This window comes from Sylvia atricapilla, chromosome Z (genome assembly GCF_009819655.1).
Source record: "Sylvia atricapilla isolate bSylAtr1 chromosome Z, bSylAtr1.pri, whole genome shotgun sequence".
Classification (NCBI taxonomy): Eukaryota; Metazoa; Chordata; class Aves; order Passeriformes; family Sylviidae; genus Sylvia; species Sylvia atricapilla.
In genome coordinates, this window is record NC_089174.1 from 12,588,268 (window position 1) to 12,660,356 (window position 72,089).

Genomic DNA, 72,089 nt, shown 5'->3' on the forward strand with positions numbered 1-72,089 from the left:
TCCAAAATTGTGCCCTAGCAATTGTCAAGCTCTATTGCATGCCCCATTCATGAAAATTATAATTTTTTTTGGAATGACATAGCTTAAAGAATTTGAATTTAAAAGTTCCTTACTTAGAGCTCCCATTAAATTATATTAATTTAAAATATCTATGGAATGATATTTTCACAAAAACAAAAAACCCAAACAAAAACCAAAAAACCCAAAACACTAAAACAAAACAAAACCAAAACCAAACCAATAGGTTTGGGGGAGGGAGTACCTATGAAAATTACTCTTTACAGTAAGTAAAAAGAGGTTTATCACAGTTTTGGTAGCTTGTATGAGTTCATACCAAGAAAACAACAACAACAACAACAACAAAAATCACGCGTCTTAAACAAACTCCCAAAATAACTGCCACGCTTTAGGTGTGCCCACTCAGTTGTAGGCCCTGAAGCAGTAGACACCGTACAGCTTGTGCTTCTTGTCAGGGAAGCCGACGAAGCGCACGGCGGCCTCGCTGGGGCTGCAGCGCTTCCGCGGCCGGGAGATGGGGTAGCGCACGCTGCCGTCCGCCAGCCAGCCCGCGTCGCAGCGGTCGTAGCCCAGCAGCTTCCAGGCCGCGAAGATCTGCCCCACCTTGGCGATCTGGGAGCCGTCCTTCAGGCATGCCTGCACCGCCTCATCATAGGTCAACTTTGTGGGGTGGATTAGGTAGTAGAATCGACCTGAAAAGGCAGGAGGAAGGTGGAGTCATTAGTGGAGTGATGGTTGGATGTCAACAATCCTGGAGGTCTTTTCCACCCTTAAATCCTGGGATCACAGGATCACAGAATCACTGGGTTGGAAGAGACCTCCAAGATCTTCAAGTCCAACCCATGCCTTAACAGCACCTCAGCTAAACCCATGGCACATCCAATCTTTTTTTAAACACATCCAGGGATGTTGACTCCTGCACCTCACTGGGCAAATGATGCCAGTACTTTACCACCCTTTTTGTAAAAAACTTCTCTTAATATCCAAACTATATTTATCTTGATGCAGCTTAAGACTGCATCCTTTTGTTCTGTCAGTTGCTGCCTGGAAAAAGAGACTGACCCCCATATGACTACAGCTACCTTTCAGATGATTCTATGACATCAAGGGTGTTGCCTAAAGATTTTTACTTTTTATGTACTTTCCATACATCCACGGCTTTATATACCAGTTATATAGCTCCTGGTATTTTTCCTACCCTTTCTTACAGATTTTAGAGTAATATGAGCTTCTATCAACATTCCTGAAATTCTGCTTGGTCTTATTTTCAAGTAGAGAACCGGTAAGAAGACGTAATGGGAATTGGGGCATAGAAGCCCTTGCACCAACCCAAGAGGCAATTGAATCTCCTATTGGATCTACCTCTTAGATGTCCTAACCAATTAACCTTATAAAACTTTTAAAAATTCAATACTAGTGTGCTCATAGCCTATGATTATGGATATCTAATCATGAAAGCTTCTAAAGGAACTGCCTTTTTATGTTGCCATTTTAATGCTGTGGCAAGGAGGGTTTTTTCTGTTTTGATTTCAGGCAACAATAATATAACACTGACTTTCGAGGAAAAATGGTGATGTTCAGTTGATAGATCATGTCAAATAGTGGTTAATTTAGGTCTATGCCTCTTGGAGATTGTGTTTTTAAAAATAGTGTGGTTTTTTTTTTTTTTTTTTTTTTTTTTTTTTGTTTTTTTTTTGGTTGGTGACTTGATAGGTATCAGAATGAAAAAGAAGTTACCCAAAAAACAACCCAGGTACAGAAAATCAACTATTGGGGGAAAAATTCCCAAGCAAACCACAGGAGCCAACAACAACAACAACAACAAAACAAACAAAAAACCCCAACCAAACAAAAAACAACCAACCAACCAAAAAAAACAACAAAAAACTCCCCAAAAAGCAAAACTGTATTACCATATTTATTTCTACTAATATCAAAGTGTGGTATCTCAATTTGAATTTATACTCAGTGATAGCATTTAAGAGAGGGCAGCTGCAGGTAATACATGATCTTTTGCTCTCTGACAAGCTGGTGACCTTGGTTCCAATTAAAGACCAACAAGAGAGTTTGAGCCTGTGGTGGAGCAAAATTATGTCTGTTTAAGTCTTCAGCAGCAGTTCTGCAACTCTGTTTCTCTTTAGCCATCAAAGGATATATCCTCATCACAACATGAAACTGAACTGATCGTGCTGCTAAGAAAAATGTTCCCTGTCTCAAAGTAATGAAAATATATGCCAGAAAATAAAGCCCCAAAAGCGAAGTCTCCCCTACTAATCCATACACAGCAATAATATTAATATTGATTCCATTTATGAAGGCCATAAACATTCATTGTGAGCATTTCATTTATTATACTTGGGGTTATTTATCATCACTGATTTGACAGCCAAGTGGACTGCAGAAGAATTGTGTTTCTTTGAAGGCATTGAATAATTTCCAAATAAATTCACAACTTTTCAATCTGTCTGTTCCTGAAGAAGAGAGTTAGCTGAAAAGAGGAAGGCCTTTATTCTTGCGGGGGCATTCTCATTCCAGAGCACATTCTTTACTGTTATATTAAGAATATACTCCAGGACAATATCTGTTTTCTGTCTCACAAAAATCAGGTAGATACACAGAACTCTGCTTAGTATGAGATTACTTTCTCCATGAAGAAGAAGTGGTGAGCAAATGAAGAGTTATGTCAGCTTCAGATTCCTGCAAAAATCAAACAGGATTTTTTTTTTTTCTAAATGAAGGAAAATCAGATCAGATTACAATATAAAGGTAATTGAATTAGCCCTGTCTAAAGGTTGGAAATTGTATATCAAGACAAGAAGAGTTTAGAAAAAGGCATTTACATTGCAGCTGTGGCAGAGGAGAAACTTTTCAAAAATTTCACTATGGTCAGGGGCAGTACCTACAGAATTTCCAGAGAAATGTATTGAGAACAGCTAATCATCCCTTTGTAAAACTATTTCTTTAACTCCATTTCAGCAAGCTGAGAGAACTTACAATGTTCTGCTAAAGAGAATGCTTACTCAATGGAATCCTGTTACTGATGCACTATTAAGAGGTTTCCCCAAAGCGAACAGGATTTCTGATCTAGGGGAACAGGAGTTTGGACTGATAGTATGTAAACTTCACCTGGTTTATGAGTTCCTCGTCAAACCATATGTCAATGGAATGTGATTTCCTAGGGATTTGCAGTAAGGTCAGGCTTTTGACATATGACATACATAATAAAACCTCCTATACTCTGCTCCTTCCTCAAACAAGATAAATTTAGTATGTAAACCCCACAGGGGTGCAGTGTGTATCCAGAATATCTAATTACATAAAATTCCATTAATAAACTTCATACAGATTTGCAGTTTTTTCCCCTGATAATAGCTGGGAAGTGTTCCTAACTGTTCAATCTCAGAATTTATTAATTGATGTGGAAGGAGAGGGAGGAATTAACTGTCTCTCTTTAATGTCTGGTGATTGGGTCACTTCTACAGAGGATTCTGCCACATGTGACACCACACTCAAACCATGGGGCAGAGGGTTTGTGCAAACCTGCTCAAACCCCATCTATAATAGCTATTTTAAGATTTTGTGTGTAACAGAACAGCTTTAAGAGGAAAAGTCTAGCCACTGACCTAAATACCCCACACCCTTGTGACTGTGGAATTTTGAAGGATGAATCATATTTGAAGATTTCTTCAAGCTCAGTGCTAAATTGAGAGATTTATTAGTGAGTTTCTCTTATAGGAAAAAAAAAAAAAAAAAAAAAAAAAAGTGAGAGACGTTTAAGACCTGGTAAATATTTTGACATCCAGTGATTTTTTTAACACACCAATGCGAGTCATGACTCTAGTGAGTCAGAAGCAACCATTCCTAATAAAGAGTGTGTAATTTTATTTTGGGTTTAATTTCTCTTTTTGGAAGAGTTGCTACATGTTCCCTGTGATAAAATACTCTGAAATGGTCAAATGAACAGTCAGCATTATTCAGACAGGACTTTCCACAGCTTTCTCCCATTTAAATGGCAGAGGTGGTTGGCTTGCACTGCTGTAATAAACACGTGGCTCACAGCTGTGCTTTTAACATGCTCTCCAAAATTTATTCTTTGTGTTCTTAACTTTGTTAAAACAAGATTTTTACTTGATTCTCCTAGAGCTGATGAAAGATCAATTGTGCACTACGGTTCTGTGGACAAAGAATATAACAAAGTGCGTGTTAATGAGGAGAAAGTGTGATGCAAGCTGTACTTGTACCTTGTTTTATTTTCTTTGAAAATGCTTAATTATAGAGGAACTGATAAATATATTTACATTTAGCTATTTTTAGCATTTTTCGGTGGAAGAGATTCTCATGGGTTTTCCTTAAAAAAAAAAAAATACTGTTGTCCTTCACAAGACCTTTGAAAATAAATAAAGAATAACCATGCAGCTCTTCCATTATACATTCCTTGGTTCGTGGCTATTAGGGTCAGTGGTGAAGATTGTAACAAAAGTATTCATCTGCTTTTATGTCCTCAAATTGATCATATGGAGAGATTGCATGAGAGAGGAACATTCCCATTCCTTGGGACAAGACAAGGAGAGAAATTGGGGTGATCTGCAATTGGGAAAAGCTATGGATCATGTCAGGCTGTCACCACCACACAGGGCAGGAACCCTCAGCTTTTCTATGGATGACATGGACTAAAATAATTTCCTCTGGGCAGGAAAAATGAAGGAGAAATTTGCTGTGAGAGAGCAAAGCTGAGCCCTCAGACACCAGGAAATTCCAGTATGGAATTTCCAAATTTGAGTTACACACTTCCCACTTGTGTGCATTCATTATAAATAGCCTTTATCAGCACAAAGAATGTAAAAACAGATTGGGAACAGATTGCCGTCCAGTGCAGGCAGAAAATATTTTGTTATTTCACAATATTTTGATGAATTTCACAGATAGCATCAGGGTAGTGTTACTCTTTGCTTTGTTTTATGAAACACATTACTGTGCATTCTTATAAACTGGTAGCTTGCTGATAATATTAGATATAAAGAGTATGAAATGGTTTCATGTTCTTGGATACAAAATGCACAAATCTCGTATGAACCAACAGAAAGACTTGAGTATAAATAATCTTGAATATTAAAATTTGAGAATAAAGCAGGCAGAACAAAATGTGTTAGTATTATATTTGCCTTAGTCTATGAATAGACATCATAGAAGGTAATTTCTTAAGGTAACAAGATGATTTGATGTTGCAGTTTTGCTCAAACTATTTCCCTGTGGAGGTAACAGAAAAGAATGTGAAATTTCTTACTAGTGGTATAATCCTTTCATTTTTAACCATTATTTTTTGTGTATCCAGGTCATTACAGTTGGGATCAAATAGTTCCACAGGGAAAACACTGAACCTGGTTTTGAATTCACTGCGTTGATGATTACTGTTTCATTTTTTTACACTAATGGCTAAATACCATGGCTTTTACCTTTCTTCTTCAGGTGAAAAACAAGCTTTGCATGTATTTCAGACCAAGATTTTGGTTTTACAGCTAAATTATTTGAAAATGAACCTTTAAAAAATGATTTTGGGGATCATAATGTATTTGGGGATTTTTTTCCCTATATAGAAACTATTTAGAAGTGTCTAAACCTCACTGAACCCCTTTTTTTCATAGAAGCTCCCACAACTGACTTTTTTTTTAAACTCTTCCCTGCTCCTGTGGCCCTTGACATTTTCCCATCTCCATTACATAAAGTTGAAGGCTCCTCTGTTTCCTACTATCAGGAGACTGCAGCACTGCAGCAGCCACTGGGAATGCACTGTGAATGCACTGTGAATGCACTGTGTCCTAACCACTTTTTTTTTTTTTTTTTTTTCCCTTGCCTGCAGCCACTATCTTTGGCAAGTGGCAATCCTAGCCTGGTGCCAAAACAGATCTTTATAACTTTTTTCCTCTGCAGTGAGAGAGTGTCCAAAATGCTATGCTGAAAACAGGGAGCTGGCAGAGTGGCTGGTTTAACTGTGGATATGAAGGTGAACTTGGGAGAAGGAATAGTGAGGAACACAGCAGGGACATGTAAGGAAAAGGTGATCTGGTGAATTAAGGGAATGGAAGCTGAGAGAAGCAGAAATCTGGATTTTCGTCTGATGTTGCAAGAGACATTTGACAATGAGTCATGGGGAGTATCTATCTATCTATCTGTATCTATATCTATATCTATCTATATCTATATCTATACCTATACCTATATCTATATATATCTATATTCTATATCTATGTCTATACCTACATAATCTATATTTATATTATCTATATGTCTATATATCTGTATCTATAAATATATATAGATACGTTTCTCTCTTTCTCTCTCTCTCTCTCTCTCACTCTCTTCTCCCATTGTTGTGTAATGTTCTATCTCCAGATCAGTTTCAAGACTCCTCAAGGCTGAGATTCATGTCAGTGTCTTGTCTTTGATTATCCTCACCTTATCTTTGTACTTCTCCCTCTTTCTTTCTCCTTGTATCAATGCACAGAAAATATTTATCTTAGTCAGTACTTATTATTTTTTCTTTTTTACAGAAATTATGCTTCTTGTTCCTTAAGAGGTGCTGTTCAGCTTCTGGTGTGTAAAAGGGTGAGCAGTACTCATAAGGTTTTACTCTGCAAGTATTAGGAAAAGTGTAGCTATCACTTTTTTTTTTTTTTTTGTTTGATTATCTAATACCTTGGTGATTAGTATCTTTACTATTAGTATTGATAGTACAGGGCTGAATCTGTGTAGAAGAGTTCATACAGGATTACACCTTGGATAGATGAAGCAAGAAAATTGAGCCGCATTTAATGGTATGAAACAGTATGATAAAAAATCAGCCAAACTTTTGTTTCAGATCACTTTGAACCTAATGTAATATTGTTGGCTTGAGGATTTGTTCGGGTTTTTCTGTCGAGGTTTTTTTTTTTTGTGGTGGTTTTATTCTTGTGTGTATTTTTTTTGTTTTGTTGTTGTTGTTGTATTCTTTTGGTTTTTTGGGGGGCGTTGGGGGTTTTTTTGGTTGGTTTGGTAATTTTTTTTTTTTGTTTGGATGGGTCTTTTTCTGTGGAGGATGGTGTACACTTAGCACTGGAGCACATCTTCTGAAACCAAGGCTCATGTTTATTTTTTGCTGTGCTGTAGGATGAAACTGCTTCACTGTGGATAAGCAATCTGTGCATAAATATAAAAAGACCGTGCTCCATGGTCTGAGTGGGCTGCAAGCCAAACGTCTAAAGTTGTGTAGGAATTATCCACAAGTAGGATGCTGAAAAGGATTGTCCATTCACAGCAATGCTTTCTAAATCTTTTCCCGACATTAAGTAAACCCTGAAATGATAGCAAGCTGAGATTCGGTCATTTAATTTCATTTCAAACCTAAAAAATATCAACTAATAGCAAAAAAAGCTTGCAGACACTGAAGTAAGGTTTACAGCAGTCCAACTTTAGAGCAAAAGTGATTGGAAGCCAGTAAGTGTACTAAGATTAGAAATCTGAATTATTAAGAAATAAAGCTAGAAATAGTTTTGCTGATAAGGAGCTATTAGTCACATTAGACCTGGTACATGAGCAGGAGCTGCTTCACACTGCAGAATAGGTGAAGTGATGATCAGAATTTTGTTTTCGTGACATATTTAAACAATATGAACATAATTATTATTGACTTAAACAGGAAACCTCAATTAATGAACTGCATGTTCCTTCATTGCTTTAACTGAATTAAACTGGTTACACACCAGCATTAAGAGGGTATTTATAAATTTAAATATGGTGAAAGGGGAGATATTAGAAAATCCTGCCAGTACAAGCCCTGACTTGAAAAACTACCTATACGACCATGTGGCAAAGATGACTTCACTCTGCACGTGTACCCTTGCAAATTTCACAATGATTTCAGTACTTTGATTATTTCATTCCCAGGACTCTCCAGGTTTAACATGAGCTTTGACAAATCAAACAATCCTTTCTGCCCTCAGAGACCCTTTCCTATGCACAGCCATCCCCGAGGGAAGGGTGAGGAAAACACTCTCACCGTTGAAGTTGGATGTGAAGCAGAAGACATCGTAATGGCTCTTGTCCTTGTCCCAGAACCCGTAATTCCTAACGCCGGGCACGGTGTTCCTGCCCCCACAGGGCTCCCTGGGCTTGGTGATGGGGTACTGCACAGAGCCATCACTGAGCCAGCCAGCATTGCACCAGTCCAGCCCCGACCTCCAGGCGTCGTAGAGCTGGTCAAAGGAGGCCATCACTGAGTCCTGCTCCACACACGCCCGCTGCGCCTCGTGGAAGTTCAGGTTGTACCGCCCCAGCCGTGGAGAGTAGGGGAACACCACACCTGGAGCAGGAAAACAGGAGAGTTATCAGGCACTGAAAGAGAAGAGAGAAGGGGAACAGCTTTGATGGCCATCAGGAGAAGGAATAAAGGAGAAGTAGAGGTTGGCTCCATGATGTGTGGCAGACTGTTGGTTTACCTCTGGGGAAAAATGCACTGTCAGCAGCACAGCAGCACTGGTTTTGGGAAGAGCTTAGGGCTGCTGCCTTACCTTTTCAGCTGCACCAAGGGAAGTTTAGGTTACATGTTAGAAAGAAGTTGGTCACTGAAAGTGTGACTGAGCGCTGGAGCACCACCTGCACAGGGAGGTGGTGGAGTAACCATCCCTGGAGGGGTTCAGAAAAAGGCTGGATGTGGCACTCGGTGCTGTGGCCTGGTTGATGTGGAAGGTGTTGGGTGACAGCTTGGACTTGACGATCTCAAAGGCCTTTTCCAACCTTGTTAATTCTGTGTTGCCTTACCTACATGGCTCATCTCCCTGTGGCCTCATCCCTTTCCCAATGGGAATCCTGCTAGGTCTGCATGCTGCTCCCAGCTTAACCTTGCTGTCACCACAGTGGTCTCCCTCCCCTCCTCTCACAGTGCTTAAAGAGAAGCAGATCTAGCTGGAATTTTGCAACTGTACATTTTTCATACAAAATTTCCATTTATTCATTGTAAGATCAATTTCTCATTTTGAAAAGAGTCAATTAAACCCTAGCATAGCTCTACTTTTTGAATTTGTTTGTTTGTGTTTACTTTTGTTTGCTTATTTAAATTTTGTTTGTTTGACTGATATTTGTTTTGGTGTTTTTTGTTTGTTAGTTGGTTGGTTTGGTGGGGAATTTTTTTGTGTAGAATGGGAGTAGGGGTGCTCCTGGCAGTTGTTTAGAAGGAAGAAATTTTTGAATGGGTTGTTGAATTTCTAGAAATTATTTCTTTTTATGCATAGACATTAAGATGAAATGTTTTGATCGACATAAAAGAGCATTGCGTTCTTTGCATGAGCCCTTGCCAAGATTTCCTGAGAGGGTCAAGACAGTTGGTTTTTGTTTGCCATTTTTTTTTTAAATTTCACATTATTCTAGGAATGGGAATGTCTGCCTTAACAACAGCGTTTCAAGGCTAATCTGGTAGGAGGCACAGATTTAGCATCCTGAGGTTTTAAAGCAGGAACAACTATGAGGTAATTAAATCATTGGAGTTGTGTGGGAGACTTTTCTGCTGCTTTCCACCTGGTTTTGGGGCATTTGCCACCACTCAGGGAGGGAGAGCTCCTCAGAGAGGACAGGTTTCCCCCAGCACAGATGACACAGCCCTGGTAGGAAACCATGTGTGACACCACCTTCCCTCTCTGGCCCTGTAGCTCTGATGGCTCATTCTGAGAGAGAGTTGCTGTGCAAGGAGCATGGCCCTGCCAAATGCTCCTTTCCCCCAGGGAACAAGGACACAGCCTGTTCCCAAGCCCTGTCTGATGCTCATTGCTGCCCAGCTGCGGCAGACGGGTACAGCAGAGAGACCTCACGGCAGAGGACATCCAAAAGGGGGTGGGAAATATGGGGACTATTCCAGAATGGCTTCAAAAGTGACATCTAATCACAGTCACTGTCTTTACACGACAGATCTTTTTTTTCTTCTGCTTGTTTTATTAAAAATATCAGAAATTAAACATTGTTCCTTGGAGCATGAATGACATTTCAGAAAGCACTGAAGAACCACCACCCCATGTGGGCTTGATAAAAGAGAAAAGAGACTTGAAACAAAAGTTTGAATCAGACCACCCTAATCTTTGGCAGGGCTTAGAAACTTAACCCAGAACTAAATTTTACAGCTGGCTTTAGCCCAGTCTCATAATAAACTGAAATAAAATAGTGTTAGAGAAATCCAGCTCAGAATGTTTATCTTCAGACATCTCTGTAGAACTAAGTGCTTGAAGACAAGATAGCACATGGGTCAAAAGCTTTACGCTGGTGTAAATATCCACCTTTTTTTTCTTTTTTTTTTCCTACTCTTGGATGCTCTTGCCTACAACAATTTCATTGTCCTCAGGGCAGTACAGCATAGGATAGAGAAATTATCCAGTGGTCAAGCAAGGTAGTGACCATGTTATGAAGCCACTCTTCTTTCAGAACATTCTAACCCATTTCAGTGTCTATTCCACCAGTTTCCTAAAGTTCCCTTCCTTCCTTTTCTTTCTCTCACCCTTCTGTCATCCAAGTGTTATTTTTGTTAAACAAAATCTTTGCTGTTACTAAATCTCTTGGTCCAAGAAAATAAAGCATGCAAATGTAAACTTGGCAGGGTAGTAATAAACAGTATTTTGCTCTCTTTCACCAATTAGCTAGAGAGATTGCTTCAGCTCTTTCCTTTTGTAAATCCTGTGTTAAAGAGCTTTTCTTTATGTGATGTTCTGAACTGCAGCACATGAATGTAATGTAACACAGTGTGTGTTAAATTTAACTTCATAAACAAGACACTGAAGATGTTTCCTATTTTTCTGGATCTCCATTTTTCCTTCATCATATCTTTTTTAGAAATACATCCATTCTTTGTCAGTGCCAATGGATAGAAGTATCACCGGGTATAATAACAGCTTAGCAAATGTAATAGAATGCAAGACTTTTATTTTATTAGAAATCTAATACTTATTATTTTTTCAGAAATACATTTCCCCAGACAACAGATTCCTTTTCCAGTACATGTGTTTGATTTGCATATACATTAAAAAAACACCCTATAATCAGGCAAGATTGAGATAATAAACTCACATGCTTCTAAAAACTGATTCATAGCTAATTGAAAACTATTTAAACAGATTTGATTCCTTAAGTTTTCCAAAATCACTTTTCAAAAGGGGCCAACTTTGTATGTAAATGTGTTGTGAATCTGAGTTTGATAGTTTGGGACATAATGTTTTTATAACATAAATATGCACTAAACTGTAATATTAGCTTTGGGCTATATTTGAGCAGGCTGCATAGAAGCTGATTTTTTGTTGGAGTTCATCTGCAGTACAAGCCTGCAACTAATTAGCATTAATTTCACCCTGCAGCTGGGGGTGGTTAGGGGTGATTTTGTTGAGGAAAATGGACTGGATATGTAGTTTGTGCAGGTTTGCATTACTTTGCAATTATTTTTTTCTTCATTTTCCTATCAAACTTTATTGAAATTCATATGAGAGCTCAATATTAATCTCTCCTTTCCTTTACACTTTATCAGTGCTGAGCTTTAATCACAGGGCGTCTTCCTCAGTCTTGGACCTCACAAACCCATCAAAGTATAATCTATCCCATCTGTTCCTGAATGGACAAAAGCTGTCCTGAGGCTCCTTGCTGTTCCCAAAGCACAGACTGGGCCTCAAATTCTGACTCCAGCCCCGTGCTCTGCCACTAGACAAAACACCCACTCCCAGACGTTAACAAATTCAGCTTAAAAAACAGAGGGAGACAGAAACTTCTAGCCTGAGAAAGTTAAAATCTGGTTATTTTGTGGGAAGCTAAGCTAAGCTCTGAGGAGCCTTAGATTGACCATTCCATTCCCTACCCTAAGGAAGTCCCGTGTGAAGCCTGAGTGGGGATATTAATTTCCATTATCAGGCATCATGGTGTGGCTGCTCTCCCAAACCCACAGTCCTCTGGAATAGGTTCTGCCCTCAGGAAAGGACTTCCTAGCCCCAAGAGACAGGAAGAACCTGAGACACATCAGCTCGGCAGAGGATGGATCCATTAGTGAGAGACGAAGGGATGTATGCACCTGTGACCAAGAAATTGCAGTTTAGAAAATGAATCCTGAAATGGAAATTTGGATTCCTACCAAATCAGAACATGACAACTGGATGTGCTATATATCCTCCTCTCAGGAACACCAGTATTTCTATGGATTTCACATTCAAGTGAGCAAATGTACAAATCTTCTCCTCTTGCTCTGTTTTTTCAGGAATGTATTTGTCTTATGTGTACTTCAGAGTCTTATATGTAGGTAACCCCTAAAATTCGGTGCAAGCAGTCACTTCACACACACTGCCAGTGCAAGGAACTGCAGCATTTTTTCAAGACAAAAAGATGAAGATATAACCTCAGAAAGCTCAACTCCTGTAATGATTTATGTGTGTTAATTAAGCCAGCACCAGACACAATTAGCAGTTTCAAGAATATTGACATGTGGAAACAGAATAACACAAATTTCTGCTGATCCATATTTGAGGGGAAAAAAAAAAAAAAAAAAAAAAAAAAGTCTTTTCACAGCCGGAATAAGAAAATAGGCTCTCTTGAGGTTTAGCCAAAACTAAAAAGTAAATGTTCTTGCACCCAGTGTAAACATGGGGCAACAGTAGATTTTGCTATTTATTGTAGTGTAGGTTTTTGCTGGCAGGTTCACACATTCCATGCCAAAATTTTCCATGCTGGATTCCTAAAATTCCATAAAAACTGGTGACCCCCTCATTTTACAGACTCTCCATCTCCATTTTCCTGCCTGTCAGAACAGCCAGATGTCTGATCATCCAGCCACTGGCTGTCAGCAGATATCAATCTCCCTAAAAATGGAACTGAACCTCGAAATAATGTTCCTCCAGCTTCCCATAACTGTCAGTGGAGTTGCTTACTTCTAACCAATAAAAACATACATACAAACTACACTGATCTGGTCCAGGGCAGATCATTCCCTTTTATTTCTACAGCCTTTATCCAAAATTTGGGACTGTTACCTTTCTCTGCTCTTCTTAGCCTAATTACTCTTAATTTTTTAAAAACTTTCCTTTTGGATCATCAACTTCAGACAGTTCTTTTAATTTCTTCTTTCACCTGCATCTTCAAGGACCATGTGCGAACACAGTTCTGTCTACAATGCCCTGTCAGAATTACAGAAGGAATTACAGAATTACCGATGGAGTTACACTGGGGCTATGACTTACTCTTGACAACCCCGTCTTTGTTTTTTGTTTTAAGGACCCATAAAAACTGTGTCCTATAAAATCAGTTTTTCATCAGAGAGTAGAGCAGATTATCACACAGAGGATAGCAGAAATAGAGGGGTTTTGGTGTGTGTATGAATGTAACAGCAACAGAGGAAACAAATACAATGTTATTAGGCTAAATCTGATTTCTCTTGCTCTTGAGAGCATGGAGTTGATTTCCTGTTGGTTTCAACTCTGGATTCTCCATTGCTTACATCCAGATGAAGGACAAATTAACAGATTAAAAAATGATTGTTTCCACAATTTGGAAAAAATTGTTTACGTGAAGCTTATGGATCTATTTAAGCTATTTTGAACTAAAGAGTCTGATTTTGAAAGGGATGCCTGTTGGTCTTTTTTTCTTTCTTGGACCTAAAGGCCAATATACCTCAAAGCAAGAACATGAGTGCTGGTGGTTTTTGGTTCTTGGGGAGCCACACAAATAGTTAGCTTCCACCTAGAAGCTGCTTTCTGTAGAGGCTTTTCATGATTTTATCCAGATCTTCAGATTCCTAGTAGTATTGGATGTAAACTGTGGTTATTTTATAGACTGTATTGCAAACTTCTTGTGTTTCACTCTCATCCCCCTTTGAAGAGAGAAACTATCAAAAAAAATAATTCTAATAGAGTAAAACCCTGCCTTTGGCTGTTTAGCATTGTCCCACTTTTTTCTGTCTCCCTCTCAGTAGTTCTCTTGAAGGAAGGGCACACAAAACCTGTGCCTGAGCAGCACCTGAGGGTTGAAGGCTTCACATGCCTGGGAGGCCAAACTCGCAAACCTGGCACAGTGAGATTCATTAAGACACCAGGTACTCACGAGGAAATAAACTAGTAAAGCAAAAACATAAAGAAAATTTAGTGTAGCACAGTAAAAAGCTGCTGTAAATAAAATTTAATGTAAGCTGAGAATCCTTTTTTGTTTATTACTCAGACAACAGTATCTGCCTGCTGTTGGAGACCTTTTAATATGTCAGGCTTTTGACTTTCAGGACACTGAACAAAGAGTGTAAAACTCATGATCCATATTTTATGTGGAGGAGAGTAAGGCCAATTCAGAGAGAAAAAGAAAATGGCTTTGGTGATGAGGTTGATGCGCCATAAAGAATGTCCTGCTTTCCTCAGTACTTGGCACTCCTTGCAGCTGCTGAACCCAGATCAACCCTCATGAGCTCTTGGACCAGTTCTGGTACTTCAGGCTACAAACAGGACGAAAATCACGACATGACTGAAGAGATCCTAAAGCTGATGGTTGTGGAAAACTGCAGTAAGTTCCAGTTCTGAGCTTTAGCTGCTGCTCAGCACAATCTCTCTGGTCCAGGAAAAAAAATACTGTGGTTACAGATTAAATAAAATGAAGAAAACATATCACAAAAATGTAAGGTATGTAATAAATTCAGGCTGAATCTAACCTCAGTGTTTTTTTCAAAGGTTAAAGAATGGACCAGTTATTAAGAATGGTTTATTTAATGATGATCCCAGGAGGCCTTTAAGGCTAGTAAGAATAAAATGCTATTACAGTAGGAGAAGAGAAAAGGTCCACTGAGGTGAAGGTCAACATTTTTGATATTAATACACAGCCATGGGTTTTGTACAGGGAACTCACACGGGAGTCATCACTGCTCTTGGGCATTCCTGGGTGTAAATGGCTTTGTCCTGCTGCCAAATAACATCCTTAAGGCCACCACCTCAGAACATCAGGCTACTGATGCAAATCATTCCTACTGTGAGATTAACCTGATTATTTACACCAGAGTGTAGAATGTTAGAAAGGGCTGATATATTTTTTTTTTTTTGTCCAAATATTGTATGGGGTTTTTTTTCCCCTTGATCTGTTCTGCTTTGCTCAAATACATGAAATGGCAATTAATGCCAGAACTACATAAAGCTGCAGGAGTATTGAAAAACTACCACAGGGCCATGCAAACAGAGGAATATATTCTATCAGCTATATATCTCCATGTAATTTTACTATATTTTAATACTTATATTTTTATTAGGAAGCTTCAGTGTACCATAGACCCAGAATTACTGGATTTATTCAACACAAGCAGGGCTGACACCAGAACTCTTACCACTCTTACTTTAGTTGAAAAGTTATATTTTACCATGAGGTTTTGCAAAGAAAATGCTCCTGCCAGTTTAAAAAACAGCACTCCACAGTGTCAGAAATGAGCAGTCTTATACCTGTCGCATGTGTGAAAAAAATCACTGAAAAAATATTGCTCCTTATGTTAGCCAGACAATGGTTAAAATATGTAAACTTTCCTTTGAGTACAGATTGGAACATACTTGGCTGAAGAAATATGCCTCCTCCTCTACTTATGAATTTCCTTATTTTGGAGGAGGGACTTGACTTTGTACCCAAGGTGCTATATTACAAAATAGTAACAGTAAAAAAGGTAGAAAATCTCCATTTTTTGAAACAAATCTCCCTAGTGTTATTGCATGCGGTAAAGAAAATGATTTCTCATTGCTTTCTCGCTGCATTTTCAATCCAACAATTCATTTAAGGTATGGATTTCTGCATGTGCACAAGCATTTGTACCAAGCTTCAGGCAAACTTGCTCTGCTTACATATTCATCAGCATCTCCCCTTCCCAGGCATAGCAGGAAGCATTCACAGCACAATTCCCTTGCTTTTTACAGCAGAAAAATAATGAACTTTTGCTGCAGAGGAAGCAAGAGCCTGGGCAGGTGAGGAGGGGGTCTTGTTTCACTCAGGTAAAGCTGAGCCTGCCAAGAGGAATTGTTCTCCCTTCAGTGGCTGAGCAGCCCCTGCAGAGCCTGCTCTAGTGGAGAGGAGGCTGAACACATGAAAACGTTTGGCCAGCAGAGAAGAGTTTCTCCTCCAGATAATTCTGTCTTCACTTTTACTGCTTTAGAGAACTTAAGCTCAACATGTAAATGTCCAGTTTTTGTTATTTCATGAGTTTGAAAAGAACAGGGTACATTTTTGTTAAATATGAATTATGTGGGGTGGAACAACCCAAATCTACTACGCCACTGACATGAAAATTGGGCAGGGTTTTTCCACAATCCAAACCAGGAAGTTTCTGTGGCCTCCAGCTAGGAATGGAAGAATATATATAAAGAAGTAAGTTAAGTCCATTATGTCTATTTGGTTCCAAGAACCATTCAGACATTCTTATTGTGCAGGGTAGCTGTAATCCTTTCCTTCCTTTTCCTTTTCCTTTTCCTTTTCCTTTTCCTTTTCCTTTTCCTTTTCCTTTTCCTTTTCCTTTTCCTTTTCCTTTTCCTTTTCCTTTTCCTTTTCCTTTTCCTTTTCCTTTTCCTTTCTTCCTCTCCCTCTTCCTCTTCCTCTTTTCCTCTTTCTTTCTTCCCCCTTTTCCTTTCCTCTTTTCCTCCTTTCCTCTTTTCCTCCTTTCATCTTTTCCTCCTTTCCTCCTTTCCTCCTTTCCACCATCTCCTTCTTTCTCCTTTTGCTCCTTCTCCTTCTCCCTCTTCTCTTTCTCTTTTCCCCCTTTCTCCTTTCCCCACTTTCCCAATTTTCCTCTTTTGCCGTTTTCCTTTTTCTTTCTCTTTTTCTTTTCTTTTTCCTCTCCCTCTCTTAGGATGCCTCTGGCATACACTTGTTGGGAAGTGTAAGAGTATGTGATACTCTTCATGAGACTTTTAGTTTACCTCTGTGTTCAGTGCAGTGCATTGGGAAAAAAAGAAAGGGCCAAACATTCTTTTACATACATTGAGACTCATAAAATGTATCTGAAGTGCATAAGAAGTTAAGAGGCTGAAATTTTGTCCTCTTTAAACCCATTACATTAGTTTTCACTCTATGGTTTTCAAGAATAATGCTGAAGAAAATGACTAGACACTTACATGTACGAGTTCTCCTGGCAGGCAATATAATAATCGATCTATCTAATTATAAGGCTGGAAAAAATGCAAACCCACAGTCTCTGGATAACTACTGTAAAATTTTTCATCTTTAAAAGGTTTGCATTTGCTTGATAGTCTAAAATATCCCAAAGTTCTGTAAAATTACTATTGGATAGGAATTTGATATAATTTCACCTAGGTAAAAAGATGCACCAGCTTCTGCAAAATGACAGGAGCAAATTCAAAACATATGGAATTATCAATACTGTGCTTGCTCATCCTTTCTTGGCTTCTCTCACACCAGGTCTGGCTGGAATTTGGATATGCTGTAGGCTAGCACAAGTTGTAGCAGCCCTAATGTTCTTTTAATTTATGATTGTTGTCATGGGCTGCCAGGGCAAGATTCCCCAGAGCACAATGAATTCTGCTTCCTCAGCTTGCTATTATCACTGATAACACAGTATCACGGCTTGCACAACATCAGTGATAAAGCAATATCTGATAACACAATATTGGCAGTACCAGGGGGAATAAAACCCTGGAATTCCCTAGCACCAGGTCAATCCTACACAAGGTGTCACCTACCTTCCAAATTGAGAGTCACCACTGCTGTGTCATCCTCCAGGCCTTCGATCACCTCACACTTGTACCTGCCGTAATCCTCCAGCTTGATGTTGGTGATGATGAGTGAGGCGTCGTTCTCACTGCTCTCCCTCAGGGACACTCTGCCCTGGTAGCTCCCGTAGCTCTTCCTGTGGTGCCCCATGGCCACAAACACATCCACTTCCTTGAGGTAATCGTAGGTGAGTTTGGTCCACTTGACGCGGATTTTGTGTGTTCCTGAGCCGGCTGCGGACGTGTGCTCGTGGTAGAATTTGCATGGCAGTGTCACATTGCCGCCGCGGTGGGAGAAGATTTTGGCTTGCTCTGCTACCACGAGGAGACGGGGCCCGTTCTCTGTAGGATTTAAGGAGAAAAATATAAAGAACAACCTCTCCCTAAGGATTCATTTGCAGTCTTCATTTTATGAACAAGATATGGTCAATGCCACAGCAACCAGATACATCTGGAGGATCACCATCCTGCATTCATTTTGGGCCTGTGTGTAAAAAGGTTCATAAACCAGTTATAAATAAGTATTTTCTCAGTTGAAAGCATCTCAGTGCCCCTCACATGGGCAGAGGCCATCCTATGTTCATGAAGAGGGAGTCGTATAAATAGATTTACAGAGTTGTATTGTTGATGAATGAATGCCATCACCCATAAAAGGCTCCAAAACACATCACATATTTTCCTTGTTCAACAGTTGTCTATCAATGCTTTATTTTTATTTTTTTTTCATAATTCAATTTTTCTGGAGGGATTCAGTTTATTCAGCCAGCAGCACACAAAGCTCCTCACAGTCTACTATGCAGAGAACCCCACTCACAAAGCAGAAAAACCATTAATGCATTAAACAGCATTATTTATACTGGCATGAAAAGTGACAGCAAAATTCTAAAACAGACATGTTAGGCATTTGTATTAGTATTTGTCTTTTATTCTAACTTTTGGGCATAAGTTCCTCTTCTGATCAAAGTAAGCACAGTTGATCTTCAAATGTGAAATCTGATCCTCTGTTGCTCACTCTGTTTATTATCCCAATGTGGTTTTTCCTCATCTTTTTTCTGATACCCTTGAAACTTGTCACTGTTTTGTTTTTTATATTTTGATCTCACTTTTCATGCAGACATGTATGTGATATGTGACTGTTTGTCTGCTCCTCCCCCCAGATGTCCTGCTTTACTTCCCACTAGTAGGTCACCTCAGCAGATGTTGCCCTGTGAAATAATTTTGCTTAGGACAATTGGCTGGGGCAGGTGCTTGCTTCCAGCCCTGAGTCTCTGGGGCTTTTACAGGCTTTGCTGCTTTGGGAAAACCCTGGAAGATGCAGATTTCGTGTGCTAGTCAGCAGATATACTCAAAAATGAGAATTTCCCCCCCCCCTTTCAGTATCTCTTGCCTCACTCCTCATGCAAAGTTTGCAGAATTGATTGAGCAAGCTCAGCGTTCATGTTGGTTTTGCTGTCCTTGACCACTGAGATAGTGACCAAAACCCCCAGTAAGTCACCAACTCTGGGAAAGCACCACCAACCTCACTTTGCATTCACAGGCTGTGAAGAAAGGCTCAGTAGTCCCCTGTGCATATTCAGCATGCCATTGTGGCTGCCCAGAAATGCAATTCTGTATTCTGAGGCTCAGCCTGGCTCTCTCTAAATCCAGGAAAAGCTGCTGATAAGCTCCCAAAAAACAGAGGCTACTGGGAGGATGGCCCTGAGAAGACTAGCAGCAATTTTCTGCTGGGGATAAAACTGAGTTGGTTCAGGCAAAACTGATGAAAAAAATGTCATCAGCCAGGGAGATGTGGGCAGCTGAAGGAGGGAAGGACTGGGATGGATGTGGGCTGAGGGAGTTTAGGTGGTGAGTTCTTCATGAAGAGTCTATCCCACCCCTCCAGCCATCTGTCCACAGGACTGCAGGAATCTGTGGTGTGTCCACAGCATGAGAACTATGCAGGGACACTTTTGGATCATAAATGTCCTCAGACAGTCCCATGCTTCTGAGTCCTTGTGACAGGTCTGTGGTTAAATAGAGTATCTGCCTAAACTGCAGCCTCAGCTGGATTTCCCTCTCTGTCCACTACTACCCCAGGGAGTGCAGGATTTGTGTTTATGCAAACACATCTGAGGGTGATAACTGCAAATACAAGCTTGGTCAGTGCAAATGTGCATCTGCTTGAGCAAAACAGGTATTCCAAAGGTACAGTTCTTTGCTGGGGTGTTGTGTCCAGAGCATTGCTATTCTCTGCAATGGGAACAGGTCAGGGCTCCAGCTTCCTCAAGAATGAGCAAATTTGAGTGCTGCAAGGTGTTTTGTCAGGGTGACAGACCTTCCTGCCTGGTGAAAAACTGAAGCTGCAGAGCAAGTCACCTACAGCCCCTTTTAAATTATGTTCTTTTTCACTGCTCTCTTTTTCAGAGGTTCAGGGATGCTCCAATAATCCACCTTCCCCCTTTCTGAGGAGAGCATCCAAGGAGAGAGGTGATTTGAGGCAAGGCAACATGGAAAGCATTGCCAGTAGTTTCCACAGGAGGGGGAGTAGGAGGAGGAGGAGGAGAAAGAAGAAAGTGAAAATGGCCAGTACAGTCTGCAAATTTTCCTGTTTCTTTCAGGGACAAAGGTGTTCCTCTGTCCACCCTGGGAGGAGAAATGTTATGCTTTGGGGTGGTTATTACCAGGAAATCTGATTCAGAGCTCGGCTATGTTGGACCTTTAATACAGAAATAGTCAAGTTAGTAAATATTAGGAGAAAGGACTGGTGCAGGAGGGAGACTCTGACTCAGGCTGTTAATGCTCACTCTTTCTAATAACTCTGCCTGTGCCAGCAGGGCCTGGAGGCTTGCCCAGAGCACTGTCACCTCTGACTCCAGCGTCAGCATCCTAATTTGAGGATGTTCCTCCTCAAATTGCTGGCTGCCTCCCACCTCCTCTGGTCCTCTGCAGCAGCCATTACCTGAGTCTCAGTAGCTGTAAAAAGCAGAGAGGATGGTAACCTGGGAAAAGAAAAGGAAAGCATGGCTTTTCTTATCCTGGATTATCACCTTTGTCCCTGGAGGTTCCAAGGGAGATGTGACACTTGAAATGTGCCTCCACTCACAAGTTATGTAAAAAGCCAGATTGTTTTTTACAGAAAATGAGATGATGCGCCCTTCCCAGTGGAAGGACAGTGAGGCAGAGAATTACATTGCTGCTGCTGCTTCTCTTGGATCTGGGAGAGTAGGAAGGATCTCTGGCTTTCGAGGAAAAGCAGATGTCAGACTGGGGGATGAGGCACAGTTTAGGATAGAAGATATGAAGGCAGCATGGACTCAGGACTAAAAGTGGGATGACAGGGGCTTGGCAATAGGCCTAGCAGACTTTATTATCCAGTATACAGTTGAGAGCTAGGGACAAATATCCCTAAACTGCACATTTTTGAGAGTGTGGCAAAATGAATGGTCTTGCTCTTCTTAGAGCCGACAAATTAATAAAATCCCAAACTCCCAAGAAACCAAATACTGAGCAAAACAGAATCCCTTCATTTAATACATGTATCTGTCTCTGGTTTTACTGTTGTGAAACTCAGCTCAAATGAGCAATGCATTCTGCTTCCTGGGTTATATTGGTGAAACAGGGATTGATCTGTTGTGAAACAGTGATGGGAGATGGAGAAAATATGATTTGAAGGATGGTAGCTCCCTGGCTACTCCCCTCATAGGCATTCTTACAAAGCTAATCCTTCTAAATAAAACTATTTTTGTCTCTAAACAGCAGGAATATCTGAAAGGTAACTGCAAGAAGGAAAAGGATGGGACACCTAAGTTGGTGATGGAGCCCAGGGTGTCACTTGAGGAGGATAACACTTCTTCCCCAGAACTGCTTCCTTTAGAAATATCAAGAGAGAATTTTTGAGGTGAACAGCGAAACAGCTGTAAACTCTGAAACCCCTGGACTAAAGAGGGTTTAACCCTTATTAAGGAGTTATCACTACAAAAAGAAGAGTTTGGACCTTTTCTGGGGACAAGGCAGGTCACATGCCTCACTCCTGAGCCTCAGATAATGGGAGAGCTGTGGTGGGCAACTTCCAGCTGCTCCTTCTGTTGGGGACAGAGGTGGCAACACCCTGGTGACTGGCTCTGGCCTCAGCTCCAAGGGCAGAATTGGGATGAGAAAGATTTCCTAGGTGGGGCTGTTCACCCTTCCATGCACATTTTGGATGGGCCTTCAGGCCAATTCTTTAGCACCAGGCCCCACTGGTGACTAATTTGCAGTATTTTTTTCCACTCCTGCTTCCCTACTATTGATTCTGACAGATTGTGGCCTTTTGTTAATCCCCTTGGTGCAGTTGATGGATGACAAAGGCAGCACAGTGCAGTAACAGCCAAGCGAGCTGAAACAAAACTTGTCCAAGATGCAGAAGGAAGCAGTCCAGCTGTGCAGGACAGGACATGACTCTGGCAGCTGCTTTCCCCAAGCTGTAGGGCAAGACTACTTGATGAAAAGGAAAACACTCTTTAGAAATGGATTTTTGGACTGGCTTTGTTGTATCTCAGTAGTGACAAATCTGGTATGAACTGCAAGAGAAAGGATATTTTGCTACCTTAAATGATAAGGCACAGGCTGGGCCTCTCTTCTCTCCTCCTCCTCCTCCTCCTCCTCAGCCTGAAAGCTCCACAATGAGCACTCCTGCTTTGGTGGTATTTGCTCTGTCCATTTCTAACCTTGGTGTTAGTCAGTGTGGAGCCCATTTCAAGGACAGTAAGGTGGACTTGCTCAGTTGGAGCTCTCACTTCTGTCTCATCTGCTGCCTTATTGGTTTAGCTCCAAATTTTACTACTGGGCTTGTTTTATGGTTTGTTTGTCTTTTTAGTTGTGGGCTGATTTTTGGTTGGGTTGTGGGTTTTTTTGGTTTTGTTTGGATTTTTTTGTGTTTTTTGTTTATTTGTTTGTTTTGTTTTGTGTGTGTGTATGTCTTAATTATACTTTTGCTATGGGGATTTCTTCTGTTTCATTTTTTTCATTTTTCTCCCTTAACTGGCTTCTGCAAGCCAGAATGATGGCAAGCCGGATTTGGAAGGCCAAGAACACAGTGTGGGGCAGAGAGGATGAGTCACACCACAGCCCTTGGCAAACAGCTTTATCGGCTTTATCTACTAGGAGTATCCACAATCTTATGCTGAGCTGGCCACAAAAATTGATTATTCCAACATTTTCGTGGAGTGCCTAACACAGTGACAATGGAGGAAAAGATGTGCATTTTTACAAACAGAAAAAACAAAATCATTAGCCAGGGATGAAATCACGGAAGTGTTTTGTCAGATAAATTTGTGTATTCCCTAAATATTCCATGCTGTTAGCAATCCACTAGTTTAGTTATATCCTTGCCATTCTGCTTTAAATAAACAAACACATATTCATTTCTGGCTTTCCTGCAGTTTTACTAGGGACTTGAGCTCATGCTAAAATATCCTCACTCTTCCCACAGCAGTGGCAAGATTTGTTATCCTCAAATATTTTTTTGTTATCTAAAATGTTTACTTAAAATTAATAAATAATTTCTGCTACAAGAATGGTTCCCATTTGCTGTAATATGTGGAGGAGTGCATTATTGATGCACTAATATATGGGTGTATCACTCAAAGCATACTGAGAAAAAACATGAGGGAGAATTACACACACTTTTTGCACATAGTGCACATTTTTCCTATGTGCATGTATTTTAACTAAATCCTTTTTACCTCTACTTTTGGGGAAAAATTATTTTATTTATCATCTGTAAGACTGGCAAAAGATGTTCTTTTTTGGCTCAAGCACTAATGCAGTTTTGCTGTGTCATGAGAAAGAAAGGGCAAGGATCCAACTCCCGTGTTCTTGCCTCTGAACAGTCAGGATAGAACACTCCCAACACATTCCTCTGAAGTTTTGATATAAAATTGGTAAGAGAAATGCTAGATAAATCTTAGTTAGAAGCTTCGATTTAAAAATAATAGTACAGCTAAAAATACCCGGTTTTTATATGGCAGAAAAGAAATCTGTCTTTGTAACAAAGACATTACAAGGCTGAGAAAAATAATTTTTCAGCTGATTCCATCTCCTCAGCTTGAGTAACACGTTGGGGGAACTGTTAAAGAGGATGCATTAACTCAGGTTTAGGTTTCTAGGAGACCTAAGAGCACATAAAACCATCAGGGAAATAACAAACTTTATCTCTTCTAAATTATTGCCTTAAATAACTTCTAGGTATGTTTTGCTTGGGTGTAGATAAATTTCATGGAGGTCAGGTGTCACAGAGCAGAACAGAACAGAAATCAAGGCAATGTCTCTGCAGTCCTTCCTCACAGAAGTAAATCTTCATGGGTGGCATGAGGACTGTTTGACAAAACCAAAATACTACACAGAAACTGCAAGGAGCTGTTCCAGTCCCTTAATCACCCCTAAATGCTGTTTATAAATATGGAATCCCACTGATGCAACAGAAAAAGCAAATAAATTATTTAAATTTGTGTTCCATGTGAATCCTGTTTTTGTAATAATATTTTTTAATCACCCAAATATCCTGGCACCTATCACTTAAGGTCTGTTCCAGAACATGCAGTCCAGGATGCCTTCAGTGAGAGCACACTCCAACAAGAGGTGGAATTTCTGCTCTCTGCTGACTTTTCTGTCCCCTGCTGTTCCAACAGGCCATGATCTGAAGATGAAAGCAGATTGTGTGGAAATCAAAGAAACAGCTCAATTGTAACAAGAGACAGCAAAATGCATCGTGGCATTACTGAAATTGCTCTTAATGGCAAAACAAAAAAAAACAAGGGAAAAAACCCCCAGATATAAGACAGAAAACAAAAAGGCAAGAAAATTGAAATAAATATCACTGTCATGGAAAATGGAAAAAAACCAGAGAGGTGGGCAAAAGGAAAGAAGTCAAAAGTAAAGTAGAACAGCATGAAGATAACCAAGATTATCTTGAGAAGATATTAAGTGTAAGAGGTCAGATGAGCAGGGCATTTAATCCCTTATCATATTTCTGACTGGTCCAGAATCTCTGTTCAGATTCTTGCTCTCTGTTGGCACTGACTTGATTTGAAGGAAAATAACTGTAAATAAAACTCATTTTACTGGAGAATAAGTTGTTCAAAATTTCCTCTGCTTTTGTTATTGGTTAATTGATTTAACTTATTTGTCTGTGCTTAGGGTTTGGTGTTTTATTGTTGTTGTTTGTTTGGCTCAATTGGACAGCATTAAAAACTTTTCTGTTCATTGATGAACATGTTGAAATATATTTTTTTGGTAAGTATAAATAAATCTGTGCAGAGATCTTGATATGCAAAGGGGTGCATACTTGCTCCTCAAACATAGCGAAATGCTGCATAATATGAATTTCTTACATTCAGAGGGAAGCTAAAGTGTTAAATTTGATCCTCCACTAACCAAACTTTGTGTTCCCAACATTGCCTTTTCTTGCATTTCTACAACCTTAAGAAACTGGAATTGTGTTAAAGGCTCTGGCTCCCCTTAGGTAATTAACTCAGCAATTACTATGGTGGCTTAGTCAACTCTGTTTATTTTCAGAATAGCTACACCCAGGTAGTGTGCTCTCTCTTTGTTTTGATGGTCAGCGAGCAGCACCATGAGCACCAGAGAGATGGACAAAGTGAGCACTGAAAAGAATCATTCTCTCTCAGAGAGACTTTGCAGATCATCAGAAAAAAAATCTGAGTCGCTAATTATGATGGTACAGTGGGAGTAATGTTTTCTTGATGTGGGGACACTTCAGTCCCATTTTTACACTCATCAAATCATTTAGTTTATGATTGTAGCTTTTTCTGAAGAATGAAACTGGTGTCTCTCTGAAGCACACGAGATTTTTCTGGGGTGTGTGGCAAGGGGGACAATGTATCTTGTTTAAATACAGTTATCTCTTTTTTAATTTTTTATCCCTGTAAGTGAGACTGGAATGACAAACTATGAGAGGAAGGGGATTGGGTGAAGAATCCTGGGATAACAGACCAACCTGACCAAAACCATGAAATCCACCACAGGCTTCAGCAAAGAAAATAAAGACAGAGAAGACTTAAAATGCAGCTTTACGTATTTTATAAATTTTGTGCATTGATACTGGAATAAAACCAAAGGAGAAATTATATATATATATATATATATATAAGCAATTCAATTGGGACAGAGGAAATAAGCTGAAAACACTGTGAAAAGTAGGGAAGTAAAACTGTCTTGCAGATAAGAAATTTTACTCAAATCCAAATTGACTCCATTAACCAACAAGGAGAGAATCATGAGCTAGAACTGACACTGTCAGCAGGAACAGAATTGTTGATGAAATCAGCAAATCATTCCTAGAGAAAAACTAAAATGTTTAAAAGAGAATATAGATATAGAACTTTGTCTACTGCAGTGCTAGAGATTGGGAAAGTGTTTAGTAAAAATAAAACCCCCCCTCTTTTCCAGACAGCAAACATTTGAAAGGCAGAACTCTGTGTCCACAAAAACAAAGTGTAATTGTAGAACAATAACAATTTATGAAACACTGTTTGTTCTGGTTGAGAAACATTGAGTTTGAGAGAGGTGTCAGAAGACTGTACACAGATGGAGAAAATTTGATACCCAGACCTACTGGTGTTGGGTGTGGCAAACCTGATGGTGAAGGTGTGATCTCACTTATCACTTTAGGACAGTGTTTCTTGACAGCAGCAAAATAAAAAATACATGTAAAGAAAGTAATTTAACCATTAACCAGCTAATTATTCTAATCTCAGTAGCAAACAAGATTTTAGAACAAATTCTGAAGGAAAGGTTTTGAACAACAGGAATAGAGTCGGTACCAGGAAGAGGGAGGAGATGAAGCAGATATTTGCCAAAGAAAGTCAGAATAATCTGATATCAGGTATATAATAAAAACAAATATATAAGGATGAGGAATGTGATGTATCATTTGCTTGGAGCTTAGGGAATTGAGTGATACGGGAAAAAATATATGAAAAAGGCCAGTGAACTGCCTTCAGTTCTATTTCTCTAATATTTCTAATTTACCTTATAAGGTAATTGTGACTTTAAGATAAATAAAATTTTCACATGGCTTATTAAGCAGCACTGAAGGGACGAGAGTTGGTATTTAAAATATTTGAAGAAAGACAGGTGGAAAAAGTAGGATAACATTTAACACTCAATAAAAAACCCAGCTTTTTGAGGTCTAGTGTGAATAATTAGTGGTATAGTCTAGTGTGACTAGTGTCAAGTGTGAAGAATTAGTGTCAAGTGTGTGATATATAGCTTGTAATTGTTGATTTCAAGTGGCATTGAGGAAGACTGACTGCTAAGTACTGTCATAGACTATTGATCAGCACTGCAGCACAGCTGGGATCAGCTAATCTCATCCAAGGTCTGAAGAATAAAGCATTGTTAACTGGAAAACAGAAATAGTAAGGCCAAATAAGGATTTTATCTAGAATAAAGTCCCTGCTGGGTGCACACAAGGAGAAAGAAATCAGATGAGAACCAGTGTAAAGATGAACTCCTGATTTTATCAGGTTACGGTATCCAATTAGTACAGTAATCAGGAGGTGATATTCTTGGAGAAGTATTTGAAAACGTACACTCAAATGATAGCTGTAGGGATATGGTGTTATCTTATTGATGCTTTAAAGTGAACTTTAAAGAAGAAAAAATATTATTGGAAGCCAAAGAACAAGAGCAGGAGAAGAATAAGACTATAAAATAAACATGGAGAATTAGGAGGGTGTTTTCCATATCAGAAAAGTAGGGTGCAGAACTCTTTTGCAGTAAGAAGACCTGAAACCCAGCTTTTTAGCAAATTAAACTCAGCCTACAGAAGATTACATGATGTAAAGAATGGGGAACAGTTTCCTTCTCTCACTCAAGAAATCCCTTTCACCTCTCTGTAAGTACTTAAATACACAAGGTTCACACACCTTTTGTAATTCCAAGGCATTCCCATGCATGCAACCCTAGCTACACATCTCCTGGATTTCAGCCATGGAGAGAGATGCTGGGTTTCTTAATATTATAAAAAAAACCACCTGAACATCTTCTACAGTGTTCCCTGATTTCTGTCTCACCTTCAGGTGTGGATTTTTTTTTCTTCTTCTTCAGCATTAGGAAGAGAAGCATCCCTATTGGGATTCTACAATGCAGAGAGGAATGGCAAAAATCAGAGGCAAAAATCCCACATCTCTAGCAGCTTCAGCCCCTTTGATTTGTGGCCTGGCTGTGCATTTCAGAGACTGAACCAGCTGTTGGAAAGGGCTTCTGGTACAGCTTAAATTTAAATTTTTTTCAGCTCTCCTTCAAGGAATATACTCTTGAGGTACAGTTTTCTTGGGGAGGGGGAGGGGTTCACTTTGAAATTTCTATTATCTTTGAAGTATTTGGTTTAGTAACAATTGGCATGTATGACTCGTGAATTAAGCCAAAATGCTGAATATGGCACTAATTTAATTTTCCAAAAAGGTAAACCTCAGAGAAAAAAAGCTGCATTCTACAAGGAAAGGCAAAATATATGTTTATTAGACATCGAAGTCTGATTTGAAATTTGCCCTGGAAAAAAGTGCTCATTATCTCAGAGCAGTGATAGGTCTTTATTTTGACATAACATATTCATTTGACCTTCATCCAGTGAGTTTCCTCAGAGGGAGAGCAGCTATCTGTTACTCCTTGCCTGACCTTGACAATCTCTCTTTTAATAGGTGTATGGTTCCTTTAACTTCTGTGACTTTTCTGTGAACTCCTGACTGTTCAGCCCTTCCTGGTACTCTGCTTTAGCTTGGTAATACGTATTTATACAAAGATTCAAATAACTTATTTTTCTGGCTGTTGAGAGAAAGAAATGAAACTTTAAAGAGAGACATAGAAGGGACAATAATTTCTGCATTTCTTAATTTTGCAAATTTAATTGTAGCCAGGCTCAAGGAAGGTAGGACTGAATGAAGGAAAATCCCTGTTCATTCTGCCTGTCCTTACTGCATAAACCCTCTGATTCTTCTTATGCAGGATAACCCTCAATGACTGAAGCTGGGACTGAAAAAACAGCTGCATTGTGCTGCAGGCTCAAATCCTGCCACAGTTATAATCTCTGGGACTCAAACATGAACCAAACAGGATTATGTGAAGGCCAGGATAATATTTAGTGTGAATTAAAGGTACGAGGAAAGACACATTTCTTTCAGGGTAAGTTAATTTTTTTTCTGGTTACATTGCCCAGTTATGATCTCTGATGTGCTGAGCCTTTTAAAATAAGCAACAGAAATAAATTTCTGTGCTGTGGAGAACTATATATGGCAGAACTTTTAAAATCAAATCTATTCTACAATAAACCAAAGTATTTCAACTCACTGCAGTTGTTTACTACTTTAGGATGCATGCTTTTTCTCTTTGTCTTAAATCATGCTGTACTACACTCACTAGCATTTGCAAGGTTATGACTAAGTGCTATTAAACAGTGCAACTTTCTTTTTATTTTACTTTTCTTAGGAGAAATAATAATGCAACAGAACCAGAAAAGAAAACATTTGGTCACCAGTAACACAAGCATTCAAAAAACAGTGTGAGAGCATTAAAAAAAAAAAAAAAAGTAAATTAAGGATCATTAAGCACATTATTCTGTTTCCCTCAGCAATATGAAGAGATTGGTATTTTCTCACTTATTTCCTTACCTTGAATGTGAACAATTCTTTCATGTTCCAGACTTGAGTTGCCAGGGTGAGGTTCAGCCCAACAGACAGAGACAAACACCAGAAAAAGTAGACTCCTCATCTTTATAGCCAAAAGAATCTTCTTCACTGTAAGAGCATCACATACGAAGAGGTTTGTGAATTTTTTGGAAACCTTTTGCAGTGTTGCATTGCACAACTTGTTAGAGCAGTGATCTTATGAGGGCTTTTTTAATGTATTGAACCCACTCGGCTGACAGAAGTAACAACAGCTGCTGATTTTTAGCCATAAATACTTTATTGTTGACTTTAACTAACTGAAACTGGCAATCCATATTTAACTCTGCCTATGCAGAAATGCAACAAGAAAAAAAAAAAAAAAGGAAAGTGTACAGGCAAATATTCCTAAGCCAACCTCCTTGCAAGACCACATGTGAGCAGTACCTCTGTTTCAAAAGAGGTTCTGGTGTACTTTTGATTTTTCCAGAATTACTCTAGATCTGGTCTGCAAATACAATTAAAACAATCAAAGCTCTGTCACTGCATCCATATCCACTGCATGATGCAATCTGCTGGTGATAGGTTTTCAAGATTAAAACAATCTTCTTGTAGGTTTTGGCATTTCAATCAAGTCTGCAGCTTGACTTAGCAGTCAGGGTGGCAAATTTGCTCGAGCGAAGCAGTAAAGATGACAAAACATTTATTAGCCTGACTAGGAAGATCAATTTTACTTCAGATCCACTTACCATTTTAAAAGATGCCTAAACACACAATGAAATGTTTGAAACCATGCACAAAGTAGGTTAGAGTTGAATATGCTACCACTGCAGTTGCCCTGATTGATTTTTCATTCATTTCCACCTAGAATGCTGACGCACTAACTGAGTGTGCCAGGTAGGGTCTCTGCAGTCAGCAGAGCTCAGCGCTGCAGAAAAAAATCTCTGCCAGCCTCTGAGAAGTAATTAGGGAAATGAGGACCTGAAATAGAAAAGGAGGCATAAAATACAAGAAGTTTTATGTGGAGGGTTTGGGCTGCTGTTGTGTTTTATGGCTGTAATTCTTATGAACCTGATTCCTTGAAATAAAAGGTAGCTATTTCCCAACTTTGCCTTTCAAGAGAGTAGGATTGCACCCCCCCCATCATCAAATAGTGGTGGCATTATCAATATGATTTTTTCTCAAATGCAGAGAGATAATCCTTTCATCTTTTTTTTTTCTATATCACAGCTAGAAACACATAAAATTTGCAGAGTACTCAGTCAAAACCAGAGTCTAGGTGTGAGTTTTGAAAGCAGTCCCTTACCCTCAAACAGACACAACCCCTGAAGTGCTTTAAGTCCAGATCTAAACACTGTAATCTGAACCGATCTCTGCTACAGACTGAAATGCAGAAATGTTATTGCAAATTTTCCATATCAGAACATGCATATTTACTTGCCTGCCCTTCCATTTCTTTCTTCACAGCCAGCTTGGGTGGGAGTTCAGAACAAACTCAGCATCCCTTAATCCTTCCTGTGGAGTGCCTAGAGGTAGGACAAGTGCTGGCTGCACTCTCTTTCCCAGGTGGTCCCACACTCAGTAACTCAAGCCTCTGCGGCCACTCCCTCTTTCCTGGAAAGCTTGGGAGGCTGGTGACCTCCATCTGGGACACCAAGGACAGATGTGGCTCCCTCTAGAGCACATCAGCCCGAGCCTGGGCTCAGGGAGGGTCAGCTGGGTGCTCCTTTTGAGATTTTAGCCCTTATATTTTTCAATCCTGTAACTGCATTAGGGTATAACTCTAAACTCCATATAGAGTGTCAGCTATTGTCTTCACATTTTGGTCAGGCAGAACAATCCCTCTGGGCCTGAGATTCAAGGATACCCTACAGCCTCAGGCCCTGAAAAGTATAAACAAGAGTGAATTGAGGGGAGCAAGCAGGGGTACATGACTTCATTACCTGAAGCTGTAGTTGGGGGGTTATCCCCTGATATGTAAATGAACCAAACTTAAAATTTTGTGAAAAACTCACGACCATCATCCATCTTGGGTGTAACCTTTGGGAGACTTCTGATTGCCTAAGGTGTATCTATTGAAAGCCTTTAATAAATACCTACTTTATTCTCTCAATCTTATTTAGCCTCTGCTCTAGGTGGCCACTCCAAGGCATCACTCTTGCATGGTGGCACTACTGGCCTGGCTACCTGGGACAGTAGGGCACACTTGTGTGGCACCACACCCTGCCCTGTCCCTCACAAACCTCACAATGTATGTATCCTCTCAGAGTCTCCAAAATGCTGTAGGTTTGGGGTCTGGCGTGGGTTTTTTCTTTATGGCTATTGGCTAACATCTGACAATTATTTTTTATTAATGATTGTTATTGGTTTAGACATAGTGTGTTTAACGAAGGAGCTTTGGTTTGGAAGGCAAGGTCTTGGGGAATATCTTCCCACCTCCATCTGCAGCTTGGAGGCAAAACTCCTGGGTTCTGTGAGTGAGGAAATGCCCACAGGGGCTCTGCAGATCAGCCTCAACAGCTCACTGACACTTTGGCTTTACTTCTTGCCACAAATCTGCCCTTTTCTGTGGCACTAGTGACAAGAAACTGTCACAGAGCCTTTCTTGGGGACAGCAACCCCATCTTGACCAAGCACTGTGTGCTCAGGGAGTGAGGCTTTGCTGAGGAGTGAGGAAAATTCACCTTCTGGTAACATGGATGGAGAGCGTCACACATGCCTCCCTTTCTTTGCCTGTCTCCCTAAAATGATGGGGGAAACTCCTCCATGCACAACAATCCGGTGATGATTTCCAAAACAAATAATTTCAGGATGAAGGATACATGTTTTAGGGATATTCACCTGTACCTCCAAGCAGATATGATCTTACTCTAGAGTGTTTATGTGATAGGATCACACAAGGAGGATGAGAGGCAGGTCAGTGCTGACTTGGAAGTCTGCTGTTCCTTTTCCTCAGTGTCCAGCTGAACAATCTCACATCATAGACATGGCAGCCTTGTGGCTACAGATCATCACAGGTTTTTTGTGGGGGGAGGAGGGGGATTTACCCAAGATGGTGGCATTTTAGATTTGTTAAGAGGCAGAGATTGTGGCAGGTGTAGCAGCAGCTGAGGGAGTGTGTGTGCCTCAAGTGAGGAACGACCTGGTGCCACTCTCCTCCTGGAATTCCCCACCATGGGATCAGAGGCATTGAGCCAAGACAACATTACCCGCTGAAGAATCTGACCCCTGGTGCTTTGTAGGTTATCCAAAAAGCAATTAGCCAGAGGAATGCACATCCTCAGCCTCTAGCCAAAACAATAGATGTCAGACTCCATTTCTGCAGCAGCCTGGGAGGACCTCAGGGGAGACATGATAGGTGTGGAAGTTCTCATATTAAAATTAACAAAATCTTGGCTGGTACAATTTTTTTTTTTTTTTTTTGTAAGAGATGGTAAAGATTAGTCATACTCAAGAAATTCACACTGGTTTCAATTACTGCCGTTTATGAATCTGCTATCTCCCTGAACAGACACACAAAAAGCCGGGAAGCAGTTTTAAAGGAAGAACCTCAAGGCTCAGGGAAGTGTTCAAGGTCACTGGACATTCAGTGTTTAAATTCCCAAGAACTGCTCATTCTCAGATACATTTTGAAGTTCTAACATTAATCACCATTTCTTAATATGTACGTAGCTTTAATTCATCTACCACTGGCATATCTAAAGGCTGCAAAGCACCAATTTTTGTATTTTAACATAATATTCTGAGAGTTTATAGAATACTTTCAAGCAATTTGGCTGTATAAGTGACAAGCAACTCTCTGAAGAGCAGAGCATTGAAAAACAGCATTACCTACCAATGCCTGTTTTGAATAGAATAACAGATATTTACTTTTGCAACTAATGCCTAGCTGCAGAACATGCGAACATCTACTGTGTGAGGACAAGGCCTACCTACCAAAATATTCTCTGAATGTCAGTAGTTAAAAGCCTTTAAAGTGGAAAGCTTTTTGTTCATAGGAGCTAGAATTTGTCTTATGTGGACAGGATGATGCCCTATATCCTGTGTTGTTTCCCTGAGTCGCAAGACCCATGGAAACTTGAATTGAAAATGGCACCAGAGGTACCCAAACTCCTTGGGCAGAAACAGGCAGCTTCCTAATAAAACTGTCTGCTTTTCTGTGGACTAATCTGAATCTAGGACACTGAGGCTCAGTAAGTAAAGGAATCAGTGGCACCTAGAACAGGCAACAAAATCAATAAAGTCAGTCTTGATAATTTGGGGTTAAAATAACTCCCAAATTTGTGGAATACTGGCACCCATGCATAAACCTACTGCATAATATTGGCCTTTACAGGCTTCTCTCTGTGGAGCTCAGGTCCATATGGAAGCTGGTGTTAAACAGAGAGAAGTATCTATTAACAGAACAAAATACATGTATTTTTAGGGAGATGGTGCCAACAGCAGTAATGAACGGTCTCTCATATTAGACACTTCTGGTAGGTAACAGAATAAGAAGACCAGTACTCACATACTGCCCTTCTTAAGCTTTTCTTAAAACTGGTAACTTGGAGCAGAACACTTCAATCCAGCTAATTAAAGAGATTCCTGCTCTGTCCCAAGGCTCCTAAAGATCAAATCTTATATGTATGTGTAAACCCTTGGGTTTTAGTAGCTGAGTCAAATGGAATTCAGCTCCACGTTGTGGGCACCTGAGCTGTTTTGTCTGTGTGCAAAATGTTTATGTCTCACTCAGAAGCCCAGACTATTGTCACAGTCGGTTTGTACCTGATCAACGAGGTCAGTGGAAGGGAGATGTGTGTTCGACTGACTTAGGATGCCTTTTGTCCTTTCATTTTTGTTTTTTAAAATCTCCTTCTCCTCCAGAAATCCTCCATTTTCCAAAGGCAAAAGTAACACATTCATTTTCAGTTACAGACTTGAGACCTCAGTTCATTAAATCTCATGAAAATCCACTTCTTGCCATGACTACCCTTGCAATATCTACTCTGGATTCTGCTTTTCACTTATTTTGCTAAGACAAATTTTTCTTCTCGGAAAAGTCCTCTGGGATGATGGAATCAAAGCGGGACTGGTTCCCATGTTAAATTGTTCTTGCAAAGCAAAATTTACTTGTGCCGTGATAAAAAGAAAAAACAATTAGTGGTGTAGGAAGCATAACATTTACATTCTCTATTAGGACGACTTAAAGGTCACATTCCAAGGCCTCCTTATTCCTTGGTACTTCATTATTTAAGGCAATTTCTGAGGCTATCTGAGATTTGGGGCCATCTAAGGTGGCAGACAGTTGCTGTCTGGAGAGCAGGTTGTCATTGTGGCTCTCTAGCCACAGGCACAACAGCTCAGAGCAAAAGCAGCATGACACCCCAAACACACCTGGAATCCCCTCAAGCCCAATAATTTCACAGGAGGAATGCTGGTAAATTTCTTGCAGAGAGAAAGAAAACGTATTTACAGTCTTTGAGGTCCCTGTCTTGCACCAGATATGGAATTTATTCTAGAATGCATTCCAGAAACATGGGGTAACAGCACTTCTATTTGGCAGGTAGAGTCAAGGTCATGTGGTCTAGAAAATTTGGTACTCTAGGTTTTAATCAGGGTTAAAGCAAATGTGCTTTAAGATCTACCCTGGAAAAAATGCTGTTCAGTCAGTGCCTCCATTAGTTTTATTTCTTGAGTTTTCTCAGAGTTTTCATTTGTTGTTATTTTGTGATATTTTTTGTTTTATTTTGGCTTGGTTTGGTTTTGGTTTTTTAAATTGCATTTTAATAATGCTCTGAATAGATATGGTTTTAATTCAGGAATTGGGATGTTTTTGCTTGAAGCATGGCAGCAGGATGTTCTTTGATAACACAGAAAGGCAAATTTGCTTTTGCTTTTATAAATTGGACATAATTTAGGCAGTCCTTTCCTTTAGAGAAAGCTTTTACTTTAATCTCCACTTGTCTATGTCTTCAAAAAATTGAGAGCTGTCTTTCCAGACAGATTGTGTTTGTATTTTGACATCTTCAGCAAAAAGCTCTTCTTGAGCAGGCAAGCATGGAGGTGAGTGGGAGTCAGTAGCAAACTTGATCTCTGCCCCTCATTTTCTTTGCCTTTTGGGCCATATTTATAAAAACTGGCCTTTCATCAAGGCTTTTCTGCTCCCCAAGTCCTGTACAATTACACACACCTTTTCTTAAAGGTGATTTCTGGCTGGCAGGAATATTTCTCAGTGCCCTGCAAAACTTCTGCAAGGCCACCTGCCTTGGGAATTTCTGCCAGGGTTTTGGTGTTTCTGGTTCTGCCTCTTTTTTCCTGCATGCTTGGATTTCTACAGGGTCATAAATGTCTTAAATTTCTAGTGTTCTGTCCCTTGCTGAAGGTGAACAACAGCTGGGGGTCTGTCTTCTTTAGATAATTACAAAAAGATAAATATCATCTATCAAATAACATTAGGCAGTTTCTAACAAACTGTTCTTTTAACTTCTTTACAACATGATTATATTATTAACTATTTCATTATAATTTTTGTCTTTGGGAGCCTGAACTGCTTTTCTGTGCTTAACTTCTTGAGCTAGGATTAATGCTTTAAATTGAATGATTAGTCCACTCCACCACCTTTTCTAATCGGTCAGACAGAATTTTTGAGGTTTTTGTGTGCAAAAGGCAAATCATTTACTTAAAGCCCATTCTGGCTAGTGGACATTTTGAAATTCAATTAATTAGGATGAGACTGGAATATTTGAGTAGGAAGGCTGTAGGATTGATTGTTCCCACTATCAGTTTTTTTGTGCTCAGGTAACTGATCACAAAGTGGCACCACTCTCTAAATTCTGCCAAGCACAGTGCCAAAGATGACAAGAAAATTGGTTTTTCTAACTTCTAGTCCCATTTCATAGTTTTCTGTGGTGAGTGATTGCTCAGCTCTTCCACAACTCATACCATGTCTCCCCTCAGAGACCTCCCATGCCCTTCCAGGGTCCAAAATTATGATGGGGATTTGAAGCAGACCTAGAACATGAATCTGCACAATCTAAAGTGTCTCCAGTTCTCACCAAGTATGCGCATCTCCTTGGTGGAACAACTGTTATTGCATGTGGAAAGGAAAATGAGCCTCAAACACCAACAAACCTCAACCCTCCCTAAAAAGGACAGAGAAAAGTTTATTTTCTGGAAATATGGCAAAAATTAATTAATTCGAAAGCAGACAAGCTTTCGAATCAGCAACAACCTACTGATACCCTTTGTATAAATTCTATATCACTACAGGCATCTGGTTTCCAAATACATTCTAGAGTTTTGACCGCTCAAACCAAGTGATTTGACAATCATGTCAAATTTAGCCTTAGACTTTCTGCTTAGGAAATATTGTAAAAGTCATAGGAATGTTAGAGAACTGTCTATCTAATGATAATACTCTGAGATCTGGAAATGGGCCAGATACTCTCGATTTCCTCCAGGGCACATGCAGCATCTCCTTTTTGACTGTCTCATATTTAATGTGGCGGAGTCCCCATTTCCTCATCCAGGATGACTGTACCAGCAATATAAAAATTAAAATTAAAAACATTGACAGTGCTTTCACATCCTTCAAGGATCCCACTCTGTGAGACAACAGATGCATTGCCAGACTTCCTGAGCAGGAGCTGGTGCCAGCCTGCTGTAAGGAATTACTAGCAGTGTAACATTTTTGTCATGGGTCTTGGTGCAAAGCATAAAACAGGACTCCTTGTCTAGCCAACCATGAGGACTCAGTCCTGTCCTCCTGTCGTCCTTTTTTTTTTTTCCCCCCTTTTGTCTTGTGGTCTGAGAATTGCACTGTCTGCACTCTTGATGTCATTGAGAACAACTTTCAGAATTCACTCACTTTCATAAAGAAATAATACAAATGACACAATGCCCTGTATACTTTCAAACTGAAGTTCCACGTTGCAAATGCAAGTCCCAGTTGAATCATTGCTTTTCAGAAGGTAAACACTTTAATTTTACAATATCACGGTTTTGATCAAACATCTGCTCCTTACTGCAAATATATGTGAGTTTTCTTTGGATATTTGGTGGTGAAGAATTGGCTGTGGGTGCAGCCAGTTCAAAGCCATATGGGGATCACTTGTGAAAGCAAAACTCTTTAATTGAATTAATCTGCAATCAATGTCAAAATATACTTTCCACTGGGACCAGTTTTTCCACAGAGTGGGGAGGTCTTGGGGGTCAGGCCATGGGTTCAGGCTTTGGAGGGACACGAGTTCAACCCTTCACATGGGAACTCGGGGGGAAGGTGGATGTGGTGGGGAGGATCAGTTTTCTGTTTCTATGCTTCGTTTTGGTGACACCATGATGATGGTTTTTGTTGCTCAAAAAGTATTGTGGAAATGAATATTTTCAAAGTTAGAAGGACCTTTAACATCACTGCAATGAGACTTTATCAGCACCTAGATCAGATTTGGACTTCTTCATGAGCCCATTACTGTAAAACATCACACGATTCCATGTGCTAATGCTCCATGTGATAGCTGACCATATGTTTACACACAGGAGAACATTCGGATGTCCACTTGTACCATTTCCCCCCTTCCCTGCTTTTCTTAAGTAACTTTTCATTGCAGTGTCTTAGGTCCAAGAACACTGGAAAAACACATGAGTCATATGATTGTTTAGTTAAAGTCTTGTTAGTTAAATTTAACTGAAAACAAATAATAAACACTTGTAAGATTGTGTATACTTGTAAGAAAAGATTTCCAGATAAAGACAAGCCTTTCAAACTTTTAAAGTAAACAGTGTCACATCAGTACTATGCATGCACCTATTTTTTTTTTGGGGGGGGGGGGTGGGGGTGGAGGGGGGTGGGGAGGGTGGGGTCTGATTTGCAAGAGACTCAACAATAGCAACAATACATCAAATTCAAACTATGGTCTGAAAACCACTTTTTGTTTTGGATCCAAAAATGCATGAGTCATTTTTTTAAAAGGAAAAAAGAAAATTCTTTCCTGGTTTACAGCAATGAGAACAGAGAGTTACCCAGTCATCCTTGGTCAGTCAGGTGTGAGAAATTAGTATTTCTTCTAAGGTCCCGACTCTCTATATCTGCAGTTGCAGACACTGACATAGAAAAACTGCAGTTCTGCACTTTGAACTAAATAAGTGAACAGCAAGACTAGAAAGAAATAGGAAAAGGATTTACTGGGCTCAAGAGGAAAGGATAATAATTTGAAAACTGACACTGCAAACTGACAGTGCGGCAGAAATACCTCTGTGAAGGAATGGTTGTTTGTGACATGTGAACAGTAAATGTGCCAGCAGTGGAGAAAACTTCACTAGAGATAGATCACACCAGAAAACTTCTGATAAGGTGAAAAGTGTCTAGAATAGTGTCTAGATAAGGACTTGAAAAGGAAAGCATCAGATCATCAGCTGTGACTCAGCATGGGGAATTATCACTTAGGACAGAGAAGGAAGAGACTGGGTTTAAGGAGGTAAAGAATTTTAAAAAACGTAGGTGATTTAGCCATGCTAAACCTCAGAACTTTGCCTTAGAACATCACCAGAGGAGTCCAGGAAAGGAATCAGCAATGTGGCATCAGAATTAGTGAATGGTTGGCTGCCTGGCCTCTAGAAGTGCTGAAACAGAAGACAGAATTTTTGGCAACAGGCCTGTCCTGGAGCATCAAAGAGCTGGAGTGGCCACGTTTCACCACCACCTTGGCAACCTCTCCTCCCTCTCTCAAGCACTGGCAGCACCTTCAGGAAGACTGCCAGTGTTCCTGGCCCCTGGGATGGGGAGGAGCTGGTTTAGAATGGGACAAGGCAAGGGGTTATTGCTTGCAATCAGAGGAAAGGAAAACCCGTTTATAAAGGGAGGCCAAAAGAGCTTGTCTTAGTTAGTGTGGCAAAACACACCTCAGTAAGGGTATTATTGCTCTCAGAGAGCAAATGCTAGAGAAGCTAAAGTATATTTCAGCTAAGACTTGGGAACAGAACTAGTTGGGCCATAAATAATTTTAAGCAGGAAATGATATAATTTTAAGCTATAGAAAACTCTCACAGCCTTCATAAAGACATTTTAGGGTGGAGAGAAGAAATACAGCCAGTTTTAAATCAGAACTTGCTTGCCCTATGAGAAACTGTCTGAGATGAAGAGGAATGTGGTTAGGAGAGGACTAGGTTATGGCACAGGGGGTCTTTTTGGTTTGGTCTTTGGTATCCCTGATTTTTGGAAAAAACCTCAATATAAGTAGGTCAATTAATTCCTATTTCAAGTAGAATTTTTCCCTTTCCCCTCATAGGTCCAAGCTCTCCTGGCTGATGCTCTTAATGACACAATCCAACCCATTCAGATGGAGCTTCCTATTGAGTCACACAGACCTACAAACCTGCTCCTGGCAAACCAGCACTGCCAGCAAAGCACCTTTTTCATCACTGGGCTTCTCTCACGGTATCTGACTCCAGTAATTTCCTAAGTGCACTCTTTGCTTTAAGCAGCAACTCTGCTCCCCCCTGATAAGGATCATTAAATATCTGCAAATGAAATGGAAGCACTCGTGGCTGGCTTAAATGGCTTGACTGCTGAAATGCTTGGTGATGTAGGTTTCTGCCTGTCTGCTGCAATGGTTATGTGCAAAATGTGAACACAGCCCTTATATCCCAGAGGTGTGGCAGAAAGGAAAATTGCAGTTCTGTTTCCACTCTGGACCCCAAAGAGTGACTCAGGGTATTAAGCTGTGGAAGTAAAGATAATTTAAGCACATGCTTGTGAACCAAAGGTGTAACATGAAAGAAAAAAATAAAAAAAAAGCAGGAACTCTCCTGAACAAGCCACCCTGGTTTGACAGCCTCATAATGGAAAACCACAAAGGTCTGAGCAAATCTGCTAAAATGCAAAGCAGAGGATTAACTGGACAATTTGCAGCTGCTTGATAAAATCATGATGCAGAACATATTACGGCAAATAAAAACCTCCTAAGCTGTGCAAGCATAAAGGCTTGCAGAGCAGGCAGTTACAAGTGCACCTTGTAAAATTACAGAAGCACATCATATTTTAGGTTAGATGTAGGAAGACATGACTGAAGAGTCTATGCCTAGGAAACCCATTCTGGAGCAGAAAAGTGACATATATTTGGAAAAATAATGTGTGGAAATCCACAAACAGGAGATAACTGAGTTTAGCATAGACAGAGTTTGAAAGAACTAAAATCCAAGGATGGGGTTTAATGTGCAGGGTTGTGACATGAAACAGAAGACATTAAAAAAACAAAACACCAACATTGGTGTAACTGATGAATGAATTGGCTTGAGACTTATTTTTGTCTGCCAGCGATATCTGCTGGCTTGTGGTCAGCCCTGAAGATAAAGTAAACCTGTGCAGATTTCAGAAAAAAAAACCCAAAGCAAGCTAAACCAGAACATTAACTCAACAGCAGGTTTTCTTGACAATCTCTTGTAGTAAATGTAATGGATAAATTCGTGTATCAAAGATTTGGTCTATTAAAAAGCTACTCCAGGACATCTCCGATTCCATGACCTGTGGTGTAAGCTGTGAAACCACAACATTTGCAACAGAAATGACATGGCTGGACTGGAGATGGCCCATTCATCAAGGATGGGCCTTCACTTGACATCTGATATCAATCTTGATAGGGGATCTGGAGGTTGATCAAATCAGCACCCCAAAGACGAGATCCGGGAAGATTCCTGAATCGTCTTTTTGTACTTACGGGAACCCCTTTCAAAACCTCGCTTGGAAATAAATATGAATATTTGGACTTTCAATGGACTTAGCCTCAGGACAAATAAACTGTATAAAAAACCTTACACTGAGACCCAGTGTGTGTGGTTGAGGTTGGATGGTACCATTGTTACTGTCACTCTGCCCACCCAGCATTCGATCGATGGTGTCCAATATTATTGTGCCTTTTAATTGATTTTTTTTTAAAAATTGCTAAATAAATTCTGTTATTTTGAATTGGCTTCTTATAATTTATAATACTCTGAACTGGGAAACTCAATTAACAACGAAATTGCATCAATTTGGTTTAAACCAGACTAGGCCATGTGCTTGCTTAGTCAACAAGAATACCCACATCAGTTGGCAAAAAATGAGTTGTGTTTCAAAGATTAAATTAATGGCAAATGGACAGGATTCACTTACTTTTTTTTGCAAGTTACTTCAGTTAATTACAGGCATCAGCAGTTCTACAGTCATCCAGAATAAATGCCTGACTTTTGTCTTCAGGACTATGCAGGCTGTTTTTCAACTTCACAGAAATTATTCCTGGTTTTCCAAATGCACCTGACAGGGCTTTAAACACCCTCCAATACACATTCTCACCCCTGAAAGGAAGCTGTGCTCCTGAGGCAGGGATGGTCACTCTGTGGAGGGTGACATCCCTAAAACAGACAGGGATCTCTCACAAAGATACACAAGACAGAAGGTCTGCACTCCTCCTGCTTATTTTTTTGGAACAGATAACTCTTTTCTTAAGCAATTACACGTGATCACTGGACACATGGCATAGATGACTTTTGCTTTCACTCCTTATAGCCTTTTTTAAAATTTATTTATTTATTATTCCCAGTTACCAAAGCTTCACTGAGCTTTTGCACCAAATACCTGCCCCAGACACACAGGAGGATTTCTATAATAAGCTCCACTCACTGCAAACAGAGCTGTTAAAACTGTGGCCTGGGGTGAAGAACCAAAAAGCGATAGAAACAATGAATCTCCAAAACTGCCTGAAAGGAGAATCCCTGCCCCAAAGTGTCTTTTGGAAAAAGGACTGGTCTCCCCTTTGGTGTGTTAATGGCAGGGTTTATAGCCACTAGCCTCCATTGCCCCAAAGGAAAGAGAGAACAGGAGGATTTGCTAAGGATTTCCCTGAAAAGCTGGTATTTCTGCTCATTTCTCTCCAGATGCTCCACAGTCAGTACTATCGAAAACTTGTCATTTTTTATCACCCCTGTGCAGCATCACCTGCCTCAGGTATTTGTCAGACCATGAGGGATCTGAAGGCTTATTATACCCTTATTGTTTTTAGAAGTTAGGGATGTGATTTTCTACCATGACTATAAATGATCAAATAAATTAATTGAGGTACTGACTCTTGCTTAGATCAGCTTTCATCTCGTGACATGTATAAATTCCCCAAGCTACAAAAAGTGCAGAGCACAAGAGGCATGGGTTCTAGGATCTCTCACTTACCAGGAGCTTAAATCTTGTGGAATCAGCTCAGTTTCACTTCTTCCCCAGAGGTCAAGGGTGCAGATTCCCTTACATCCAAATGTCAGGTTTTGCACTCTAAATGCTGTTCACCAGGCCGTTTTGCCAGGGTTTTGAAGAGTCATATAGGAGGGGTTAAAAAAAAAGAGCTCCAAATACCCAAACCTATCCCCGTGCAGGCCTCCCTAAACTGTCCTAGCACAGCTCCACCTCCCAGCCTGAGGGCTGCCTAACAACTGGGAGCTGTGCTAATCCCTAATTATATTTAATCTACACTTAGAGAGGGTTTGTTGATTTAGCCAGATAGGTAGGGAGATGCTGACAGATTAGTCCTGGTGTAGGCAGCGCTGTAAGAGGGGAAAAAAATAACCCTGCAAGAGCATAATTGGTAGCAGCTGGTGAGCAAAATGAATACTGATTGTAGAAAGCATGTGTTTACCTGTATGTTACACATGTATGGATGGCCATACATCCAGTTTTGGTTGTTGATAACCTCCTGATAAAGCAAGATATGCTTTTGACTGACTGCATCAGTAAAAGCTGGCTAGTATAAGCAGTGCTCAGGAATTTGTTCTTCCTCTCTCTGGAGATGCCTACCGGGGACAAGGGAAATTACTGAACATGAAACCTACAATAAAATAATTTCCATATCTTTCACTCTTTAAGCATCAGTATGTGTTATTATCTGCTCTGAAGAAAGAATGACTATTTATGCAGCTACTGAAGGTCTGAGCCAGAAAGTGAATTCTTCTTTATAAACTATTAACTTTCTGTTCACTGAGATTGTAATTTCACAGGATGGGCTTGAGCAGACCCCACACGTGACCTCCATGCTCACCCCTCCTTCAAACTTGTGTGATGGTTAATTTGTTCCTAAAGTGGGTTATTCATGTAGAACTACCTTCTCACAGGAACTATGAGAATATATTCTCATTTTAGGAGCCATAGCTATTAGTACACCAAAAAGTAGTAAAGAAAATGTCATTGACAGCAGAAGATTAGAAAATATGATTCCTTTAGCTGGTACATGAAGGCAATCGTAGAAAATATTCTTGTCTTTTGGTCAATTTGAGGAATGGATACTATATAAAAAGCAGTTTCCTAGCATTAAAACAAAAGAATCTGAGAAGCATAAATATAATTGATGAGTTTTTTAATAATCTAGTCTCACTAGAAAGGCTGTAGACAGTAGAAATCTCTTCCCCAAAAAAATCAGGTCATTGCTCTAATTACATCTGACACAGACATAAGAACATGCATATAATTTCTGTATTCAATGAAGATAAATTTCTCATCTCCAATGTGCCACTAAAAGATTACACCACATAGAATTAATGCCTTTGAACCCTCATGTTTTAATCTCAAATTTCTACAACACAGCTTTTGAGATGCAGCCATGGGTCTGTTTTGTATAAATTTGGAGTAAGGACCATTTTCCTTGTGCTTCCAAACTAACTTGAGGCATTTGGCTTTGATTTTTGCTAGTGTCAGGATAGAACAATCTCTGCCTTTAGATACCAGAGGCATTTCAGTCTCAGGGAGTCACAGTGTCTTAGATGTGCTGCAGGGAAAATCAATTAAAGAAATGGGATACCTTCTCTCCTGTGGGATAGGGACAGCAATTGTGGGAAGAAAACAAGGTTGTGGATTTTTTTTTACACCAAGAATGTGGATGAGGACCTTTGGGGGATGGAGAAGAACAGTTTTTGAGCACCTGACTAGGACTTCAGTTCTCATTTTGGAGTGAGAGCAAAAGGGGAAGCCCAAATCAGACAAGGAACTGAGGATGTGCTGTGGCTGTGCTCCTTCCTTCAGAGTTACTGTCTGAGGTACTGGGTGACATCAATTTCAAAGGGTCTAAAGCCAGATGCTATTTAAAAGCTCAGAAATTCCCTTCATTATTACTATAAAAGGACTGGCACACATATTTTATGAAGGATCTCACACTGGTTATAAGAAAGGACCAAAAAAAAAAAAAAGCTTTTAATGCTAGTCTTCTACTCCAAACACCTCTGTTTAAATATCTCAAATTAGATTTTGTTGGAAAAAAGGCACTGGCACATTCATAACCTGACATACTTTCCATTATAAACTCTGAACATAAAAGCTATAAATAGCACCCCACTGCAACTCAGATTTTCCTTACACACTCTGAATTCAGAAACAATATTTGGAATTCAGCTGATTTTTTCTTTGTATTTCTTTATAAATCAATTCTGACATTAATTTATTACTTATTCAACATTTTTTTAAAAATAAAATTTTGTAAGAAACTATTTTCTGCCTTTTACTTCTGTGGATAAGAGATGTTTGCAGCTCAGAGAGGGATACAGAGCAGTTCCCTGTTGCCCCACGGCAGAGCAAGCAGAAACTCCCAGGAAGAAAAAGACACCTAGGTCTATGTCCTAGGATACAACCTCTTGGAGCTCACTTCAAATTTCTCCAGCTGTTACACACCTATACTTTCTCAGTTAATTTTAGTTCTATCCGAAATTACATTATTTTTACCTTTCCTTAGGTTTCCTTCCCTTCATGAGAAGTTGCAAATATTTTGCCCTGTCCTTCCACCTGTGTGCTCCCCTCCTTTCAAAAGGAGATTCAGCTAGAAAAGATACTCAAAATTCTCCTTTCTTCTGCTTGTATGTTATGGATATAAGAGTATAAAATCTAACAATCTAGCATCCACTAGGACATCTAGAAATGGTTCCTCTAGATGTCCTAAAGCACCTGGGATAATGCTGAAACCTGAACAAAACCATGAAAATCTGAAAAAATACTCAAAAAACCCCTATGAAAAACAAATGAGTCAAAAAACCACAGGGGAAAAAAACCCCAAAAAACAAAAAAACAAAACCAAAAAAAACCCCCAAAACAAAACAAAACAAACCCCCAAAACCCCAAACAAACAACAACAACAACAACAACAACAAAAAACCACGCCAAAAAAACCCACCAAAAAACCCCCCAAACAAACAAACAAACAAAAAACCAAACAAACAACAAAACAAAACAAAACAAAAAAACAACCACCACAGAAACCGAACAAAAACACTGAACAAAAAAATCCAACATAATGAAAATATTTCTGGACCATGCAAAGAAATTTCAAACATCTGAATATCTTACAAGGATAAAGCGGTGAAGGCTAAGTTTTACTTTTGCTGGCCATCAGAATAAAAGGAAAAGGGACTTAATTTTGTAGCACTGGCAAAACCGTCCAGTGGATGCTGTTGAAGATAAATATTGTTTGGTTTTCAGCAGGCAAAAGGAGAGGTTAAGGAACACTGTCAATCGTTCTTGGTCAATGAAGCAAAAATATTAATTTCATAGGAGACATCCACAGCTGCAAATTCAAGAAAGAATTTCAGCAGTTGCAAGGTAGCTGGGAGAATATCCTGACCTGAAAATGTTTCCTAGCCAAGTGTTCCTCCCTGGTCTGTTCCTTGAGTCTCATGGTGGATCTGTGCAGCATCTCAGAGCTGTGCATAGGACAATCATAGCACAGAAAATTGAGTCTGTACATGTATATTTAGTATTTTCTGCATTGTGGATAGATACAGGAAAAATCCACGAGATTTTAAACTGCTATAGGTGTTCCAGAACACCAGTTTTCATGAAAAGAAAAATTAACTTTGCGTCCACTTAAATGACTTAATGCTAGTTGCCATCTCTCTTTTGGCATTTAAGATGTAGGGATAAAAACCGATTTGCAAGAACTACTTATGATGTACATGGTTCTGAAGAAATCCTTCTGAAGGTGAGCTATGGCAGGTTGGTGCAGGAAATTGCATTATTTTGCCATGTCTCAGAGAGTCCCACAGCTCCTATTTGTTTCAAAACCTGAAAATATAATGTCAGAAGTGTAGCAATTGCTGTTTAAATACAACACAATTAATGACTTCATGAGGAATATATTTTCCAAGTTGTATGTCCAAGTTCACATTGGCTTCCCTGAAATCGCAAGGTCAGAAATGTCCTCTCCCATGTGCTAAAATCTGGAAAGCCTCAAATTATCTAAAATCTGTGGCATCTCTTCATGCAATAAATAAAGGTGAAGTTTACTTTGTGATATCTTTTATCAAGCACATATCCACAGAAAAAACAGCAGAACAAGGGGCCAGCACATGAAATAATTTTACTTGCTCTGAATAAAAGTACATAAAAATCCTTCTGATGATGTCTATGAATCTATAAATCAGTAATCTCAGGGGCTATCCATACTTCAACAGGAAAATTAAGTCAGAAAACCAGAAGAAATATTATTTGCCTCTGAGTCAATGAGTCAGAAGATATTAGCATACACAACCCTCACTGTAATTACTCAAGATTTTTCAGGCTGCTGTATTAACCTTTAGAAAAGTAAATAGTGGAAAGCTGCACGACTATTTTCAACAAATCTTGTGCCAGAACTGCCCTTTTTGTCTTCTACAAAAAGAACAACCTCATTGCTTGAGGCATTGACCAGATTTTTAGTTTCTTTTTACTCATGTAGGCCTTTATATCTTGGTAAAGTAAGTGCACAGAACTCACATACAATATATATTAAGCAAAGTAAATAAAGGTGGGTTTCTTGCATTCAAAAAGATGTACTAATTTCCATATATAATTTCTATATTAGTAAATATAGAAAAATATTGATTTTTTTAGTTTTTATTTTGATCACTAAAATGTGTCATTTATAAGTGACAAATTGTATGAATTTTATGTAGGTTTTGTCATTGGTTCCACATCTTCCCTGTGTAATTTCCTGTATTTTTTCTTAGAAGCAAGTTGAAAGGTTTCTGGAACAGACGATTTTTTTTTTTTTTCCCTATATCATCCCCAGTACTCTCAAGCAATCTAGTTCCTTTTATTTTACTCCAAATCATTTTCACTTTAGTCTGTAACACTCAGACATCTCTCCTGTATTTGGAATAATGGCTATTTGAAGTAGTACAGAAGATGGTAGTCCAAATCAATGTAAGTGCTGGGAACTACTCCAGCTTCTAAAGCAATTGTTGCTTTGGGCTCAACATCTCACCAAAGCTCACAAACCCTGCTGGAACCACAAGTTTGTATTAAAAAAAGTGAGTCTGTATTAAAAAAAAAAAAAGTGATATGGTACAAACTGAGCAGAGATTCATGACAGAGATGTAATTTCCATGCAGTTCCTCTGCATTCTTCCATTAAACTCCTTCCCAAGGCCATTTGAGATGGCCAGGATCAGACTGGTTTGCATGAAGGCCTTCCTGGGACAATGTCAAGAGGACAAATAAATATGGCCCTGAGATGAAAGACAAAATTGGCCTTGCTTGAGTGAGCTGGCTGCACAGAAACATTTTATAGGTGACTCTGTGCCACCAGCAGATAAACTGCTGAGGTTGCCTACATGAATATCTGAGTGTTCACATCATCCCCATGAAAAAAGGAAGTTTTATCATCTCATTTTGGTAGGTGGAGGAATGAAAGACAAAGAGTCTCCGACTTATTCAAAGTCACAGAGGGATTTAAGTCTGAGCAAGGGACTGAAACAATGCTTCACCAGCAACAGTAAAATATCCTTACAGGGAAACGTCCTAACTATTCAGCAATTCTCTCCTCCCTGCTAAAAGCAATACATAATTAAAAGGTAACAATTAATATTAGTTTTCAGGTGCCTGAATCTCAGTTTGGTACAGTGCTACATTCTGTGCTGGCACAGCAAGTTCTCTCCTTGGAAAAGCGAGGAGTTAGGATGGTAGTAATGACTCCCTGGAAGTAGTACTGTGTGGGCTCTGCATTATGCATTGATATGTTATTGTCCTGAGTGACTGTGAGATATAAGCAGCAAAGTGCTGGGATTCAGCTTTTCAATAAAGTCGCCTGACTTGTAATCACCCCAGAATTCCTGCAGCACTGGAATGATAAACTGTATTAGAGGGATGCAGCAAGCATTTATGAATAAATGGCCTGTTCTGTGCCTGTAGACCTCTGGCTATCCTCTGCTGTGATTTTATTTCAGAAGAGGGAAAGCAAAGGTCAGCATCACAGACGAGTTGGCTCATCCCTCACTGTCTGAGCAGAGCACTTTGTGAAATATATCTGAGGTCATTTTGGGATGAAATACAGCACTCCAAAAGGCTCTCCCAGCACTGAATCAAGCACCCACAGCTTCCAGAGTCAATCTGGAGAAGCTGATCAGCTTAGTGCTGCAGAATTGCTTTAAAGGTCAAAGCCAGGAGCAATTAAGGACTGGACGATAGGAAACGGATGACTTTATCAAGAAACCGTAAATGAGACTCATGTTTTCTGTACTATGTCCTGCTTTTCTTCCTTTGTACGTTAAGTTAAACACAGTTCTAAGAAGACTTTCAAATATTTTACAGCAATGCCTACCATGCACAGAAGAGCCGACCTTCCTCCTCATACCCTTCTATTCTTGTTTGATAAAAAAGCAATACCAAAATTTTGATACATTTTGATTTTTCCCCACTATTTTTTACCTTTCTTTTTTCCTTGAAGGGCTCTAGAAAATGCTGCTAAAATGAGGCTTTAGCATAATTTTGTATTATCTTCTCATTTTTTATTTATTCTCCCCAGTTCACTCTTGCAGTTCATATATCTGAGCTTTCCATTGTAAGAAGAAAGGCCAAAAGACTTTTCCTATTGAGACTCAAGGCTCTTATCTGATATTATGGCTTCAAAACTGATGACCTAATAAAACAAACCCACAAAATGTTATCAGAATTTTTTTGTTTTAATGCTTTCTAGGCCATCTGTCATATTTAAGCTTCCATGACAGATGTACATGAACCACATTTTCCTTGAGATAAACCCACTTGTATTTCCTGTGTGTTCTGTTGACCTTACTAAAGTCTAGGAAGATCTTATGTACCTACAAAGAATCAGAATTGCCTTTTTCATGACAATGTGTAACCTAAAAATATGAGAGTAAAAAGTTATGGCTGTTGACTAGATTAATGTTCAATTTGTGGTTTTTCTCATTTTTATTTGCACATTTTAACTGAAGTTGCAAACTCTTAGTTGCAAACGGAGTGCTCTTCTTCTGGTTTTCCTGAGATAACAAATTTTCATCTATAAATTTCCCTGATAATTGGATTGTGACTCCATGGGCAGAAGAGCTATTCCTCATAGCTGGCACAAACAGAAAGCCAAAATATATTCATCATGATCCTGCATTTCTAATGACTTTGGGCCACATTTTGGGGAATATTCAAGCCTGATACAAAAAAAATAAAACATCAAAATGGCTGTTTGGTGTCAAAGATGGTGTGTTTCTACATTAGAGACCTCCACCTCCCTCTCTTTAGATTTTTTTCAGGGTGAGCTCTTGCCCTCACCATGTGGTCATCATTTTTACACTTAAAACTCTAAGATTTTGTTTATTTTACGTGACAAACTCAATATAAACTGGAAAGTTTATATATATATATCCATAAAACTTGTCAATCATCATTCCATAGCAGTTTCTGAAGTTATAATAATGAAGAGTTGATGAATATCATTGTATGGAAGGAGAGCTGTTGTCTGACATGATTATTATTTTGCACACTGCGAGTCACAGAAATAAATACAGATATGCTGAAAGCTGTAATCAATTGGAAGTAAAGCCACATTTCCCCAGTACAATGTCAGGAAAAGGCTGAAGTCCAAACAAACAAATTGCAGTAATTCAGTAATGATGCAGGAATCAACCAGCATTCTTCAGATACAATAAAACAATCTCTATCAATCATCAGATGCAGCAAAAATAAGTCACTCTTAAAATATGGCTTGACAGAATCTGTGTCTCCTGGTCTGGAAGTAAATTACTGTTCTTCTATTGACACTTACAGAGTTTTCCCTAAGTGTGGTAGTTTAACTTTTTGTAGACAACCATTTTCCCATCGAAAAGCCCAATTTAAGGGAAATTATCTCATTTTCTCTTCATAATTTGTTGCCAAATAGGTCTTGAAAAACAGAAAATCTGAAGTTTCTATCAACTTAGTATGCAAAATGGATCACTCAGCACAGTAATGTTCACAAGTGAGAATCCCTCTTCTGTCTCAGATTTGTAGAATGTGATCGAAAAGATATAATTTTCAAATTTTGTCCCAATGAGTTTTGAAGATTGGGGTGAACTGTTCCTGCAAAGACCTTATGTTTGAATTACTTTGTTCAAGAAATTATTTGGGCCACAAAGTGTGAACTGGCATTTGCCTCTTTAGATTTTGTTGAATATTTTTCTGCTTTTTAGATGCCAAAGTGTCCTTGTAGGTTGTTCTACTGGTGTCTCAGTTTACTGCATTCTGTTTTGCAAAAACATTATTTTTTAATTTCTCCAATAAGGCAAAACCATTTAATCTTCAAAGGAAAAAATAATTCAGTCTCTTTCTACTTTGGAATTTCTAAAAACCTTCACATATTTTCTATTCCGTTATCCAAGTCATAAATGAGAACATACTAACTGAAGAGTACCAATACTGACTAGCTCTGGCAACACTCCATTTGAAATGTGCTTCTATTGTCACAGCAAGCTATTATTTCTTAACCAGTTTTGAAAGCATGTCACACTAGTTTTGTCAAGAAAACATCTCCCTGGCTTTTTTATGAAGATGTTAAACTTGCCACTGCTATTCTGCCATCCTGCTGGGTTTAAATGCCTGGAAACTGGGAGCAACAACCCATTCATTGGCTACATTTGCTGCATCAACCACAACAGCAGAAAGTTCTCTCAGTTGGCTTTTTCAGCTGCACAAAATCTAGAAAACACTCCGGAGATCAACATCTTTGCTGTTTTTCTCTGATTCTTGGCTCACAGAGATGACCATGGAATGATAAATGTGAGCAGGCACACCAGCACAGGCTCCACCAGACATACAGTCACTGCTTTTACACAGCTCTTAGAAAGATTTAGCTTGGAGAAGAACTGTAAGACCATCAAGTTTATTTATGGTCCACTAGTGTAAATGGGTTCTAATGAAACCAATCAAAGAATAAAAACAGGAACAACTGAAAAAACTCAACCCAATGCAAACCAAAAGATCTCTCTGCCTGCTTGACTTGCTGATAAAAGCTGAATCATGTTTTGTGAACACATTTTAGACCTATATAATTAAAGCAATTAGAAAAACAAGTCACAAAGACTCAGTGAAACCTGACATTTTGCTTCCTATATTTGAAGGTCTGGAAACATAGTTTTTCTGAAAATAACGATGTGCGCATAAATCCTTCAGGTTTGGTGCGAAATTAAAATCCCAGACCTTCCCTGCTGCATGTACAGCACCTTGGGTGTTAAAAAAGCTGAGCAAATCACCACAGGCCATAAGAATCTTGATCACAAAGTGGTGACACCATCATGGTCTGTTGTAGCTGCCCCACATGTGCATCACTGAAATTTATATACTCATATAGTATGAGAACTATAGATCCTATAACATTATTTTTTTCTGATATGGTTCTTATAAATCTTTTGTTTGGGCCCAACACTCCAATGTTTTCACATTTTTCAATGTGCTTTTCCCATTTCTAGACAGTGTTATTTTTATGTGGCTCAGGGGTGGTTTTCTTTTTTGCCTGAAAATATGTTTATGGAAAAAACCCTGACCAGCAATCACATAAATACGTTGGAGACTAGCATGTTAATGAATAGATGGGTAGGTAGTTTCAATTGGAGAGTTTGGGAAGTTATTTTAGCAATGGAAGTTCTTTTTCTTACATTAATCATGAACCTCTTCCATAGGTGCAGGCCTTGATTCTTCTGCTCTTTGTAAATACGCAGAGTTTTCCTTAACGCTTTATTGACATCCCCTTATAGGTACTTATGTCTATAAAACTGAACAGATTTGCAGCTTGAAGCTTTATGAGCTGCTTCCTGATCACCCATGTGTAATGCTATGTATGCAAATAGATGAATAGTTTTATTCACTGAGGCCTGTTTGAGTTTCAGTTGATTTCACTGCATTGCTGACATGAATAATGTTGATTATCTGTGGTTTTTCTGGACCAGAATCTCACAGAGCAGTGGATGCATACAGGCTGCTACTTCTCCCTGTGTGTAGGCAGCACTGCAGGAAAAGAATTCTGAACATAAAAAAGTGTTAATCACAGTAGATTTAGGTATTCCTCAGAGCACAGTTCACTAACACTTGTTGACACTGTTTAGGTACCAGCTGAATTATCAGGTACCATGACACAAGCAATGCAAATTAACATGACATGCAAAAACCCTCTAATCTGCCTAGAGCAAAACTGATCAACACCAAATTTGAGCTATCTTTAAGTGACCCCATGGCAGAGGAGCTGGAACTATATCACCTTTAAGTTCTCTTTCCAACCCAAATCATTCTGTGTTTCTAACTTTTCCTTCTTTTTACACTGGAGTTGTTTGAAACTTATTGTTTCTTCCCACTTAAAATTTCTGTCAAACCCATTTCCATTCTAACCTGTCTCCCTGGCCCATATTTTCTTTGACAGCTGCATCTGTTTAAGGTAATTAGAAGATATTATTAATAGAAGTCTCAAGACAATGGTCTCCTGCAATAAGGCAAATGCCAAGATGACATTTTTTGGAGCATGACACATATATCCATATATTCTGTCTCATGACATTTTTCCTGCTATGCCAAGCCATTAATGATGCAGATTTTGCCCTGATGTGCCCTCCTCCAGGAAGTGGCAGTGACTCTATGTGTCAGTGGAAAACTTGGTCCCAGGAGAGGGTCAGTGGCCCGGCAAAGACTGTCATTAATAAGGTTTGTGTTTCTTTCCCCTGTGATTCACAGTACCAGGCTGAGGGGAGATTAAAGCTGAGGTAACCCACCAATGAAGCACAGGACTGAGTCAATTAGCTCTTTTGCTGCTGTGATATTTTGCCTTCTTAGTCTTTAATTCATAAACTCTTCCTGATTAATGGAAAAGCAGACTTTAGCCATTAACTCATGATTTAGTTGACAAACTCCTGTGGCAATATTTCACGTGAATCTTGGAAAAAGGTTCCAGGGTAGCCAGTGCAGGCTCTGCTGTGTAACTTCTTCATACATGATTTAAATGTTTTTCTTTTAGCTATTGATCATGTTTGAGACACCCATCCTAATTTAAAGAAAAAAAAAAAAAAAAGTGTTTTCAAAGGTGACTGAACGAGAAAGACACAGGAATTGTCTGTTCTGCTGAGTGTGACATTGCCATTTGATTTCCTGCTCAGTGATGAAAACCAGGAGAAAGTTAAGCACAGCGAGCTTGACTTTGCAATGTATTTTAATAATTCTTAGCTCCAATGGCCACTGTGGCACTTATTTTAAAAATGTAGAATCAGAACCGTGCATTCATCACCTCATGTGGGTGTCTAGAAGGTGGCTGCAGTGGAAGCTAGGTTGATGGTGACATTAAAAAAAAAAAAGCTTAGGAAGTAGAAGCCTGTGAGCTGGTCACATACCATAAATCCCACCACAAGGCATGTCCAGATGCATGTTTGCCTGCTTAAAACTTTGTCATGGATGAGGTAATTTTTAGAGCTATGAGAACTGACAGCACCTGAATACCTACCACTGAATAAACAGTCCTTATAATTGTTATATGCATAATTTTCCTTTCTCCAGTAAAAAAGACAATTTAAAATATGACTAAGTCTGACATCTGAGGGAGGTGGAAATAAACAGCAGGTTAAAAAAAGAAAAAAATAAATAAAAGGTTTGTGACCTTTTAACAGCTATTAGAAATAACACATTTCCTTCATCTATGCTTATCGTTGACAAAATATTCATAACAACACACAAAGGGGATTAAGAAAAGCACATCCTATGTGATAAAAGACTTTTGGAAGGAATTTTGAAATCCTTGCTGCTGGACACAGCTTGTCCTGACACAATATTTGTACAGAAATTTCCTCACTTGTACACTAACAGCTCAGCCCATCAGAGTGTTAAGCTGTGGCTGTTTGTGACTGAGTAGTTAAAAAAGTCTCTGTAGATAAATGTTGGTGGCAAATTATAAAAAAAGGCTGAACTAATTTTTACCATATCTAACGGGAACTCAAAACACAGAGACAACCTCCCCTAAAAATATAATTTAAAATAACCCCAAACAAACAACTAGTTTTATTTTTTATTGGTAAACGTGAATAAAACTAACCACTTACAGTTAAATTGCACCTGAATTAGTTACAGATGTGAATATAAGAAAATTCTGCCAAAAGACTGAGAAATGTCCACTAGGTGGCAGCCAGTGACCGTGTTTGGGCTGCTTTATCTCCACAAAACCTCTCATTCATACAGCAGATAAAGAACTGCATTATTAATTTATACCACTGCATTCATTCTACACCTAATATTTATTTAGCCTGCTGCTTCCTCTAATCCTCCTTAAACACCATTGATTGAAATCCTAAGTATATTCAGAGTTTTTTATTTTTTTATTTTGCTTTTTTTTTTTTACCCAAAAGAACATTTTGTTACCTACAAGTTACAAGCTGCCTTTTCAAGTGCAGCACTGTGTGCTACAGTTCCTACTAGCAGAGACAGAATGTCTAATACTTCCTAACGAGCAACAGAAGCAGCTTGTCATATGAAAATAACTTTTTTTTTTCCCCACAAGATTTTTCATTTCCATAGAGTTTAAGTAATGAAATACACTGTCAGGTTTACAATGAAACAGAAATGTTAAATATTTCAGCTTCCAGGAATAGTTTAAGCACTGCTTCAGTGAAAAAGCAAATGAAAAGCAGAAAACATTAATTCCAGTTTTCACACCTTAATCCTTGCAGTGAATTGGAAAACTTTTAATATATTTAAATGTAAGCAATTGCAAAGTCTCTCTCCACTTGAGGATTTCAAAACATCTTTTAAAGGATGGTACATATTGCTTCCAGATTTTTTACTGAGGGGCAGGGAGGTTAAGTGACTTAGTTAAATACTGATAATAGTTCTTTTGGCTCCAGACTGTGACCAATAGTGGACAAAAATATCCCTTTTAGTCACATATCAGCATAAAAATCCTAAATGTTGGGGACCTACATTAGAAAACACTCTTCTTAGCAATTTTATAAACCATAATGCAACAAAACCCCTCCATCCTTTCCTGAAACCTTTTCTCCCTCTGCCCCAAGGATTTGTACTTCTCTAGGGTTTTGTTAAGTTGGTTTTCCAGGGTTTTAAGGTTTTTGGGTTTGGGTATTTTTAGTATCTTGAGTTCTTTTACAGGCTTACTGGCACTGGGAGGAAACTGAACCCTCTGGATACAAGATGAGAAGACGCTCAGCTGTGGATTATGCTGTAGCTTCTGACAGGGACATGGCTGTGGACAACACTTCTTTTCCTGATGGGCTTTTTTCCTCTTTCTGATTGGTATCTACTTACACATTCAGGAATCTTATTAGGAAGAGTGGCCTTTTGGCAAAATTTCAGTGAAGATTGGCAATGTCTTCATTACTACCTTTACTTTTTTGGGGGGTTTAACTTGAAAAAGCTGCTCTATATATGTTTCCCCTCCCTACTTCACTTTAACTGTAGTGTTGCAAAGCATCAAAAACTCATGGTTTTGGGTTTGTTTTATTTTGGGTTTTTTTTTTTTTTTTTTTTTTTTTTTTTTTTTCCTTTTGCATTCTTCCTTCTTCCCTTTCCCCTTGGCACTAATACAGGCAGGTGTGTAAGGGCTGGGGTCTCAGGTGATATGCTCAGAGCAACTTTGCTCAGCAGCACTTTACAGGACTGTGCTTTTATGGCCTCACCAGACCCAAAACCCCAAGAAAAGTAGAGCTGTCTTTGCCTCCTGCATGCCACACCTTGGCATGGGACTGCAGGTCCCTGGTCCCTTCCTCACAGGAGTTGGTAATGGTGTTCTGATTGTGATCTGTATTTCCCCACGTGCTGAAAATAACCTGTCTCTAGAAGCTGTGCTTATTGAGAGGGTATCCATAGTTATATGCCCTCACTTCACCTGCGCTTTCAACTACCACATCATACATATTCCTGACAGAACAACAGGGCTCTTTCCAGGCTCCTTCTTCCTACATTTAGGCATTGAAACAGTCTTGATAGACATAAATACAAATTCATTGCAGTTAATCACCTACACAATTCTCTCAAGCACAAGGCTCCCAAAGCCTCCTGAAGGTGTTGTATCAGTTACATGACATCAATCACCAACATATACGGCAACACTTTCTGCCCTGAAAGACCTTAGCAGCAATTAAACTCTCACTAATTATATACAAACAGCAATAAACCTCCTTAATTCAAACACACAAAAGCTTTTCATCCCTTGCTATCTTTGATATCTATCTATCTATCTATCTATCTATCCTACCACACAAGGAGTTTTGCCATGAAAAACGTTTTAAATAGCACCTTTCTATGGGTTTGACCCCAAATCCTAAACAAACAGACAGTAAAGTGATGCCATTATCACAGCCCTGGACCAGCTTATGTGCAGCTACACTTGTAAAATGCTGAGGCAGTCCAACTTTCTCGGTGAGTGGAGATGCTACAGGAACCTGTGCCAAATGTTATTCAGGCTTCCCCTGACAATAAATAGCCAAATATGACATCAGTATGTAACATATCACATCTTATCAGAATCTTCTTGCTCCTAACTGGATAGGCAGTACTTTGTGCAGATTCTGCTTCCAGTTCTTGAAATGTTTATTCAGTCCACCATGCTCTTTTTCTCTATGTCCTAAAAACTTTTGAAAGCATCTGAATGGATGGAGAAATACTTTAAAAAAAAGAAAGAAAAAAAAAAAAAAAAAAAAAAAAAAAAAAAAGTGACAAATCTCTGTAAGAAGAATAATCCCATAGGAAGAAGCCACAGAGCAGAAGTATAGGACTTTTTGTCTTTCTGCAGTTGCAACATGATCCCCTTTGGTGATACAGAGCGCTTAAAAGTCAAAGACACTGAACTTAGCCAGTTTTCATCTGTCTTTCACCCTCGCCCCCCTCCTCAGCTGCCAAATTAGAACTCTCAAAATCTCCCTCCAGCTCAGGCAGCCCTGCAGCTAATGCCACAGGCGCTGCTTGAGGCGTCCCCATCCGACTCGGGAGCAGAAAATCAGTTAAAAAAACTTTCCCAAAAGTTTGATTTTTTTTTAATTTAATTTTTTTTTTTTTTTTTTTTTACCTTGAGCAGAGCTCCCTGCGAGTTGAGGTGCTCTCAGGAGTCTCCAGCAGTCTGAGACGGAGGGCAGCGAAGCGCAGGAGGAAGTTTTTGGTGCTCACCTTAAGTCAATGTGTGTGTGTGTGTATATGTCTATGTCCCGAGTGTTTCTTTGTAGCTCTGGGTGGCAGAGGACCTGATCCAGGGTAGAGAGAGCCACTTTCTCACCGAGAGGAAAAGAAAAGCAACACGTCATGAGTTAAGTACGCCTCCAAGATGTCTTAATTACAGCCCAACGTGCTTCCATTCAGACCCCAGGAATGAGAGGAAAAAATAAACTCCCACACGCGCGGTTTTTCCTGTCGCTCACACACCCACACACACCCACCCTGTCCCAGCAGACTGCCCACTCCCTCCAGGTCCCTGTCCTCGCCCCTCGGGTCCATCCCGCCCAGATCCGCACCTAAAAAAAGCCTGTCTCAACTCCACGCAAGTCCTGAGGGGGAAGAAAAAAAAAAAAAAAAAAAAAAAAAAAGTTGGTAGTGTTCCTCATGAAGAGACCATTGAATTTAGAGATTTAGAGTGTGTGACACCCTTAGAAACATGACACTTCTGACCACTTCTGACCACTTGCCTCTGCCCTCTCCCAGCCCCCGCTCCTTTTTTACCCCCGACATTCCCATTAACTCTGAGGGTAGAACCCGGCTTTCAGACTTCGAGAAAGATGCGGGAAAGCTCGGGGTGGGGGTGGGGGAAGGGAGGGGGGCGGGTTGTAGTGGGGCGGAAACAGCTGGATCTGACAGGATCCCCTTATCCCCTTCTGGTTTTCTTTTACCCCCCCAACTTCCAGCAGATTCATAAATCCAGCAAACGAACTCATCTTCTCTTATTACACCCCAAAATCAGAACACACCTTGCTCAGGGCACTGGCATCACTTAATCCCAGCAACTGTTGATCCCAAGACTTTATGCAATTTCTAAGCGCCACCCCAGGCCGAAGCATTCCCCCAGCATCAAATTTTCCGTATCTTTGTCCACTTCACATCACACACAACCCCAAACGAGTCTGCTAAAATCCACTAAGTGGGTGGCTTTAACCCCCTAAATGCCACGGCATGAAAAGCACACACGTCAAATCTCACACCTAACAACCGGAGGCAAAAAAAGTGTTGTTATATCTTTTAATGTGTCTAATTTTAAAAAGTAACCAACCAAAACCCCAACACAAACAACAACAGATGAAAGGAAGAGAGGGGAAAAAGACCAAGCCTTGTTGATATACTACATGTCGGCAATTTTGAGCTCAAATTATGTTATTTTTGTAAAGCAGGTGTTACTTCCCTCCATTTGAGAAAAACGAGGTTCTCGTTGTCTAAATCTCCCAACAACAGTAGGAAATAAATGTGGAGTTGTTAAATTCTAATATTTGCTAGATTAAAAAGCACAGGTGGTCCAGTCAACTTGGTTCTGTGGATTAATTTTATCCTTTCCCTTTCCCCCTCCCTCCCACCCGCTCCTTCTCCAATGCTGAACAGAAGAATGTGGCTGTGTCATACCCACTGCAAATCTCCAACATGGTTTTCCAGCCTGGACCCCGCTAAGCTTTTATCATTGTGGGTGTCAAACTCCCAGCCTGCACCATCAAAAGAGGCTGCAGACCATCCATCCTGCCTGATCAGGAAATGCCAGAGCCTGACATATCCTGGTGCAGAGGCACATCTGAGGGGACATGAGTTTCACCAGCGTCGCCGAGCAGGGGTCAGCACTGCTGTGCCACATCGGCGACTTCACAACACCGCCCAGTGGAAGGAAAAATAAAATGAAAATAAAACAAACCTCAGGCAAATAAACACGGCTCTGTCTGGAGTCACGGAATATCCTGAAGTGGAAGGGACCCACAAGGGTCATCGAAATCCAGCTTCACAGGACATCCCGACAATCCCACCCTGTGCCTGAGAAGGATCAGGGTATCAGTTTGAGGCTATTAATAAAATTGGGGGGGGGGGGGGGGGGTGGGGGGGGTGAATGGCGCGCAATTCACTTCTATAGTGTAAAATAACGAGGTGCAGGTGACCTCAGGGGAGGTATTTAGAGATAAAGGATGCTCGGAACACGGCCAGGGGCTGGGTCCCCATCCCCAGGGTACTGAGGTGGCCCCGCTCTCCCTCCGTGCTGGGGTACCCTGGGGGTCGGGCCGGGGCTGCCCACACCCCTCGGGGGTTGAGGGGCTGCTGAGAGCCCCGGGTGGGGCGGCAGTGGCCCCTCCCTGCCGAACAAAGGGACGTTTCTTCAGGGAGCTCGGTCCATCCCCGCCTTCCGCCCGCCGCCTCTGCTGCAGAGGAAGCGGCCTCATATTTCAAATAACAGAGGGGGCTTTGATGGGGCACGGCTAGAAAACACACCTCCGGCGGCGAGGCCAGAGGGAGGAGAGGCGGGAGGAGCCGCGGGGCCCCGCGGACGGCCGGGATGCGGGATGCGGGATGCGGGATGCGGGATGCGGGATGCGGGATGCGGGATGCAGGATGCGGGATGCGGGTGAGATGTACTTCGGCACAGAGCTCCGGAAATACCCGGGACAAGCGGGGCTGGGACGGCTTCCCCCTCCCGTTCCCATCCTTGGGGCCCTTTTCTTCTCGCTGCCCCCACTCTGCCCCTTCCCACCATGGCGAGGTGCTGCGGGGAAAGCTGTAGCCCCCCGGAGCGCAATGAAAGTTACCAGAAATTGTAATTTCGCCGAGTTTTTTCATTTCTATCATGCTTCATGATGTTTATTTCCCCGGCACTCTTCTTCGGGTTGTTTACTTGTTTTATTTGCAGTGGGTTTGGGCTGAGACACTCTAGCTCATCTACACTCAGTACTATGAGGTTTGGGTCATCAAGGCTTTTTAGGAGCCCTATTTTCGGTTTAGGGGCCCACTTTTTGGTTTATTAGACAGAGTAAAACAAAAGAAACAGCAAAGTCAACCTGAGTGAGTTTTTATTGCATTTTTTTCCAGTCATAAGTCAGGTTCAGGTAACTAAGAGGATGAAACATCACAGAGTATAAAATAAAGCCTTCTTGTAAATCTTAAAATTAATTCTGGCACGTTTTGGTGCTTTAAAGACCCGTTAATGGAGTTGCTGGATACCAAGACAATAAATCTGTGGATAGTTAATTTTTTCCTAGCTTTTCCACAGTCACCCTTCAGGATCCCCACAACTGAATATTGCTGAGCCAGATGCTGGGTACAGGAATGCTCTTTTGAGGCGATGTGTGTTTCTATGTATTAAGTACTAGAGAGATGTTATCATTTTGTTGAGCAAAGGCTTAGGCTTAAAATAACCAGAATGTTAATTATAAGTGTTGTTTGATGAGAGAAATGCAATTCTGCATGAGTTTTGGGTTAAACCCAAAAGCTCTGCTCAGCATGACATGAGCTAGTGCACTGTCTCAAAGTAACTTGCCTGATTAGCACTCAACAGAGGCTAAAAAAACCTCCCTGATTTCATATAGTTCTGACACTTCTGGAGGCCTAATCTGCATTTCTTGATAGTGATGTTTCTGTATCAACCCCGTGGAGGTTTTTTTGAGAGATGCGGAGTTAACTCCAGCTGAAGAGCTGCTCCACATGCAGAGCACTGCTCTGTGCACATCCATCATCCTGAAGAAACATTAAGTAACTGTATCTATAATAGTGATCAGGGATGTTTATTGCCTTTTGTCCAAGCATAGTTTAGATTTTTTTTTGCCTTCGCAGTATCTGACCATGAAAGGGTGCAGAGTGAAAGCTGTTTGCTAAACTCAGCTCAGATAAGATGAACGGATATTAGGTTTGCTTTTACCTAGGAGCACTGTCAGGATGGGCAATTTCACAGGCCTGCAGATTATTATTCCTGGCACCTCAGACCACAGCAGCAACTCAAAAAATGAACATTCAGTATCATTTTATGAAAGATTTTTGAATTTTCCTTTTTAATATGGATGCAAAGATGGCATTCTCTGCAAAAGTGAGTATTGTCATTCATGTTGCATTGGAATACAATGAAGAAATGTTTTGGCAACTCCCACTGGTGCCACTTAAAATCGGCTATTTTTCACGCTTTGAGGAGATGGAGACTGGGAAAACAACACCTAAAGCATAATCTTCCAAATAAACCTAAAGAGCAAGAAAGTAAGAATTTCAGGGGGTTGTTTTTGACAGGTTTATCACTTGTTTGATTTTGCATTGCTTGCTTCTTGAGGGACTTGCTTTTAAAGATTGTAAAAGTCCTGTCATCCTGAAATTCAAATGACAGTAGTTGGTCCCCATCAAGGTTTTTTGAGGGGGAAGATAAAAGTAGATAAACTCACAAACATACACAACTGATATAAAAATTAGGGTTCTTTAGTGCCATAGTGAGGTGCATTTAGGATTTGTCAGAAAAATTGGGTGTTAGCAGGCACATTTTCCTGCAGGAAGATTATTGTCCTATGAGAAATGTATAGTCCATTTTCTCTATACAACTGCTTTTAGACGTGCTTAACACGTCTTTTATTGCCAGTTGTCTTCAAATTTCACCATTATTCTTCCTGCACATATCTTGCAGGTCAGTGGTGGATCTGCTGTGTGATGCTAGTCCCCAAGGCACTCCAGACATCTGCTTCACGCTGCCTGTGGCCACTCACACTGAATTTCATTTTCAGGGAGGTGCCTCAGTCTGAATTGAGGAAAAGGGAAGGATTCAGGCTGTAGAGATGAAGCACACTTGATCCCACTGAGGAAGATGTAAGGTAGAAGCTAATAATATGATGAAAAATGTGAGTTATGCACTCCCTCTGCTTGGAAAATTCAGCAGGGTGGACGCTATGAGTCACTGGTATAAAGCTACTGAAATCTGTAGGAAAAAAAAGGCAGCAGAACATACTCTTTTTATTTATGGGGTTCTTTTTCTGGAAACAACCCTACACATTCATGCTAATTTCTTACTGAAAAAGAATGAGAAACACAGAAGAGAAATACAAATATGGTGACAAATAAAGTAACACTCATTAAAAATATATATTTAATCAAAAGAAAATATATTAAAACACTACTTTGCCAAACTGACTGAGAATAAAGGAAATTGTTTTATGCCAGCTGAACAGTCAGCTTTCCATTTGAGATTATTTATAGATTCTCAGTCTACACAGTTTTCTCTTTCTTTTTTACAAGTTGGGCTTTTTACACTATGAGGTTGTTTTCTTCAGACTACTTGTCAGGTTTCAGTGGGATATTTGTAACTCTTTAATACTCCTGTCTACATAATCTTTTCTTTTTTCACAGTATTCTCATTTCTACTTCTTAAGAAATGGAAAACCAGAAAAAAAAATCACGGAAAAAATGCAGATTATCTCTCTTCTAACATCACTTTCTCTGGAGATAGATGGATGGGCTCTGTAAAAGGAATTTGCATGGTCTCTATCTTGCCTGATTGTATCAGGAGAATGATTTTCATATAAACACACTTTTGACTTAGCACTTCATCACACAATCTTTACACAGCCCTCTCCAGAATATTCATTGATTTTTGTCTTCTGATCTGTGTTATCTCTGCCTTGCCTTGGAATCTGATTTGACTTACTAGCAAGTTGGGCTGTGTCCAGGCTTTTCTGAGAATTATTTTGCAGTTAATGCTGCATCTCACAAGTAGTTGGACATCTTCCACATGCCAGGCTAGGAGTGTTTTCTCAGCTTCTGTAAGCTCAAAATATTTTGCTCTTAATTATATTTCTATTTTCCCGATAGACCCTGGGGCTGAATTGGTGGGGCAGAAGTGGAGTGTGATCAAGAAGCCAAGAAAGAAGAGAAGGAAAACAAGGAGCAAGACTTTGTAATGAGTAGTGTATAAGCAGAAATAGGAAAGTTTCTGCCACCAGCACTCAAGTTAGAAAAATATTGCACATTTTCATCGTTCCTTCTGCAGCTCTTACAGGTGTGCTCTGCACACCCCAGAAATGAATGAGTTTTATTCCATTAGATAGCAGAAATCTGGTTTAGGAAGTAACAAAAGGAAAATATTGAAGGAAATCTTTGAACTGAACAGGTTTAGTAGTGGATTAGATTTTTCAAGTGGATAAGATACTTTTAAAGGCAAACTACCAACTTCTGTGTTCTTAAACACTGATTTTTCAGGTATGTTGAAAGAAAACCATCAGTTTCTATAAATTACTTGATTTGCTTTTACCGTTCTCATTTTTTAAAGTTATACATATGACAGCATTGCCAGCTGAATCTCAGAAATAGTCAGTGAATATCCTGTGACTGTTGGAAAATCAGCGACGTCCCCTATGTGTGGGGACTGTATGATCCCACAAAAATCACAGGCAGACTCCCACATAGTGGCATTTTCAATCTGTATGAACATGACTGATTTTTGTTATTTAATACCACAAAACACATGATTTTAGGCAATTGTGGTGCTCTCAAAACTAGAAGTGAGTCCAAGGAATGACATTTTTGCATGGAAAATTAAGCCAGTTTGTACTCTGTGTTGGACCATCATCAGCAAATTCTGCTAAACTGACTGTGCTACCTTCATTCAAGCCATTCAGACAGAAAAAGAGACTTTTTATGACTGAACTACTAGGCAGCCCAAGCCACTGGAAACAGGTTTCTTGCTTGCTGCCGCATGTCCTCTCAGGCAGCACTGAAAGTGAAGATTTTGGCTAATCTTCAAATCGTCCACTGAGCAATCTGAGTGTAGCTTCTAACCAGCTGCTTGTCCCAATACAAAAAGCTTTCCAGTGGCACATTCCTGAGTGCCCGCTTTGCAGGCAGAGATCATGCCAGTGGCCTTGGATAACTGATGTCTGGTCCTGGCTTGTGCTGGGACCTGCTCTGCGCCTCCTGGGATGGTGCTGCAGGGCTTGCAGCATTGCAGTGCTTTTCTCTTGTGCTGGGGTGTGTTTTCTGAGGCATGTGGAAATGTGAGGAGTTGTAGTTATGTTCATAGTGCCTCTAAGGACTTCAGCTTTGGAGGAGTTTGGATCACAGATCTCATGCAGGAGCCAGTAGCCACTTGGCTGTCAGGAAGGCAGAGGACACCAGGACACAAAACCAGCTGGTACCCAGAGGCAGAGAGCTCTCAAGGCTCACACTCTGAGGCTAGCTGGCCCAAGAATGTGTGGAACTGACACAGTGTCACACATTTTAGGGCCGCTTTTTTTAATGAGTGGGGTCACCTGGGTTTTCAGATGCAGTCCAAGATTCAAATGGGTGAATATTTTTGGCATTCCCACTTCATCCAAAAGGCTCATATGTCTTCATTTACAAGTTGCTGACAGGAGCTGATCCAGAGACTTCTTTGAAGAGTTACTGGCTCACCCTACCTTATTTTACAGCTTCCATGTTCTGCAGGGAGCTCTTGTATTACACCTAGTCATATACAAACCCCATTTCTTCTGCATCTGACTGAAACAAGAGACAGGCTTGGTGTTCCACTCATTCTGGGGAAATTATTAGAACTTGCTCAGGCCCACTGAAGCAGGATTTCCAGTGTGAGTAGAGGAGCACACTATCTAGTCCCAATTATCAGCTCTTTCAGCTGAATATTCCGTGTAGGTAGATGAGGTAACATGAACCATAATGCTGTCAGTATCTGACTAGTACACCTCTTACATCTCTGAGCAAGGCACTTCATTATTTTTCCTTCCCAGGGGTTGTGAGCAAAATTAAAATTTCTGTAAGAACAGATTTCAGGAAGGTCGAGGGCAACCTCTTTTCTCTTTTGCATGATAGAGCCTTAAATCAAATGCAAGAGTTTTCAGTTAATATATTTCATTTGCTGACAGCATGACATTGTTAGTGTTTAGGCTTAAATTCATGTTCTGTCAAATCTCATTAGTTAATTTTAATAAGGATCATCTTGATTGTAGCTCCCTGGCTTCAATTAGAGCTAAGATATCTTTTAATAACCATGAGAAGCTCTGATATCTGTTCCTTATTTGAGCACTGCTTTGTGGTTTCTTATGGGACGTGCCTCAAATGAGAGGTGTTAATACTTGAAAAATATTTTTTGAGAGATACCCTGTGAAAGGTGTCTTAGAGGTTTTGCCATTTGAATAGCTTAAAAGGCACTTCTGATTGCTGTCTTGAATTCTACTAAAGTTTTTGTGTCCTGGATATCCAGGAATATTTTCTCCAAGGAGTCTGATGGGTTTTCATGAGCTGTCCTGGCGATTCCATATCTACTGAATTTACTGTGCTGCTGCTTGGAAGCAATGGATAACATGGTTCCCTGCAAAGGAAGCAGTCACCTTGTCTTTTGAGCCTACTAACACATTTTCTGCAGGGAGGTTTCTGTGGTAATAGAATGCTCCTTTTTTACAGCAGTATTTCTACCTGCAGGTGTGGCTTTCATGTGTTTTTTGAGACTTGCTAGAATTAATATTCATTATTTAAGTGTATATATATATATATATAGGTGAACACAAATAATTTTGTTTGTCCTCTGTGCAGGGTTTCCATCAGTGTAGCTGAGGGAAAGCTGGATGTAGTTATTCTCATTTCCTGTTTACTTGTTCTTGGAAAAAATTGTGAAAAGGGATGAAAACCTTGTCTAACTTGTGACAAGATCCAGTGTATCACTTTTGATATCATCTCGTGATCCCTATCTGGTAGAGTATTTTGAAGTGGAGACTCTGTCAGTACAAATATATTAAGCATGTGTACACATATGATAGGGCTGCCAAGAACTTAATGAATTTAAATGTTTAGGAGTGCAGCATTTGTACACTGGGGTGTGTTCGCACCATAACTCTAAATGCTGTAGACTGTTGGTTTTAATTTCTTGAATGATTCAGTGTGGAAAATATTCATCAGGTTATAAAAATGTGTTGACTTTGATCCCTCTTTATTTTATTTTTTAGGAAGACTGAAAATCTTTGCTGTCATAGTAAGTGGAAAATCAATATAATAAGAAAATGATGATTTACCTTTTCATATGGAAATATGTCTTCTGAGCGCAATTAGAAAACGAGCCTTAAAGAGACTAGATTCAGAGAATTTTTCCCTTTTAAATGAGGATGGTTATTAAAAAAAAAAAAAACCAACAATTTAAATGAGAGAAAAATCTTATTCACCAGTGCTGAAATTAACTTCACCTGCATAAATTCTGAGTTATAATCTATGAAACCATTCATATGAGGAGAACCAAATGCTGTTGGAATGCTGAAGTTTTACAGTTGTGACCTATGCCACATTACTAAAAATCAAGTCCTACATAGTAAAAGTCTTTCAGTTTAGCCCAGTTTTTCTCATACTTTTGCAATAAATGCAAAAGGTATATCCTTAGCAATATGAGAATTTATCTGTTTTTAAAGGCTCATTTTACTGCTCTGCAGAGAATCTAGAAGAAAGGAAGCAGAATTAAACACATAAAAAATGGTAAAATAAAATCTAAAAAAAGGTGATGAAGCCTTGCTGGCCAAAACACAGAATGAATAGAGGGGTTCTCTCATTTGTAGAGGATACAAACTAAAATAGTAGTTCAGGATATAACCCTGCAGAGTGCCAGCCACAGAGACCCTCACTCCGATCTATAAAGAGGATTGGAGTATTTAAAAAAGGGTTTCCTATCTTCAGAGTCTCTGCTCCTTTCAAGCTGCACCATGAACCATTCACCACAAGCAGTAGGCTAGTAACTGGCTGAGCTGGAGATGAACTGTAAAAAAACTGCTTAGATTTTAAAAAAATCCACCCAAGCCAAACAAACAAACAGATGAACAAACAAACAAAAAGTTGCTCTTATGCTATTTTGTCTCAGTGAGTAATCACAGTGATGTTTTCATGGCATCACAAATAAATACCTAAATGCCTTCCTAAAATACCTAAAAAGCCATTTTAAAATTTTTTGGTTTGTTTGTGCTTTTAAAAATAATTGCTATGTATATGTGTGTGCACATAATTTTTTTAACCTGACAGTATTTCTGTCCTTGCCAATGAAGTATTCTGTGGAAAAATGCCACAGTCAATAAAAAATTCTTTCTTTAGTTCTTTCCTGCAACATATTGTAATTTTCAGGTGGATCTAATATTACCTTTTTGTCCAGTTCTTTGTGAGTTATTGGATAATGCCAAGAGATGTTAAACATTTTCTTTTTCTGTCTTCATTTTCTGAGGGGGCCTTTGTGAGAAAAGCAGTTGGTGAAAAGAATTACACTTCTTTTTAGCAGTGAAGAAATTTATGGTGACAGCAAACTCTTAGAATACAGATGAACGATGGGGACAATATTGTTGTATTTTTAAGTATTTAGTGAATAACATAACTACTACATTATTTTGTTCATGCCAGGAGATTTTTGAGCCCTGCACATTAAGGGATCTGTGCAATACACTGGACAGAAACCCAGTCTGAAAGAAGTAAGTTTCTAGATATTGAATTTTATATTCTCCATATTCTTCTAATTAAACAATAAACTAAAATTTTTCTGTGTCTTTTAGTCAGAATACTTGCCAATCTTGGTTGCAGCTTTCCAGTATTAGGGATTACAAAGGAAGAGCCTTAATTAAAAAAAAAAATCCTAGGTTACTAAAGAAGTTCTTTATTCATTTCCATTTTACAGAATCAGAAAAATACATTGTTTAAAAAAGAAGTGTTTATGAGGTATTGTGTGCAGCAGGATTATTGAATTTTATAGCTAAATCTGATCTAGAGTGGTGAAAGAATTCAGTGGGTTTTGCACACATAATCTAAAAATTCCATGTTTTCTGCAGTTTATCTAATTATTTCTCCATTAAAAAATGGATTTTTACTTCTGAAGCCACTTAACTCCTTGTACAGTGTCTATAACATCAAATATAAAGGAAAGTTATACCTATCGGTGCACAAAAACTTGATACTGATTCAAAGTAAAGTGAGAGGCAGCTGTTTCTGCTGCCAGGTGGAAAACTGAGAGTGCACAACTAGTGAAATGCACCCTGAATGGATTTAGTGTTAAGTTCTGTGATGTGATCCAGAGAGGGATAATTCAAATACTTGAATTAGGCAACAGAAAATCAGAATGAGGGTACTGGCTTGAGTAGGTAGAGAAGGTAGAATTTACTATCTAATAGGCATCTGATTTTGAATTTGGTTACCTACATTTAACCTGAATCTTATTTTTGGACCTACATCATTGACTTGGAACTTGCTTTATCACATAATCTCATATCAAATATCCCTTGTTCATATACGGTTTTTTCCAAGGTTATGAGCAAATTGCTGTTGTCATCTTTAAATGTGCATTAAAATAAAATGCTGTAATCTTGGTGTCACAATTTCAAGGCAAAAAGAGCAATTTGTACAGGCTGGCTAGGATTAGATTGATGTTCACAGTTTTTTTGTGAGACCTACTTTTCTTGATGGCTGATAGATTTACTTTCTGTAAAGGGTATTGATGCTAATTGAACTTATTTCAAAAGAAAATGAATGTAGTGCTTTTACAGAACAAGACAAATTCAGTCTGAAAATTTTCCAAAGTAGGACCTTAAATGGACTTAAAAAAATATAAAAATTTACACCTTATTTAAAAAACTAACTTAGTTAAACATGGTGTCTAGTATCTTTCTGTATGTGAAAATATTTGTCTTACCAGGATCAGCTGATTTTGAGTATGTGCTGCAAGAAATTTATGGTCTATAGGTGAAAAATTTGTGGTCTGTAGGTGAGAAACTAAGGTGAGAAATTAAGAGCAACTTGATTCGAGAAAGGAAGGGTTGAAGAGGTCTGGATTCTGCAGCTAAAAACTGGAGTGCTATTTACCCAATGAATAAACACTCAGAAGGTGATTTTTCTTAGAAAGGTGACAGATAATGGTTGCTGAGCAGAATTGCCTGTTCCATTTCAGCTCCATGGCTTCTTCTGAGGGCTGCCAGAGGGGTGAACTCTCATGGAACAGTGCACTGCCAAAAAATCAGGGGATGTAGGAAGCAAATGTGCATCTCTGGCTGGAAGCTGGAGGTCTGTGTTTGCAGCGAGCCAAAATTTGTGAGCGTGGAAGGGTGGGAAGGTGCAGCCACCCTGCAGTGTGGTGGGGAGACCACTGAGCCAAGTCCTTCCAAGGACTTCCAAGGATATCTTTTGCTGGACTGGGCATGTTAACCAGCAAAGAAAGATGTGTATGTCATTGTGGAGGCAATTCCAGTTTGGAGAGAACTCTGTAATAAAACTTCTCTCAGCATCTGGAGCATGTCATGTGGGTGTCTAACTGAGTGGACATCCTTGGCCTGCAACAAGTGCCTGGAACACTGGTGCTGGAAAATTCCAAGCTGCACTTTAAGATCCTGCTTTATGTCCAACAGCAAACTTCAGACAGTGATATTTGAAGCTTTGCCAAATTTGGGTGCTGGCTTAGGTTCACTCAGAAGGGCATGCTGGAAACTAATAATGAGCAATATGATGCCTCTTAGTATCAGTCAGAGGGATTTCCCTTCCCTTCCCTTCCCTTCCCTTCCCTTCCCTTCCCTTCCTTCCCTTCCCTTCCCTTCCCTTCCCTTCCCTTCCCTTCCCTTCCCTTCCCTTCCCTTCCCTTCCCTTTCCTTCCCTTCCCTTCCCTTCCCTTCCCTTCCCTTCCCTTCCCTTCCCTTCCCTTCCCTTCCCTTCCCTTCCCTTCCCTTCCCTTCCCTTCCCTTCCCTTCCCTTCCCTTCCCTTCCCTTCCCTTCCCTTCCCTTCCCTTTCCTTTCCTTTCCTTCCCTTCCCTCTGCTTTGTTCTCTTGAGCAGTTACTCCCTCTCAGGTCAGACGTTCACTTCAAATACATGTAGCTTTTTCTGGATCACCAATCTTAATCTTTCCCAGTTACTTTCCTGGCTCATTTCTTTTCTGTGCTGACTTTTCTTAAAATATCAAGTCTTGAAGTTACCCCTTTTCCTCCCAATCTTGCTCTTCCCAGAGGCACTTCACCAATGTTTTGTGTCCCAGTTGAATAGAATGGCACTTCTTGCATACTGCAGTTTAAAAATGGTGTTAACTGTTTGCATACATTGAGGCTTTTCACAGGCATCATTCACAACCTTTTTTGCAGTTTCTGAGATTGTGCTTCGTAATTATTAATAATATTTTTCACACCAGGTCCAGTTTTTCCCCATACTTTCACAATTGAACTTAAAACAACCACTGATTGCCCTGTGCTTTTCATCTACTTCATTGAGATAACATGAAATTAAAAAAGGGTCCTTTTTGGCTACCCTGTATCAGCTAAAAATAATTTTTGGTTGTAAATTCCATAGTATATATGTCAACAGATCTTAATTTTGATTAATAAATGTGTAGCCAGTTTTGTTAGTTTAATGGGAGAGGATGGAAAAAGAATGAGCAGTGGCAGGGTTAAATTTGACTTCTGAGGTGGGTATTTGAGCAAACAGTAAGTCATGGTGAATGAAGCCATAATTTGTTAAATTTTCCCTGGAGGCAAAGGCTCCACTCTCACAAAATGACTTTATCCAGTGCAAGCATTACTTACAAAAATAAGAAAGAAATGTGGGTTGAAGTCAACAGGTGGAGGAGATGTTAAGTGCTGCTGGGGTAGAGTAACTGCTTGGATGGAGTTCTTTGGTTTCCTGAAGGGCATGAACCTGCATTTCCCTGATTAATGTCTGCAGCTTGCTCCAGAAATCAAGGGAAGACGCGGGTGGAGTGCCTGCTCAGGTCTCCCACTGAAGCCCTACTGCTTTGAGTAAATAATTAAGCTTTCACACCTTTCAGGCAAGTGTTCTCACCACAGCTGACACAATCCCATGTCTGTTCTCACCAACTGTTTAAGTATTTTTTTGGGAAAGAGAAGCATTACAGTGTCAGAACCATCACAGCATATTGATAAAAACAGTTGCACCCATGCACCCTGCACATACAGATGTGGATCTGCCTCCATTTTCTAGTTTTATTGGTTATTACTGGAAAGCATAAATTTTTCCTGACTCTTGGGTGTCTGGGTGAAACATTTATATGCTGGTGTTTGTCCTGGTGGATGTTTGATTATTTGTGTAGCATGGGATCTGTATGAGAGGAGGGGCAGAACTCTAGTTTGTCCCCACAGTCACAGGAGGAAGGTGAATTGGAAGAATCCTGCATGACAATATATGGCCCATGCTACAATTTCCAATATTGGAAAGCTGGGCTTCAATATAGCTGTGATTTAACAGAAATGAAATACTTTGATTTTTTTTTTCCTTGAAACAACTTGAAAGCCAGCTACAGCACTTTAAATGGCTCACTTTTAGTTTTCCTCTGTAGGTATGCACTGAAGTGACATCAGTTTAGTAATAGACTGAAAAGATCCTATGGGAGAATGACTGACCTTGAAATAGTGAAAAATCAAAATATAAGGCCTGTGTAATTAGACCAGAAAAATGGAAGCCTAATGCTCTGGTGAGGGCAAATGGCATACATGAAAATATTAAGCAGCTGCTGGAAACGTGGCACTGAAATATCAGATAATGCCAGTTCTGTTCTCAGATGAATTCCAAAGGCATTTCTTGGAAGCTCACTTAACACTGGT

The 72,089-nt window shown here is 39.7% G+C and overlaps 1 protein-coding gene across 2 annotated transcripts; it reads right to left on the bottom strand.

Annotated features, from left to right (window-relative positions):
• Positions 1-420: 420 nt before the first annotated feature.
• Positions 421-29,506, bottom strand: HAPLN1 (hyaluronan and proteoglycan link protein 1). 2 transcript variants are annotated; one of them, XM_066339314.1, is made up of 5 exons: positions 29,384-29,506; positions 27,962-27,964; positions 17,706-18,077; positions 8,051-8,353; positions 421-710 (listed from the first exon to the last, which is right to left on the bottom strand). In XM_066339314.1, the coding sequence occupies exons 1-5, from the start codon at positions 29,481-29,483 to the stop codon at positions 421-423; spliced, it is 1,068 nt and encodes a 355-aa protein (XP_066195411.1). In that variant the 5' UTR covers positions 29,484-29,506. The 2 variants fall into 2 exon arrangements, with proteins under 2 accessions (XP_066195411.1, XP_066195410.1); XM_066339313.1 differs by lacking the exon at positions 27,962-27,964 and adding an exon at positions 28,701-28,703.
• Positions 29,507-72,089: the final 42,583 nt, after the last annotated feature.

What these genes read in the sequence shown, in the direction of transcription:
- HAPLN1 (XM_066339314.1), bottom strand. Translation starts at nt 29,483, where the DNA reads ATGAGGAGTCTACTTTTTCTGGTGTTTGTCTCTGTCTGTTGGGCTGAA. An exon ending in GGTGACTCTCAATTTGGAAG is followed by an intron (nt 8,354 to 17,705) that starts GTAGGTGACACC and finishes TTCCTGCTCCAG; the next exon opens with GTGTGGTGTTCCCCTACTCT. An exon ending in CTTCACATCCAACTTCAACG is followed by an intron (nt 711 to 8,050) that starts GTGAGAGTGTTT and finishes CTGCCTTTTCAG; the next exon opens with GTCGATTCTACTACCTAATC.